The sequence below is a fragment of the Crassostrea angulata genome, chromosome 2 (genome assembly GCF_025612915.1).
Source record: "Crassostrea angulata isolate pt1a10 chromosome 2, ASM2561291v2, whole genome shotgun sequence".
Taxonomy (NCBI): Eukaryota; Metazoa; Mollusca; class Bivalvia; order Ostreida; family Ostreidae; genus Magallana; species Magallana angulata.
The window spans coordinates 69,902,069-69,964,754 of NC_069112.1; the positions used below are offsets into that span (position 1 = coordinate 69,902,069).

General features: G+C 33.4%; 2 protein-coding genes and 2 pseudogenes across 2 annotated transcripts; 3 read left to right on the plus strand and 1 right to left on the minus strand.

The window, feature by feature from the left end:
• Nucleotides 1-12,328: 12,328 nt before the first annotated feature.
• LOC128171108 (uncharacterized) lies at nucleotides 12,329-23,441 on the plus strand. Its single transcript, XM_052836863.1, has 7 exons — nucleotides 12,329-12,607; nucleotides 14,755-14,988; nucleotides 18,474-18,608; nucleotides 19,079-19,279; nucleotides 20,013-20,068; nucleotides 20,576-20,713; nucleotides 21,720-23,441. Exons 1-7 carry the CDS (start codon nucleotides 12,569-12,571, stop codon nucleotides 21,751-21,753), a joined length of 837 nt encoding a protein of 278 aa, XP_052692823.1. The 5' UTR covers nucleotides 12,329-12,568; the 3' UTR covers nucleotides 21,754-23,441.
• Nucleotides 23,442-34,702: 11,261 nt separating this feature from the next.
• LOC128171097 (uncharacterized) lies at nucleotides 34,703-47,500 on the plus strand (annotated as a pseudogene).
• Nucleotides 43,207-44,690, minus strand: LOC128171126 (uncharacterized). The gene is made up of 7 exons (XM_052836875.1): nucleotides 44,252-44,690; nucleotides 43,933-44,117; nucleotides 43,789-43,824; nucleotides 43,625-43,686; nucleotides 43,520-43,562; nucleotides 43,404-43,427; nucleotides 43,207-43,279 (listed from the first exon to the last, which is right to left on the minus strand). The coding sequence occupies exons 2-7, from the start codon at nucleotides 44,010-44,012 to the stop codon at nucleotides 43,207-43,209; spliced, it is 318 nt and encodes a 105-aa protein (XP_052692835.1). The 5' UTR covers nucleotides 44,013-44,117; nucleotides 44,252-44,690.
• Nucleotides 47,501-54,984: 7,484 nt separating the features above from the next.
• Nucleotides 54,985-56,025, plus strand: LOC128174794 (uncharacterized; annotated as a pseudogene).
• Nucleotides 56,026-62,686: the final 6,661 nt, after the last annotated feature.

Consider the following 62,686-nt stretch of genomic DNA (forward strand, 5'->3'; position numbering starts at 1 on the left):
GCTTCCACACAAGTGTCAGCTTTCCTGGCTGATTAGTTTCTGAGAAGAAGATTTTTAAAGATTGACTCTATATATTCCTATGTTAAACTTTGACCCCCCCCCATTGTGGCCCCACCCTACCCCTGGGGGTCATGATTTTCACAACTTTAAATCTACACTACCTGAGGATGCTTCCACACAAGTTTCAGCTTTCCTGGCCAATTAGTTTCTGAGAAGAAGATTTTTAAAAATTTACTCTATATATTCCTATGTAAAACTTCGATCTCCCATTGTGGTCCCACCCTACCCCCGGGGGTCATGATTTTCACAAATTTGAATCTACATTACCTGATGATGCTTTCACACAAGTGTCAGCTTTCCTGGCTGATTAGTTTCTGAGAAGAAGATTTTTAAAGATTTACCGTAATCCGGTGAATATAATACGCAGTAGTGTACAATACGCACCCCCCACTTTGGGCCTGGAAATGGTGAAAAAAAGCTTGTTGGGATGTATAATACGCATCAAAAAAATTGACCAAACGGTAATCCTGAGTATCAACAAAGCAGTTTTACTTTGTATGCACGCTCAACTTCATCGCGGGAATATGCTACCGGAAATAAGAAAAACACAATATTTTCTTAGATACGGATTTATTGTAACTAATACATCGTGGTAATATCTTTATTTCGTAATCAATGTTTTAATAGACCTAGTATTAAATATTCTACTGTAAATAAAATCAACTACTTTTAACAAGCGTGATATAATTGTTTAGTCATTACAATCCCTGTGAAGTGAAAAACGGACGTACAGGTATGGAGATAACGGACCTACATGTAATTAAATTCTTAAATGACTCCGATCAAAGCGATCAATTAGAGGCCTGGAACATAATAAAATATATGCAGAAATAGTTGTGTTGTGTTTAGTACACATAGCCTAAGGGGGTGTCTGAGATACCCAAGGTGTCAAGCGTTAGCGGTGGGGAACCACAACTGTTTCAATGGCTTCAATTAACGGAATAGGTTATAGAATCATTTATATTCATAATTATTTGCAATAAATTAATTAGCATTAAATGAAAATGGTTAAAAATGAGCCAAATGATGTGTAAGCTGTTTTCAAAGATCGGCGTCAAATAGCACGTGGCCATCCAAGTCCGCATTCTATTAATAACAGCTGTAATGGCGGCGTACACGGAGATAAAGAATATAGGCAGTTCAAATTAATTTTTAAAGGCCATTTTGAAACAGTTTATTTATTAACAGACTTAAAGTGTACATTTTCTTTAATTACATGCTATAACAATGATTTCCTAAAGGGGTCACATAGTAATATATATGTGATAATGAAGGAATATTACGATGTATAGCGGGGTATCAGTTCTGTCTGTGAACAGCATAGGTAATACGGCAGTATTATACCCCGTGCTTCAGCTAGGAAAAAATATGCCCAAATCCTATAGGGATGTATAATACGCACCCCTTTCTGAAGGTAAAACATAGGTAATCATAGATTACTAAGCTCACCGAGACGGAGCATCACCATTATGAGACATCACCTTCATAAGACCACCTTTATCATTTTATATGAAAATCATACTTTATGATCTTGGATATTCATGGATTCTGTTTTGACAAAATATCGTATATCATCTGATAAATTTTTTTTATGATAATCATATGTTCATATGTTAATCAATACAATGATATAAAATTAAATATTGTATCATGTCATATTTATAATATATATCATATAAAACAATAAAATACCGTAATAAACAATAATGAGATATGATATTGTAATGTATGATATGACATTGTATTGTGTTATACCTTATTGTATTTGATCACATAATACAATATCATAAAATATAATACAATATAGTATTATATTACAATATCATATTACATAATACATCATAACATTGAAACATATTATATTGTATAATATAGTATGATATTGTATTGAATGACACTGAAACATATTTGATACATTATATGATATTATATCATATAATACAATATAAATTGATTCCAACATTGTATCTTATCAAATGATACAATATTATGTGATACAGCAAAATATTATAAAATACATTATTATATTATACATATTGTATCATATGACACAATAATATATATTACAATATCATATAATACAATTTCATGTGATAAGATAATATATCATATAAACCAATATCATATCATACAATATCGTATGATACAATATTATATAATATTACAATATCATATAATACAATTTCATGTGATATAATTCTATATTACTGAAACCAATATCATATTATACAATATTGTATGATACAATATTATAGAATATACAATATTGTATCATAGGATACAATATAATATTTTGCAATATCTTATGTAATTGTATCATGTGATAAAATAATAAATTAAAAATACAATATAATATTATACAATATTGTATCATAATATACAATACTATACATAACAGTATCATGATACAATATCATATCATAAAATATCCAAAAAATTGATACAATATCATATCGTATTGTATAACTTTTTATAATATAACATATGATATCCTATTGTATCATATCAAACAATATTGTTTAATATCATACAATACTATATCATAGGAATCATGTTATATCATTTATCAACAAACACATCTATCTATCGAGCTGGTTTGAGTGAGGTAGGAGATTTCTTTAGCATCCTTGATAATGGAGATCAGGCTCTGCATATAAAGCAACCTCTGCATTTAATTTAAAATAAAGTTAAATCAACTATGCAAGCTATCATCTATAAAACATGTGACCTGTTCCAAAAAACTAAACCTCATCCAGCATCCGAAACCTATGGCTCAGATTCAGCATTCAAGCCCATCAGGTGCATTGGTATCATAACACGCATCATCCATGCAAGTTTGGTGAAGTTTGGACCAGTAATAACTAAGATATCATCATCAGAGGGCACTAGCAATTAAAACCTTAACTTCCTCCAGCATCCGCAACCTATGGCTCAGATTCAGCATCCATGCCTGTCAGGTGCATCTGTATCATAAGACACACCATTCATTCAAGTTTGGTGAAGTTAGGACCTGTAATAACTAAGATTTATTTTTTAGCATCCTTGATAATGGAGATCAAGCTCTGCATCTGAAGCTACCTCTGCGATTCATTCATATTACAGTTAAATCAACTATGCAAGTTTGATATAGTACTATCATCTATTAAACATGTGACCTGTTCCTAAAAACTTAACTTTATCCAGCATCCGAAACCAGACTCAGCATTCAAGCCTGTCAGGTGCATCAGTATCATAAGACACACCATCCATGGAAGTCTGGTGAAGTAAGGACAAGTAATAACTAAGATATCATCATCAGAGGGCACCTGTTTCAAAAACTTTATTTAACCAGCTCTTAAAACCTTAACCTCCTCCAGCATCCGAAACCTATTGCTCAGATTCAGCATTCAAGCTTGTCAGGTGCATCAGTATCATAAGACGCACCATCCATACAAGTTTGGTGAAGTAAGGACCAGTAGAAACTAAGATATAATCATCAGAGGGCACCTGCAACAAAAACTTGAACCAGCTCTAAAAACCTTAACCTCTTCCAGCATCCGAAACCTATTGCTCAGATTCAGCATTCAAGCTTGTCAGGTGCATCAGTATCATAAGACGCACCATCCATACAAGTTTGGTGAAGTAAGGACCAGTAGAAACTAAGATATAATCATCAGAGGGCACCTGCAACAAAACCTTGAACCAGCTCTAAAAACCTTAACCTCTTCCAGCATCCGAAACCTATTGCTCAGATTCAGCATTCAAGCTTGTCAGGTGCATCAGTATCATAAGACGCATCATCCATACAAGTTTGGTGAAGTTAGGACCAGTAGTAACTTAGATATTGCTATCAATGGGCACCCACAACAAAAACTTTAACCGGCTCCAAAAACCTTAACCTCCTCCAGCATCCCAAACCTATAGCTCAGATTCAGCACTCAAGCCTGTCTGGTGCATCAGTATCATAAGGCACACCATCCATGCAAGTTTGGTGATGTACGGACCAGCAGTAACTAAGATATTGCTATCAAAGGGCACCTGCAACAAAAACTTTAACCTGGTCCAACAACCTTAACCTCCTCCAGCATCTGAAATTTAGGACCCAGATTCAGCATCCAAGTCTTTCAAGTCCATAAGTAGGTCCAGATGCATCACCCATGCAAGTTTGGTGAAGATAGGACAAGTAATAGCTTAGATACAGGACCTGCAACAAAAACTTTAACCAGGTCCGGACGCCGACGCCGACGCCACCGCCGACGCCGAGGGTATAGCATAAGCTCTCCTTGACTTCGTCTCGGTGAGCTAAAAATGCTGGGAAAAAAGTGCGTATAATATTCACCGGATTACGGTACTCTATATATTCATTTGTTAAACTTCGACCCCCCATTGTGGCCCCACCCTCAAGTGAGCTAAAAAGGTTAAGTTTACAATACAATAAGTTGTTAAAGTTGGTTTCTGGAAGAACAGACTTTGAAAATTTTCTTAATAAATATTGACAATTTTTTTACTTTTTTAATCTTTAGTTTTTAAGATCTGTGTACAAACATAGAATTGTGAGCAAATCTCTGTATCTTGCTTATAATTCGAAGCTTAACACTCAAATATGGTTAGTAAATAGAAATTGTAAACAATTAAACACAAGAAACATGCTCTACATGTATAACAAATAAAGAACACAATTTATTTTTTCGAAATGAATGATATACATGTACATGTATATACATGTATATACCTACATATTTCCATCAGCGATATCAAACTCTATTTTGATTTTTAAAGAAAAAACTCTATATTGCTATCAATGGGCACCTGCAACAAAAACTTTAACCTGCTCCAAAAACCTTAACCTCCTCAAGCATCCGAAACCTAGAGCTCGGTTTAGCACTCAAGCCTGTCTGGTGCATCAGTATTATAAGACACACCATCCATGCAAGTTTGGTGAAGTAAGGACCAGCAGTAACTAAGATATTGCTATCAAAAGTCACCTGCAACAAAAACTTTAACCTGGTCCAACAACCATAACTTCCTCCAGCATCTGAAATTTAAGACCCAGATTCAGCATCAAAGTCTTTCAAGTCCATAAGTAGGTCCAGATGCATCATCCATGCAAGTTTGGTGAAGATAGGACAAGTAATAGCTTAGATACAGGACCTGCAACAAAAACTTTAACCAGGTCCGGACGCCGATGCCACCGCCGACACCGAGGGTATAGCATAAGCTATATGAATCTACATTACCAATGGTTTCTTTCACTAAAGTTACAGATTTTCTAAGCAAATGATTTTTAGAAGAATATTTTTAAAGATTTTTTTTATATATATTCCTATGTAAATTTTTGTCTCCCCCCCCCCCCCACCCCCCAAATGTTGTAACCCCATCCTACTCCCTCGGATCATGATTTGAACAAATTTGAATTTACCCTACCTGAGGATTCCACCACACAAGCTTCAGCTTCCTGGCTGATTAGTTTATGAGAAGAACATTTTTGGAAATCTACTCTATATATTCATATATAAAAATTGAACCCCCCATTGTGGCCCCACCCTACCCCAGGGGGTCATGATTTTCACAACTTTAAATCTACACTACCTGAGGATGCTTCCACAAAGTTTCAGCTTTCCTGTTCAAAAGGTTCTTGAGAAGAAGATTTTTAAACAATTTCTCAAAAATTGTCAATAATTTCTAATTATCTCCTTTTGAAAAGGGGGTGATCCTTAGATTTCACAACTTTGAATCCCCTATGCCTAACAGTTCTTTGTGCCAACTTTGGTTGAAATTGGTCCAATGCTTATGGAGAAGATGTTGAAAATGAAGTTTAAACAGACAGAAACACGACAGACAAAATTTATCCAGAACAGCTAACATGAGCTTTCAGCTAAACAATTAAAAACAGAAAACTAAATATTTTTCAAAATTGTGACCATTCCCCTTTTAGTTCCATCTAAACAATCTTTTGCTAAAAATGGTTTAAAAATTGAATTGTTAGTGCTCACCTTATAACTGTTCACACCTGCACAGCAACCTTGATTTTCTACACGTGTTCTGTTTGATCTTGACAAGTACCGGGTACTCCCCCTGGGTTACAAGGCAGAAAATGGGCTCTGCTCTAAAATTTACAAAGCAAAGCAAAATTATGCATCCATCATATTGGATAAAAGTTTAGGTTTCATATGTTATATCCCGAAGACGCTTAAATACACAATAAAATATAACTTGTAACTTACAAGCATCTATACAACATTGTTGAAATGATCATCGACAAAGCCATGTTACAGTTTCAATCATGTACTGTATTAGTAAAAAAAAACCTGGCTGACATTGTAGCTATATTAAAGAGCATTTCAAGATTAAGTTCATTAAATCATGCCGAATACAAAGCTTTGTTTGTTTGTATACCACCTTTTTCTGATGTGTGTTAACAGTAATTTGCCGAACATTATATGCACATTTTTCCTCTACAATTTCTTTGTGAGAAACTATCATTGACTCATATACTAGTATACGAAACTATTACTTTACACCCCAACGGAATTTTAACACTTTTTAAACAGGTAGAACATTGGCTATCCTAATTCAATACATAGCCATTATACAGAAGCGCTACTTCTGTTTTTTTACTACATTTCTCAAACAAATGAAAATAATTGTATAAGCATATTAGGCCACATATATTTAATACTTAGATTCTCATCCTGATTAGCAAAAAATATGGGGCCGGTGGGCTACTTTCATTTATTAATTATTCTTTAAAACCTTTTTCACCATTCATGTTCTAGAAATAACAACTGTTCTATTCTAACTTTTAAATTGTTAATGCTAATATAAGTACACAAATCCACTTTAATCTTTTAATACCAATTTATTTCAACTTAACTGTTAATGCACAAAGACATTTGTATCCTTATGATAACAATCATCATTGGCGGATCCAGAGGGGGGGTTCCGGGGGTCGGAACCCCCCCTTTCTCTGAGACATATGTTTTTTTTGAAAACTTGTAATGCCTATTTAAAGGCAATTTTTCCCATTTATACCATAAATACTTTAATTATTTCAAATAAATGCTTTTAAAATTGCTCATCTAAAGAATTTCTTATGCGGGTTATGCTATTTTTCTGGAATGCTAGCTGCCTTAATACCTGAATCACAAACGAAGCCTTCCCAACCCCCCCCCCCCCCAACCCCCCCATGAATCGGAAATTACGTTACAAAAATACCGTGTAAGGGGTTTATATGTAAACCATTATGTAAATGCACAACTTTTCACAACTTTCTTGAATATGATCGCATCTGTACTAGTGCCGGGTGATGTTGCGCACCCATTACAGAGGTCACATCAAGTTCCCTGGGACGACTATTGCTTGTACCATTGTATTACACATGTACAATCTATTCAGCACATTAAGTATCCCCATTTTTTGTCATATCCTATCATTTAGACCTTTATTTAAGAAGGCAATCAATAGAAATCAAAATCGATAAATAGTTTAGAATTTAAACATCAAAGACATAAAAAAATTACCAAAAAATTTATATTTATAATAGCTTGTCGTAATAAGTCTGAATCATTTTTTTTTTTGTTTTTAGTGTTTCTTTCTATTAAGCATAAACGTACGTTCTCATTGCTGGAGACTTGTTTTTTTTTCTAAGGCTAGAAATTGTGCAAATCGTCCTTACCTAACCCAAAACGCTTAATAAATGCAGTGCACTCTGATATTAAGATAGGTATGAAATACATGTAGATATTGACGAGATAACTGTTAATTAAATTTACGCATGGAAAACGTTCAAAAGGCCTTGTTTGTTGAAAAATAATGAATTTTGCACGTATTGATTATCATTAATTGGAACCCCCCCTTTTCCAAATTGCTGGATCCGCCTCTGATCATGACTGATATCAAACGATAATCCACATGTTTAGGCAGCCATTAAAATGTTTTGAATTTTTTGTATAACGAGCCCAATTTTTTTTTTCCGATTTTTTTTTCAAAATAAAATAAAATGCCTCGAGGCAGGCGGGGATGAGAATCTAAAAATTAATTTTATGTGGCCTTTAGCAGAAATTATACTGCTCTTAGTCTGTTGATAGATAAATTGTACTGCAATGGCCGTCTTAAATTACTAGCGACAACAGTTGTGCATTCACCATATCTGTCTATATGTTACCATTATAGATGTAATTAATAGATCTGTGTAATAGATCCTGACTGCAGGCCTGATTGAGTAAGCCTACCACATGTTATTCTAAATTAAAAGAAATGTTAAGGACCTGATTAATTACTATCATTTAGATTAAAACAACTCATCTTGAAGATTTGTTTCACTGTCACCTTTACGTTTAATGCATATGTGGCCCTATTTAAAACACTGTTTTATACATGTGCAGGGGTCGACACTAACTTTTTTATGCATTAGTCCTGCCGGACTAGTGTCTGTTAAATTTAACTAGTCCGCAGGCAATTTTATTAGTCCGTCAAAAATAAATGAAATGCATTACCGTATTTTGTCTAATATAAAACACTGTTTTTATTAGAATTTGTAAGAAGGGGTGGGTATCATACATCACAAGGAATTTTTTGATGTTTTTTTCTTACAGGTTAATCACTGGCTTAGTTGTATTGTACTATTCAGTACATAGCAAGAAGCTGCATATTCACTATCTCCGTGTACATGGTAGAAGCCGCCATTACAGTTGTTAAAAATAGATCTGTGCAATAGATCAGGGCGTTGAGTTACCATGTTCTTTTTGTTATTTAAGTTCTTTAAAAATCAGGTATAAATAATAAGCAATTTAAGACAAATGATTTAAACACAATTCATTTAAATTAAACAACAAGAAATTTCCTGTCACCTTTCAGTTTATTTTTTTTTAAACACCTAAGCGTCTCTATCGAAGCCAGGGTTGTTGTGAACACGTGTGCTCATTACCTATTTTCTCAGACATCCCCTTAGGGCAAAAAAATTATCTAATCACCCATAACATCCTGCATACCTCTGTTGTTTTCACTCGGTAACTCTATAATCACCAAAATGTATCATATATCAATTTACTGTAAAAATAAAGTCAGCGTTTTCCAGGAAGTTCTCGACAATTGCAGTGGCTTTGCAACATCGATAATTTACACAATTTTTTAAGCAGATTTTTTTATTAGTCCAACCGGACTGATTAGATAGAAATTTTGTTAGTCCGACTCAAAATCGATTAGTCTGTGACTAACGGACTAGGTTAATGTCGAACCCTGCATGTGTGTCATCCAGATTATCTCAGACATGTATACACTATACCGTTGGGGCAAAAAAATATAACACCTTTGTTGTCTATCATGTTTAAAGATTACCACTATGCAGGTAGTCGATAAAGGCTTATAAAAATTCTGTGGCAAAAACATTACATCGTAATGCAAGAATATCAGTACAAAACATTTACCGTGACATTTTGGTCAAAACTCTTGACACGTATTATTACTACATTTTATCACAAATCTTCAGGCCCAAAATGGGGGAGGGGTGTGTATGAATTTTATAAAAAAATGTTCTGCGTACCCCAAAGATGCATCATATAAAATTTCAAAAGAACTGGTCATAAAGTTAAAAAAAGTTCAAATGTTAATTAACATATGATGCAAAGCTCACTGCGACAGATGAAAACAATTGCAATAGGTCACTTGTCAGCGAATGACTCAGGTGATTTAGATTAAAAAAAAATTGCAACTATCTGTCACCTTTGTCAGACATGACACTCTACAATTTCTTTGCTGAAAAAAAAAATACCATGTTGTACAACATGTAAAAAGATCTTAGACTGACTTAGAGTGACATATTGTTCCTATAATAAGTGTCAATTACATGAAGTTTTTAGTGCACCTTGACTGCCAGAAATTAATGTGAAACTTGTAATTGAATGAATTCTTAATAGTGGAGTAATCTTTTCAATTAAAAATATATTATGTCAAAAGTAACTATTTAAATAAACCTTTATAGATATGTTTGGCTTATAAATTAGTCGTTGCCTGCAGTGATCATCAGTAGGAGACTGAACCTGGTATTTTCCATGCCAACCGCAGACCATGCCAGCTGCATTTTTTGAGTAACTCACTTTAAAATGACTAAACCAAAAAGGCCACATGAATACTACCCCTTTTTGATTCAAAATCTACCTCTTTTTCACCACTGAACATGTTGGATATTAACATGTATGGTCATAACGTACAACTTCTTAATTTTTAATTCAACGTGTGAATCTACAAGACAATTTATATAAACAACAACATAATGCTCTCAAAATGTAAACATCATTAAGGTTTTCTAGAAAATAGTGTATTGTATTTGGAGGTCTATTATTGTTGAATACTGTGCCTAGTATTGGTAACAAATGCATGCAACAAAAATCTCCTACACTTATTTGGTGTACAGATCCACCTTAACATATGAAATTTAATAATAAGCATTGAGTGAAAAAAAATTCGGAATTTCTTCAGCTATTTTCCACTCAAACTTGTCACATCGTTTATATATTAGCTTTATCAAGCTATTTTGAATAGCATTACATACCTATTTCAAGCAATGTATCTAAATCAAGATATTGTATTGGGACTGATAATTTAATTGCTACTTCTCTCGATGCACAATACCACGTACTGTTTAAAATACTTACTTTATATCTTCACAGACAGCTATTTCAAGTAATAAACGACCTTTGTCTTCAACAATTAAAAGACTTTGCTCAAAACTTCCCGTAATAAAGGATAAATGTCTCGCCACTCTCGGTAATCAGTAACACAGTTAATCCACCATACGACAGGAAATGTCAATGACATGTGACGTCATTTTAAATTAAGTCGTTCATAAAAATCTCGTCCTGCGATCTGATCAAAATGTTAAAATTCATTAAAAATTTCGCAGAATTAAACGTAAAGGTCGCCCAAGCCGAAATTGCAGTGATTCAGGTGATAAATTCTTCAAAGGCAATTTGCTCAACTGACAACGAATATACTTCCTTTTGCATGCAATATTTTCACCAAATCATGCAAATATGTCAGTTTTGTGTCAGTTTAATTTTAAAATTAGTTTTGTTTATCAGTTGAAAGTCAATAACTTGCAATTAAGAGTGAGCTTCGGAATAATAAACGACACCTTCATGCGAGGACCCAGAAAAATTTTCTGCGGAAAATTCTCTTTGCGAGGGCGGCGCAGGGTGGGGTCCGACCCCACTCCCCATCCCCAACTCCTCTATATAGATCCGCGCATGCAGAAAAATAGAAGAAAAAAAAAGCAATTAGCGATTACAGGCACATTGGTGTTGGGGTGCATTTTAAAATTAATGTGTGCTGAAAATATGTCATGCACTGCTGTTGTAATCCTTAGGAAAATTCAAATGTGCTCTCTCTCTCTCTCTCTCTCTCTCTCTCTCTCTCTCTCTCTCTCTCTCTCTCTCTCTCCTATAAACAAACAATCTACAAATAGGCACAAAAGTAAATTTAAAAAATAACTAGAATTTTTTTGTTTTCAACAAAAGTAATGGCTTTTCGACATCCCTTTCTCCTTTTTGATTGAAAATGTCAGGTAAAATCATATCTATTTCTTTTATTTACAAATTCTTCACCGCCCTCGTATAATCAGTTGCCTAAATATGAACTTATAAGCAATGCAATGTCACAAAAATGATAACTTCAGAACTTATAAAACCGGAAGTTCTCAGTGGTTTTAAACAAAACTTAAAATATAGGATAATTATGACAATTTTTAACATTTCCCATTCCTCATTTTAACAATTTGGTGGTTATTTCAATATTTACTTTTTTATCCCCCTTTTCATAGTTTGAAGTGTTATATCTCAAAAACAGTAAGAGATAGAAAAAGGTTTTCATTCTTTCTTTATTTCCTCCCTTAGGTGACTATTACTTATATATATATATATATATATATATATATATATATATATATATATATATATATATATATATATATATATATATATATATATATATATATATATACACACACAGCTAGTGTATCAATGAGGTGTAACATTGAGTCAGGCATAATTATAAATAAAGTGAAACACAAAATGCTAACTTTTCTATGTAAAACTTATCAAATCATCTACAGTCATGCATACGCCCTCCACGCCCCCCTTAAATCCGACAGTGATAGCCACATTTTTTGACTATCTCTAAATAACCAACACCCGTTCTTAAATATCTGGATCCGCCACTACTTGATCCATTTTTAGCTTTCGCGCCCTTTTCGACCAAAGATTGCTGTGGCGCGAACACTAAAGACAATTCCAATCATTGTAGAGGTGGTATAGGTTATCTACATAATATTTTTATTTGATAAGAAATATATTTCATCTGTTAAATAATACAACATTAATTCTTTTTAATCTATAAAGATGTAGATAAGTGAGATACTATAAAATAGCAAATATTAGTTAAATATATTCCGTTAAGCTTTCATTCTCAATGCTTTACACCCCTTTTAATAGGACATTCCCTAAATTTGACCAAACTTCATCCACAGTTCTGCTGCATGACAAGCAAGATGGAGAACAAACGAAGAAAGGTGCAGGTAAATACTTTAAAGTTATAGGACTGCTTACACTTCTGCAAATTAACCATACTTTCACCTGTTTATAACAAAAATGATACGTTTTCGAGGATCCCCAGGTGATTATATAATGTCATAGCTGTCACGGTGAACAATCGCCAATTTATTTCAAATATTCACAAGTGTAACTAATTCACAAAAAGAACTAATTAAGAACGAGGGCACGGTAATTTGAATAATGAAGGTGCCCGAACCCCCTCCCTCCACAATTTTTCAAATTACTCTAGTATATAGTCACGTGCCATAAAATTGTGCCATAAAATTGATAAATTTTATGAGTTAACGTTAACAAAATGGCCGCCTTAACATCGTTTTTTTTTCATGAAAGGTAGATTTTAAAAAGAAAATAAAGTCTATTTTCTATGAATAACCATATTAATTAAATCGTCTGATTTTCTGCTTAAGCCAATGTTATTTTTTGAGTTATTCCCCTTTGGTAAACAATTGTCGTCTGCAAAAACCAACATGGCACCAGAAACAAGACGTCATGCAGTATCAGATGTTGGATCTTAAATTATCTGTTTTCAATTCATCAACAATGTCATTAATAGAAAAATTTAAAAGGAAAGGACTGAGATATCTCCTTGTTTAACCCCACATAAGATGTAACAGATTTACTTGAACCATTTGCTAACTTTATCTTAATCTTTGTATTTTTAACATGGGAAATATAAAATTAAACATGTTGGTAGGTATATTATGGGCCCGTCTTATGATATCGGGGTAGTTAAATCATTTTGTGGAAAAATCTATCAATACTCAATTCAATTTATTCTTTCAAACCATTATCATACAATGGTACATGAGGTACAATAACATATTTGCATTAAATTGTGATGTCAAGGGTCTAATAAATTATATATAAATTATAATACAACATAGTATTACATGTGTTAGTAAGCATAAGTAAGTAAGAGAAAAAAAAAATAGTAATAATACAAAAAGTGGTAGAAAAAAAAAAAGATCATCATATAAAAATTTAATACAATGTTTCATTTGTGTTCAATACGCTGAGAGTAATAATAATAATAATAAATGCTAATATAGTTTAGGCTGGACAGCAGAATTGCTCTTGGATATTCAATATAAAAGAGCTTAATTTTTTCAATGTTTTGATGTTTGTTGTCATCAGCAGTTCCCTAAATTTTAATGTACTTGGTTTTTGAAAATACTTGGTACATAGGAATTGCTTACATAAAGTTAAGAAAAATTTACATTCAAGAATAAAATGGTATTCGTCCGCTAATTTACCACTATTACAGAGTGTGCAGCTTCTGTCATTTACAGGAATTCCATACCATCTACCGGTTTCAATCGGTAAACGGTGATTTGCTGTTCTGAATTTAATAAGTGGTTTCCAAAATTTTTTAGTAAGAATGCCTAAGTATTTTTCAAAACCAAACTTTTGTTTATAAATTTTATATATTTGACCTTTAGATGAAATATCTATATCTTTTGCCCATTTCTGAATGAACGGGTCCTGCAATCTTTGTTTGATGGCGGCAGAAATCCACTTATCATTAACTATTGCAGTACATTGTTCTGTCCAGATATTAGAGAACCCACATGAGTCTAAAATATGTCGTATAAAATCAGTCCATGGATTTACACAGTCATTATTATACATATATTGGTTTGCTAAATATTTGTAAACAGTAAACGCAATCTTATTGTCTTGACCTTGGATCATTTTTGTCCAATAAGAAATCATTCGAGATATACAGTTACGTATAAAGGATAACGACCTGATTCACCATAGACCATATACGATGGAGTACTACTTTTCATACATAGAATATATTTTAAAAATTTCAAATGGATTTTTTCAATAATATCTATATTCTCGTAACCCCACCAGATCTCACAAGCATAGAGCAATATAACCAAAAACTAATGTTATTAGGGGATTGCTCTATCATATACATCAGTGGTGTTCAGTGTGCTTCTGCTTACTATTTCTAAAGTTAAATTTCAAACAATAAAATATTAAAATTATAAAAGATTAAAAATGAAATATATTTTTCCCTTCCTACCTATCTAGCTATGTTTATGGTGTAATATAGGGGGAAAAGCACTTTTTATCTTAACCTAATTAAAATATGTTTCAGGGTGCCCCACCACAGAAAATTTTCATTATAGAAGACTGTGAAAGAAGACAAAATAAGGACGGCCAGCCATTCGGTATAGCACATGCCCTGGCTAGTTCAACGAACTTTTCAGAAGTACATTGTCTGATAATACAGGATTCTCTAATGGAGAAGATAAAAAACGAAAATTTCTATCTAATTACTATTTACCAATTCCTTGATGATGGCACAATAAGGCTCACAAAAGAGACGAAAGTAAGTTTTTATAATTAGTTAATATTTTGTACCCACCAATAATTAAGACCTTAGCATTGCCAAATAATATGCTTGGTGCTTTTTAGGTCGCCTAAATCAAACACTCAAATGATATCTCTGTTCTCTTTCATTATTATACCCCCGCAAACGAAGTTTAGGGGGGTATATTGATTTCACCCTGTCCGTCTGTCTGTAGACGCAACTTTGTCCCCCTATAGAATTTTTTATTACTGCATGGAACAGTTTGAAAATTTGTACATATGTTGAACACCATCTGAAGATGTGCACCTGCAATTTTTTTTAAGATCAGACAAGATTTAATGATTTTACGACAGTTTTCATTTTCATTATTCTATGTATTGTACACTAATGTTGAAAAGTAAGGGAGGTAATCCTTACAGATTTTATTAATTAATTAATAGTATTAAACACTCTAAAATATATTTATATAAATACATCCAGATGGAGGTTTTTTGTCTTTATGTTTAATTAATAAAAAAAAAATTATTTTTAGCTCACCTGAGCTGAAAGCTCAAGTGAGCTATTCTGATCACATTTTGTCTGTCGTCCGTCTGTCCGTAAACTTTTCACATTTTCAACATCTTCTCAAGAACTACTGGGCCAATTTCACCCAAACTTGGCACAAATCATCCTTACGCAAAGGGGATTCATAGTTGTGTAAATTAAGGGCCACACCCGTTTTCAAGGGGAGATAATTAGAAATTAAAGAAAAATTTCGAGAAATTTTCAAAAATCTTCTTCTCAAGAACCAGAAAGCCAGGAAAGCTGAAACTTGTGTGGAAGCATCCTCAGGTAGTGTAAATTCAAAGTTGTGAAATTCATGACCCCCAGGGGTAGGGTGGGGCCACAATGGGGGGGTCGAAGTTTTACATAGGAATAAACAGAGTAAATCTTTTAAAATCTTCTTCTCAGAAACTAATCAGCCAGGAAAGCTGAAACTTGTGTGGAAGCATCCTCAGGAAGTGACGATTCAAAATTGTGAAATTCATGACCCCCAGGGGTAGGTTGGGGCCACAAGGGGGGCTCGAAGTTTTACATAGGAATATATAGAGTAAATCTTTAAAAATCTTCTTCTCAGAAACTAATCAGCCAGGAAAGCTGAAACTTGTGTGGAAGCATCCTCAAGAAGTGTAGATTTAAAGTTGTGAAAAATGTGACCCCTGGGGGTAGGGTGGGGCAACAATAGGGGGTCAAAGTTTTACATAGGAATATATAGAGTAAATCTTTAAAAATCTTCTTCTCAGAAACTAATCAGCCAGATGATTCTTTATAATTGTTAAGACTTTGGCTCCAGGACAATTCTGCCGCCTCACAAGAAGGTTCAGAGTTTGATGTAGCTTTATATCCCATATATTAACTATTGTTGAGGATCTTTTTGAGAACTGCAATACTCAACATGTGATATGACTATAAAATCATCCTGTTAGAAAAGGGACTAATGATTATAAACATAAGAATATCCAGGGGGGGAAGTGAATTTTATTTATACAGGATCTACATGTTTTATTGTACATTGTCCAGATTGTTTGTATTATGACTCCATTAAGCTGATTTTATCATACCTATTGTTCCTCAGGTGAGCGATGTGGCCCATGGGCCTCTTGTTTATAAATATTCTATCAACTGACAATGCAAATTTTTTGTTTGTCAATGATAAATTCTTAGGAGCTAATAAGAACATCAAAGACAAGTGTGGCTGAATTCATTTGTCCCAAGGGAGCCATTATCTGAGCCATGGTTCAGATGGAGCATGTGTTTAGGGGAAATTGATAATCTGTAAAATGGGTGATGGTTTTGAGGCTATTTTAAAACTTTTTCATGTAAACCAAAAGTTCTATCATTATAAGGAAATAAATAATATCATTATTAATAAAGAAGTTAAACTATTTTTAGAGGTTGTTTAAATTTATTTGTCAAGTACATTGATGAAGTGACCCTATTGGGCATTAATTAAATGAAATTCAAAATTACTGATATAATTGTAATGTTTAGGCAATTTTAAAATTGTTTGTAATATTAAATTTTCTTTTTTACATATTTTTACATAGTATGGTAATTATGGTAATGTTTTGGGAGTTTATTAAATTTAACAAGCTCATCAAGGAAAATCATAGTCCTATTTTTAACAATTCTAGAATATTTTTTTTGGTATGTGTGATTGTGTTCCAAACCATTATTATTCAATTATTTGTCCCATTTGAAATTAGCCTTGCAGGGGTATTAGTCCCATTAGGACAGTTCTAGTTGCTGTTGTCATCATAAATATTTCAAATATCATTTTCTCCAGAACCATTGCACCAATTTCAAGAAAACTTAGAGAAAATATAGTGATCTCTACAATTTTAAGACCCAGCAACTTGAAGCAGGGCTCGACATTAACGCTTGTCCGGTACCAGTTAAAAATATATATGGACAAGTGAATATTGCCTGCCACTTGTCCAACTGGACAAGTGCGTTTTTATATAAAGAAGTCTCCAACATTTTAAAAAGTAAAGAAAGTTTTGTGATAAGTTTATCCGTAGTCCCGTTATAAGTTTATCGATTAGATATTTTGAATTTCGATCCCGACTTCAAATTGAAATGCAATTGAGTTGCTCTTGATCGGGATTGAAGTTCACTAATTACAAACAACTTTCAATATAGAACTGTAAAGGTGTGGATCTTAGTTCTTGCACAGTACCAAACACACGTTATCAAAAAGAAAGGAAGAACAGGTAGCAAAGATAAACTTAAGGATTATGGAAAGAAATGTAATTTATATTAGGTTTCATTCATCGTTGATAGACTATGATGACTTTCCATGTTTAGTTTAAAAAACAGATGAGAAATCAATATAAGAGTTACATGTATTTTAAAACCTGATGCTAAATTTAAAATGTCTTGTAATTTGCCATGACAAAGCTACAGCTGACAAATCATGTTTAATGTTATATGCAACCAATACATTTAGGAAAGACACTAAGTTTCCATTTAAGAAGTCAGGTTATTAATTATGGCAAGAATGATCAATAAATGACTTTATTTTAGTAATACAGAACTGTAGTTTTCAAGTTGACAATATTTGATCTTTAATATTGAAAAAATTTTGGACAAGTGAAGTTGAAGTTCGGACAAGTAAATATCTTGGTCACTTGTCCAAATGGACAAGTAGGAAAAAAAGTTAATGTAGAGCCCTGTGAAGTTCATCATGCATGTATTTTGTATTTTAAACATCACTTTTTAAAGTACATGCTTATTGCAAATGTTATAACAATTAATTGATTTATCAGTCCTATCAAACAAGCTGTTAGTTTATCTAGGTCACAGTTCAACCCCATCATTTATGGTTACATTCATATTACATGTAATATCAAGAGAGGCTTCACCCCTCTGATTGGTATCATAATCAGCGTGCTGTAACCCCTGCAGCTCTTGTTCTTAACATTTTAAGCATATTTATGATAAAGTACTTATTATATCTATAGCTATTGGAAACTGGAAGACCCATGATAAACCAAGAAGTAATCAGAAGATGGAGGGACCCTCTTGCAATAAGAGTATCAGAAGTTGAAACCAAGAACAAAGGAGATCGCGTATCTGTGAAAGGAACAATTATCAAGGTAAAAAATACTAATTAAAATTGAAATTAAAAGGTTCTATTGTGATTGTCTATGCTGACAAAAAATACAATGCATATTTTTTATATTAATTATTTGCCCCATACAAACAAACAAATGTACTGGTGACACTTGATGGCCCATTAACTACAACTCTCGAAATCAAACAAATTCTTACAATTTGATATTGAATTCTTGTTAATTGATACAAGATGACAAGAGCATAGCTATATATAGTCCATAATGTTGATCATTTAGCAAAAAGTAATCTATTGCTGCTCATTTCCCTTTTTGATGACAATTAACACTAAGACTATAAGTCAGTGAAGCTGTGCTAGCTGTGTAAACTAAAAGTTCTCATTCCTCAATCTTAGTTTCATATATTAAAACTTGAGTTATGAAGCAGATTATTGTACATATATTTTTGTACACTTGGTTTCTGAATGTTTTATGGAATATTCTATTGTGTACAGGTGACTTCTATTTTGGAAACCGAAAAAAGCAAAAGAAGGCTGATTGAATTGGAGGACGACAAACTAATACAAATTAAACTATGGGGACAGAAATCAAACCTTAATCCATTAGAAGGAGAAACTGTCTTGTTCAAGTGCCTTGTAGTTGACATATACAGGAACACATTTTCCCTTAATTCAACATCTTTGACATCATACCAGGTTGGTATTAAAAAAAAATCCAGGATGTGTATCAATATATATATATCCACAAACAATTGATACACGTACAACTTGAAATTACCATTAAAATGGACAATATGAACTAGAATTTGTGTAACCTGAAGTATAATTGACTGTATAGCTTGAGCTAGTATATGATTTGAACCTGTTCCTAGCATGAACCTGTAGATATGTTAAAGAGTGTTTTATATTTGAAACATTTGCAAAAACTCTTTCATAGCTTTACTTTAAAAAAAAAAGTAATGGTAATGCATTACTTTACTCATGTAATGGTAATGTAATGCATTACTTCAAGAAAATCAAGTAATGGTAATGGTAATTTAATGCCCAAATTCATGAAGTAATGCATTACTTTACAATGTAATTCGCCCCAAGCCTGACCCAAAGTTTAGTTTTATATCTTGGATAGGATTTTCTTGTTTTTGGTAAAAACGGTATTCCATATAGTGTATGCAAAAATAAGTGTAAAATTTCAATACTTTACAATATTTATTTTTTGTTATTCTACCGAGGAATCATATGGTACAATATCCTTTCAACACCCATATAAAGTGATTGTTGCTCAAGTGAGTGATGTCGCCCCATGCGCCTCTTGTTTTGTATATTAACATCAAAGCGGGAATATTACTAGTGAGCAATTGCCACATAGATATCTTGTTTACTACAACTCTACTTTATATAAAGGAATAAACCCCAAATAACTCTTTTATAGGTGGTGCAAGATGACGAGGCTATTCAAGGTGTAGTAGAAGCTGCCTCATTTGAAGAGTAAGCATTATTATTCACAAGCATGCAAAAGAATCTATACATATCAATAGCTAGTAGTATGGACTTGTCATGATGACGATCAGATAATAACCATTAACACAATTTTAATCCAACCGCCCGTCAGTTTGATATTCAAATATCCAACAGTGGATAAAACAAATAAAAATGACAAAATGTTAAAACATGTACGTATTTCCAACATGTTTTCTCTAAACGTAAATGTTTTCTCTAAACTATTCAGCACTATCTTATCATTTATCCATTACTTAAATGATGACTGTTTATTTTTAGTGTTGATTATTTTTAAAGAAAATATTATTCAAATATACCTTAAATGCTAAACTAGATAATCTAATGATCAGTTAATCTGATACTTTTTTACTGACAAATTGACTATCAATTTTATTGGAATACAGTGTATCATTATTCTCTTATGCTGCCATTCCTTCGTTAGTTACTTGAATATATATATATATGCGTATATATATATTGCATTTCTTTTCTCAGCGAAGGTAACACCATCTTCATACAGGAACTGATGTTGAGAGTACCAGCTGACGTCATGGATACCATATTTCCTCTGGGTTCCTTTGTTGAGGGTACCAACATTGAAGGGAAAAGGGCAGGATCCACACTTAAATCTGTGTAAGTTACCATCGAGAAAAATAGTACACATATTCAATATATCTTGGAATGATTTCATTTCTTACCAGGTTTTCCAACAGAAAAATCCGGTTATTAAAATGGTGAAAATGGTGTGTGGGCGAGCGCTGCCAAAAGGGTACCCTCATTGTACGGATAACTCCACCTACAGTTTTCAAGATAGGAAGTTGTTCTTTTGCAGATCAATTGTACATATATCAGAGGTGTCCATATGGCTAGGATTTTGATTTCTGATTATTTATGAAAAAAATACCAGCTTTTGAACTTCGTCATTTTTTGGCAAAAAATTGCATATAGGGTACCCTCATTGTAGGGATAACTCATACAGATTTCAAGATAGGAAGTTGTTCTTTTGCAGATCAATTGTACATATATCAGAGGTGTGCATATTGCTAGGATTTAGATTTCCGATAATTTATCAAAAAAATACCAGCTTTTGAACTTGGTCATTTTTTGGCAAAATATTGCATATAGGGTACCCTCATTGTACGGATAACTCCTCCTACAGTTTTCAAGATAGGAAGTTGTTCTTTTGCAGATCAATTGTACATATATCAGAGGTGTGCATATTGCTAGGATTTAGATTTCTGATTATTTATGAAAAAAAAACCAGCTTTTAAACTTGGTCATTTTTTGGCAAAATATTGCATATAGGGTACTCTTTCACCTTATCCATTTCACTGGATACGGGTTGACATGGATTATGGATACAGTTCACATAAAAGAAAACCCGGTTTGCTGTCACATTGACAGCTTTTCACTTGTTTCATTCTGTAATTGATTAACATTCTATCAAGAGAATAAAGTCTGTTTAAGACTATAATCTAAAATTTTCCTTAATAAAGCTTATAGGAGTAAGATCTGGGGAACATCTGTAATAGTCCCCATTAAACTAGAACTAGTCTACAAAACAAGTATATAGCATTGATGTAAAAAAAAAACAAAAAACAAACAAACAAATAATAATATAAATAATTTTATTATACAGCACAAGAGTGACCACGCCAGAGCAGAATCCATGAACTTTTCCAATTAGAACCTGGATCTTTTTTAAGTCCGTAGAGAAACAAGAAGTTTTCGGAAGGCATGAGGAACTTTTCAGTAAAACATCCATCTTTTTAGTCAGGAGAAACAAGAAGTTTTCAGAAGGCATGAGGAACTTTTTCAATTACCTCGATTTTTGTTGTCAGGACAAACAAGAAGTTTTCAGACGGCATGAGCAGCTTATTCAATTAAAACCTGGATCTTTTTAGTCAGGAGAAACAAGAAGTTTTCAGAAGGCATGAGGAACTTTTTCAAATAAAACCTGGATCGTTATAGTAAGGAGAAATATGAAGTTTTCAGAAGGCATGAGGAACTTTTTCAATTAAAACCTGGATCTTTTTTGTCATGAGAAACTATTAAAGATGCATTAATCATGTAAAACAATACACGTAGCCTTTTTAAGCTCACCGAGACGAAGTCAGGGGGAGCTTATGCTATACCCTTGGCGACGGCATCTGGACTTAAATTTTTTGTTGCACGTCCTGTATCTTAGTAATTACTTGTCCTATCTCCGCCAAACCTGCATGGATGATGCATATCGACCTATATATGGACCTTTAATACTTGAACTGAATCTGCGCCATGAATTTCACATGCTCGAGAATGTTTAAGTGTTTCGAGCAGGATAAAGTTTTTAGAACATGTGCCCTTTGGTGGCCATATGTAAGTAACTACTGGTCCTATTCACCAAACTTGCATGGATGGAGCATCTTCTGATACTGATGCACTCCAGAGCCGTAGATGCTGAATCTCGGCCATAGCTTACATATTTGATGCATTTGGCGATACATTGTACTGATGCACTCCACAGACGTCGATGCTGGAGGAGGTGAAAGTTTTTGGAGCCAGTCACAAGTTTATGTAATTAATAGTACTTATTCAAGCTTGCATAGATGATTTAACTTTGTAAATGAATCATGAGTGACAGAGGCAGATTCAGATACTGAGAGTGATGTTTAGGCAGGTTTCAAATTTTAGAACAACTTTAATTGTGTTAGGGTCTTTCAGCGTGTTACAAATGAAGTAAATTTTGTTCATACAGTCAGACTTAAACAATTAATTTAACTATGGGTGTGTGAATTGAGATAGCTTCAGAAACAGAGCTTGATCTCAATTATCTTGATCCTGTGATGCTGGAGCAGGTGTTTTTAGCAGTTAAATACAGGTTTGGTGTTGGAAAAAAATCTGTCCTGACTTTCATACTACATTAAGCTTCAATTGCTAGCCGCAGATACAGGTCTCCATCATCAAAGATGATTTGAAAAAAAATTGTCCTACCTCACTCAAACTTGCTTCGTAGATGTATTTGTTCATATGTGATGTATATTATCACGGTTTCTATTGTATTGAATCGGAGTATATAATATTTTATTATATCATTTCATACAATGTTGTAGAATGTGAAATGATAATGTATCACATGTTTTTTCATACAATATTGTATCATTAAATTTTCTATTACAGTACTACAATGTCTTATATTTTGATATAAAAGACCATTGACTATCATTTTCGTCTCGGTGAGCTTTGTAATATTTTATTACGTATGTTTCATTGTTAGACTTTAAACGGCCATTCTTAATAATCATATCTAAAGAACTTTCCATATGTTTCAACTTGTTTGTAATTTACTTTTATCTCACGATAAAAACATTATATAAATTCATCAGTGTTTATTCATGTATTGTAATTTTTGCATCATAAAGGGCGGCTAATTTCGATCAATGGGTAAGAGATTACAAAAGTTTCTTGAACTGAAAGAGTTCTTTCTATGTACTCTGCCACAACATTGTGTTAACCTTCAACGATCATTGTTACGTGTGCCATAATTATGTCATCTACCAGTACCTGTTACGGTGTTTTTATGTGAAGGATTCTTCAATCATGATATCTAGTATAAGGCCAGTACAGTTCTAGCACAGCTGCTTCATCCAAAAGAAAACTCGTTTTGAATTTATATGACTAGGTTATGTCGAAACAATTGAATTACACTGTTAAATTATGCAAGTACTACTCATCCGATAATACAACGATCTGAACAGATAAGCGCACAGCCACAAAAGTGACTGCGCCATTTAATATCTAACACTACTCATAAGACGATGTCCGCCAAGACCTGAGCTAAATCTCGCTAAAGTCTGTGTTAGGATATAGGGCATTTTGGCGAGCGCTCGCTTTGTTGAACTCGCATCTGGGGGGTTTTTATGAGTATTATGTATAAAAGTTCTCCCAGTTTTGTAATAATGTGAGATCATTTGAATTTTTCATCCGTTTTTTTTCTCAAACGAGGTGAAAAGGCCCGTGTTTCGATGTAAACGATGTGTCGTGACTTGCACGATACACACTACAAGATTTTAAATCAAGTGTCTTTGAAACAGTTCTAAGACAATTTTTCCTATAAATTCGTTTTCAGTCATTATCGATAATTGAAGAGACGGGAACAACCAAACTTTGAGAAAAGATTTACTTACGATTGTAGAAATGTTTAACATGTATTGTTTGGTTCGGCGTAACTTCCTGTAGTCACAAAAAGTACTTCAAAATTGTTTTTCATTATCATTGTTAAACTGTTAAAGCAATATGAGCTGCATTTTTCATGGTGAATTTTTTTTTTACTAAAATATTCTTTTCTACTGAAATGACAAACATATCATAGTTTTTATTTCTGTTGGCCATATTTTTGTGGAAAAGGCCGTTAAGAAGCCTTATTTGGAGCAAAATTGAATTATTGTCGTCCTGTACAAAAATTGATTTGCTATATATTCCTTAGAAGAGAAATATTTCCTTTCACAAATATTAATGATTTTTTCAAACCTTATTTATCATAAAAGTTTAAGTTACATGTAGACTTATCATACTAGCAGGGTTTTGCAGCAAAATAAAATTCTTAAAGAATACAGCTCATATTGCTTTAATTAACATGGAAGTAACTTCTGGATATTTCATTCACAGTAATAATCATATCCAATATTTTTTTTAATTATATATGAGTAAATCAATGTCTTGGAACGTGTATCAGAACGGAAGACCTTTTTGTTGCTTTTGCAACAAGAGTCTAGTTAAGAAATATTTTTTAAAGTCTCGGAAATCACTTGGTGGGCATGTTTGTTTAACAGCGAATACCAGGGTGTATATCTATAAGGGCTTTCACAATTCGAAAGAGAAAAAGGTTCATGGTTCTTTATAAGTTAAGAAAACCCATTTTGTAGGGAAAAAATCGTAAAACTATAGTAAACATTGAACTTCCTAACTACATACCCTTGGATAAATGTCTTCCGGGAAAACTTGTTTTGTACATGGAAAAGAAAGTATGCTTAAATCATAATTACTAACGGTTAATTGTACGATTTACTTGTAAAGAAGTGTTGAGCTGAAATTTATAAACTTTAAATTCGTCATTAGTTCTGAAGTAAATTTTTGTCCCTATGCAAAATTAAGCTGAAGAAACAGAAGATACCATGTTCTTTTTCTATGTTGAACTCAGTTTCGATTTTAACTCGTAATACTTTTTTCGTAATGGAAATATTGATGTTGCCAGCCGTGTACCCGAAGTGTACGTACGTCTCTTGGACAACCGCCATAAAGGTGGAATAAATCAGACGCTGAAAAAAATGTAAACATACTCTATAGTGTTATCGTTGCTAAATAAAATTAATAAAAAAGACAATGTGAAAGTACAAAACAATGAATATAAATTATTTGAAAGTTTTCATTGATTGTAATTATTCACAAGTAATAAAAAGGGATCATGAAATGTGTTGATGAAGAAAAGTATTTTAAATCATAAAGCCAAATGAGAAATTAAGAACAAAAATTAATCAGACAGCCTTAATTTTTATAAACCTTACTACACAAAAGTTTTTGTCGTTTGGCATTCTAGGTACATTTATAAGTAGATAAATGTATATTTAAACTCAGAATACAGCTTAAAATATATTTTTTGTTATTTATTCATTTTCTTGTTTTTGTTTTTCTTGTTATTTTCATTGAAAACGCCGAAGGATAGTACTTTGGTATTTTTGCTCATGTATATTGTTTCTAGTTGTTCGTTTACTTCAGATACAATCCCTCATCGTTCAACCTCGAAAAGCATAACGATTGACAGTGAACGGACACGCGTGTTAATCCAACCCCTGGTTACTACCCTGTTACGCACTCGAGCATTCACCCCAAGCAAAACCACAAACATCAATCTATTCCAAGTCTCGTGAACATCGTTCCATTGTCCTTTCTACTTAGGTCAGCACACACACTATTACACCCTAATACTACATAGTCTAGTATACACACTACCACCTTAACTACTCAGGTTAGTACACATCAGGCTTGGGGCGAATTACATTGTAAAGTAATGCATTACATTACCATTACTTAATGAATTTTGGCATTTAATTACCATTACCATTACTTGATTTCTTGAAGTAATGAATTACATTACCATTACATGAGTAAAGTAATGCATTACCATTACCGTTACTTTGTTTTAAAAAAGTAAAGCTAAATAAAGAGTTTTTGCAAATGTTTCAAATTTAAAACACATTAACATATCTACAGGTTCATGTTCAGTATCAGGTTCAAATGTTACGACTCATACAAGATTCATTCTTTATTTGCTCAATATATAATCATCTTATGGCATTATGAACAACATACCACATAATAAGTTAATTGATATTTATAGACATTTGACATGGTACAATGTCAGGTATGAAATAGAGACACAGAAGTACGTGCATAACAGAAAACATATTATGATATAACGTTGCTGTTATTAAAAGCTAAATAGAGGTATTTCCCTAGATTACCCAAATCTTTATAATTTTGGACACTTAATTGTATTAATTTATAAACAGAGGGTTTTTCCCAGTAATATTTCTTAATACATCTTAATCGGATTTCTTTATATAAAGGACAATTTAATATATAAGACAAAAGATTGCTGTTGCACTTTATAATCACTAAAGTTTCAAAGGGTTCAGCTTTTAACTGCATCCTGTTAGGTTTGAAAATCTTCCCAGCTATACTAAATAATCGTTCTACATGAGCAGTGGAAGCTGTGATTAACTTTTTGGCAATCTTTATTTTAGGATATATATGAAGTGCAATAATAGAAAATTACATGAATCTTTGTATTTTATATCAGTGCAAACTAAAAAAAAATGGAATTTTCAAGGGTATCTCTGACTCGTCCCCTCCTTCTCCTTTTCTAGATCCGTGCATGAATGTTGTGCAGTGATCCGTCCGCAAGTCGTAAAATTATAGAGGTTTAGCCCTCCTAGTAAAGTTTACCAATCTTCTCGTAATGGAATCATTGATATATGATAAAGGGAAAAACACATTTTGAAAAGATCACATTGACAATTTATTAACATTAAATTGTACAACAGTTATTTCTTTTCTTCGTCCACGCAGTCCTGTGATCTGAAATATAAATTATTGTAAAAAGTCGTTACGAATACTACAAAACAATTATGAAATGAGAGACAATAAATAAAATTTAAGTGAATGGACTTACACAGGGATCTCGTCAGACTCTGAGGGGTCTCTATCGTTGCAATGAAATAAAAAAAAACAAAGGAAAAGTGTAATATTAGAAACAAGAGCGAGTATTAAAAATAATATGGATTTTTCTTTTTCGATAATTTAGGTAGTGTATAAAAAAAACTTAAAAAGGGAATTGCTAGAATTGCTAGAACTTCCAAACTGAGAAAAAAATAAAAATAAAATCTTAGTGAAAAACAACCCCAATTTTTTCCCTTAGTTGAATTCTTTTAAAATATGAAAATTGATAGTCTATACGAAACAAAGAAGATTAAAACCTACGACGAATTGATGATGGCGGAGTCTGCACTGTAAAACAGTATATTAATATTTAAAAGTTTTATGAAATAATTGGAATTAGTTTTTTGTTTTATTTATTATTTAAATAAAAAAGATTGTGAGCGGTAAAAAATAAATACAAATAAAATCTAACGCAATGGGCGACAGGTCCTACTGAAGGGAACCGTCCTCTCCCCGGTTAAGTCTTCTTGGTTTACTGAAAAAAGAGAGATAACTTATAAATAGTGAAAATATTAGATATATTTACTATGAGGTCAAATTACTCCTTTCCCCTTCTGAAATTATTATATTAATTAATATTACACTTACCAATTCCTTTTTGGGGCCCTAGGTGTGGTATTGGGTCTTTAAAAAAAAATCTTTATTTAGTGATTTTGAAGAAAGTTTATTTTAATTATCAATGTTTTTCATATAACTGATATAAAGAATGTATGAACTTTTGGATTACTGACCCACTATTACTGCCGTTAATTGGTGTCATTAGGGCCCCGCAAGGATTTGCGGGTGCCCTATAGTAATCACTCAGTCCGTCCGTCCTTCTGTCACTCTTCCGTCCACAAATTTTCTGTTTTTTTCTAATAACTTTTTTCATGGTTGCCCAATCAAGTTCAAATTTGGTATGGTAGTTCAGTAGGCAGAAATACATATTTTGATGCTAAGTTTGGTTCTCTATGTCTTCTGGTTTGGAGCTGGGGTGGTGGGGTAGATTCCTTAACTATGCATAATAATGAATGGGCAAAGAGAGATAACTGCTGAGAATGTTACCATTGTATACTTGGAAGGCTGTGCAATATTTGTTCTTTGGGATTAATTAACCTTCCACAGGAAGAAAATCCTAAGCTTTATCTTTGAACTTTGTTTTGAAGTTAAAGCTGAACACCGCTCGTAAATAGGCACTGTCCGCCATATTTCTCTTTAATCACTGCTGTCCCTACAACCCTTATATAAGGGACAGACCTCTAAACAGTTCAAAGTACTTCGCTGTAGAGGTCTCACCTGTGTGGACGTACATTTTGCCTCGCCGTGTTACCCGGTCGCGATGAAATTATCCTATTTTACGCACTTTTTGAAGCCAGGAGAATACTAACATCAAATAAATTGGTCAATGCATTATTTACGAACAGAAAATGAACATAAGATAAGAAAAAAATGCTTAAAATCTAAAGACCACGAAAGGAATACTACATGTCGGCCACGAGGTTCAGGTGTGCAATCGGGTGTGACGAAATCGAAGGGTTTATATACCAGTTATCTGTGTGACGGTGCCTATTTACGAGCGGTGTTCAGCTTTAAGGTCAATTTTGAATGATGTGTAGTATTGTGTACATTCTTTGAAATATGGATTTAAAATATATAATTTTCATACTTTATTTTGGTTAAAATACCGTACACAATGATTTATGATAATTTTATTGATTCTAAAATCAAGATATATATTAAGATATCCTTTTTCACTATTTTATTTTTCAGTTATAAATTTAATTTTTTTTCTGCCTTTATGTTGTTAGTTTTAACAGGTAATCAGATAATAACCCCATTCTGTCATTTCTGAAAAAAAAGTCTTATTGTAAATTTAGAAGAAAAGGATGAGAGAGCAGAACAATTAATCCCTGGGATTAATTATCTTGACTGCTGCAGAAAATTTAGAGGCTTATCTCTATCTGTCATATGAAGATTAATGAACACCTTTGTCTGCAACTGATGTTTGTTTTGAAGCTGAGGTTAACCCTGGGTGATACAAAGTATTTGCATTCACTGAAGGCTTGCATTTTATAAAACACCTGTTAAAATCTTTTTTAAATACACATTTAATTTAGTTTTTTTTTATAAGACATGAGGTTATCCCTGTTTTATGCAGATACAAGGTTACTATTTAGAGTTTTTGGACATTCAGGAATTATCTTGAAATTTTAAAAATGCAGTTGTTACTTATAATTAAGGTCTTCCGTTTCCAACGGAAGACCTTGTACTGATTCTGATGGTTCTTCTTCATTATTATTTTTCTTCTTCTAGACGTTTTTAAATCCTCAATAACTTATTTGTTTGTCATCCGATTTCGTTCAAATTTTCACGGTATATTGTAAATTAAATAAGGTTGCTAGAGCACAAAAAGAATTGGAATTGCAACTTCCGGTTTTGAGTTATTTCCCTTTTTCTAAAATTTTAGGGGCATTAGTTTCCAGACAAAGGCTCCGAAATGGTCCGTAGCAAATAATTTACAGTTAAAAATCTTTATTATTGACACTTTGAATATTGTCCTCTGATTTTTGTATTTTAGTTTTTTCCAATTATTCCACTCGAATTAAACAATCGAAATCTATGTTTTAAAAATAGCAAAAATTTTCTCATGTTTTAGCTTCGTATTTTTTTAGTTTGAAATATTTCCCAAATACATATAGAACAAAAATTGTGCAAAATGTTAAGGGCTTTTATTTGACACCAATGAAAAAGGGCTGGACCCTGAAATTAAGGGCCAGTAGCCCTTAAAAGATTTTGCTGAATAACTCAAAAACGGTTAGGATTTCGATATGGCTGTCGCTGGAAAAGTTATATGTTGGGATCTTATAAAGGTCGTTACAATGTTATTTTGTAAGTGATTTGTGTAGTATGAGTGTGAAAAGCTTTACATGTTAACATGTACCTGTTTTCATTTGGCAACTTAACGAAAGTCTTTGTGCTTAAAACTTGCATAAAGTGACCACAGAAAGTACTGGTTTATACAGGAGGCTTTAATTCATGAGAAAAAAAATTAGAACACGTGCTGTTTTTTATTTTCTTTTTAAAGAATTCCAAAGTTTAAGTCCTTGTTGCTTATTTCTTATGGTGCACAGTCCTTAAAGACGAGAATCGGAAAACAAAACATTCTTTTTCTTTTCTAGTAAAACACAAAATACGTATTGAAAAAAATACTATGCATTACATTTTAGTTATCATACTACATGCATTTAAAATCCACCTGGAATCAGAGCTGTGTGCGTATTATTACGTAAGCTATCCCTCGCCCGCGGCCGAGAAAATCGGTCACCATGGTCGCGGCTGGACTACCTAGCGGTCAGCCGTTATCCAATACACGAGCGTTGCGTCTCTCATATATGAGTTAATTTAGCTTCGAACTGAAGAATTGTTTCAGTTTTGATTACGTACACATAAAGGTTTATTCTTCAATTGAATTAAACGATAGGGTGTCAATTAAAAAATCGCTCAGTTAATTATTAAAAGCAATGCCATTCTCAATCTAATGCAATATCAGTCATATAGATCAATTGTGGGTTTAAAGTAAAACAAAAGTTTCTATTTGATAGATTTTAGTCATTAAATTGCAAACTTTTCAAATCTTCCTAGGTTCTGAGCTGTGCGTGTGTATGCGTTCAATCGATCTTTACGTAATCAATCGTTCGCCCGCGGCCGAGGAAATCATCCGCGGCTACACTACGTAGCGGTAAACAGTTATCTAATTAAATACAAAAGATTTGCACCCGCACACTTACATGAATATGAACTTGTTTGAGTTTATATAGCCGTAAATACACTGTACAGTGTTTTAATTATATGTCATAAAAGTTTGTTCATTTTGTATCTGTTTAAATTAAACAATGGAGAGTAAATTAAAAAGTCGTTCTGAAAATTAATAAAAGCGATATTACTCCGAGTCGGAAATACTCGTCAGACATATTTGAATGGTTCGTTTGAAAGTCTTAAATGTTTTAAAAACTGTACAAATAATGTTTTCAATCAAAAAAAAAAAAAAAAAAAAAAAAGAAAAACACACACAAATATTAAAACCTTTAAATAATGATCATCCCTCGCACATGGCCGTGGAGATCCCGCGCAAGTGACATCTTCAACATTTACAACTCCATCACGCGTGCATGTTTGGTATTTTGTATTTTTAATATGTTTTCAACTATTATATTGGTTTAAGGTAAACAGATGAATGTATGTTACTCGTACAGTTGATTTAGCATTGATTTATACGACAGCGTACACGGTAATTTAAAAATCAAATCAAATTATTATCAAAGTTCCATGTTACATGTTTGCAGTAGGTGCTGGCACGATAAAAGAATGCCCTAAATTGAGGCATTCGGTGATTATTTTAAAGAATATTCACTTGAGTTTTGAAACAAGTTTTGTTTAGATTCTATCGGTCACATATAAATAACTTCTGTAGTGTTTCTACATGGTCGTTCGATCATTTCATTGTGAAAACGAACTTATTTCTGTGTTGCCCTCCCACCGCCCCGCTGCCAAGTGCTCTTTTTTTTAAAATTCCATATCTGTCGAAAATCATTTGATAGTGACTTCTTATGTTTAACATTCTCTCCTGAACGTGTTTCTCTTTCCCACCCGTTTTTTTATTCGGTCAGTCTTTGTAAATTTCAACTTTCTTTATTGCGTAAATTCAATCGCCACGTGCTACCGAAAATCTTGTGTCGCTTCAGCGCACACAGCTCAGAACATATATAACCCCAGGTTATTTATGGCTGCAAATCATCAATTGTTATCTAATTAATCAACAGTTCGCAGGGTGCTTTCTTCAAAGTGGTCAATTATCAAACAATAAGACTTTCATTTTCACATTAAAGGTGCGAGTTCATAATCTGAGAATGTGGCTATAATAAATTGACCTGTTGAACACGCTAAACTTCTATTATATATAGTTATGAACAGAATTATATACATTATAATAAAACGTTTTAAGTCAAAGGTAATTTGTTCTTTGGATTAGATGTTATGAAATACGACTACATTATGCTATGCAGGCGGTCGCCATAGAAATCATCAAAGTATTGCAAGTGTGGACAGATTAGTTCACTTGACTTACAGACTATAATATAGTGACATACATGCATCTGCCTCCAAAAAATATATGCGCTTCTCAAAGTTACACATCAGTGAGATGGACATGTGTTCTTGGGGAGTTTCTTTATTGCTAATTATATGAAAATTGATTAAAAAAAAAGTTTTATTGAAGTTGCACATAATCTTCAAAAAATAAGAAAGATTTAATTACAGAAGTTACGTGTTTTGTATGCACGTTTTTGCGTGCATTTCCTTACACGAATCATGAATACATGTATATATAACAATCCTTGCTACCCTTAAAGATTTAACTTGCCATTAAACTTCTCATTGTTTAAACCCCTGTCACACTGGAGCTACGTCCTCACGGCGATCCCGCTGCGTCATTGAATAATATAAAACGCAATGGTAAACGAACTAGAGTCTCCTACAGCGCCGTGACAATGCAACGGCATCTTCGTTCGCCGCGGTGGGATATCCTAGAACATTTTAGAACGCCGTGACAGCGCATGTGCACGCAGGGCACGCTGTGGACGTGTGGTAAAAACTCCTAGCACGTCATGAGCACTCGGCGGATACCCAGCGAGAGCGCAGTCAATCGCTAAGTAGAACTCTGTGAAAACGTAGTTGGGAGCTCTGTAAGGACGCCTCAGTCGCCATCAGGATGCCGTGACATTTTCAATTGTAAATGTTACGTTATCTACGAATTCCATGAATTTGACAATGCCGTGAACACGCCCTGGGAACGCAACTTGGTGTGACAGGGCTTTAAAGAGTTTTCAAAACAATTACACAAACTGTGTTCGACAAATAGTTTTCCTAAAACATTTTCTTCCTGTCTTTATACAGGCTTTCAATCACAACACGTTTTTATAACAAAAGCAGAAGTGAAATTTTAGTCATTAGTCATTATAATCGTTTGACACCAAATCATATAAATTTTCAACTCGCAGCAACAACGGAAGACCTACTCGTGGCTCTGCCACGAGCTCTGCTCTAGTTTTCATATATTTTTTTACCACCTTATATATATTGCAGTTCTTTACATTTTATGTCGGGCATTTATTTTTCATCATTGTTAATATAAAGAGGATGGAATTCAAAGTTTTTTTCACTTCTCTATATTAATTGTCATAGCGGGGCCCTTCCTGACTGGTCAGTTTTCTAGTTCTAAATGAAACAAAAAAGGATTATTTCAATTAAATTAAACCAAAACCTAGTCATGATCGAACTGCAAAATTTAAGAAACTGTGAAATAACGATGTGAAAAGATATTGAAACCGCTTCAGTCCCTTCTCGTCTACTGTGTCTTAAAAAAGGTCAACAGAAATTAAAATAAATGAACAAACTTTTTTTTTAGAAGTACGGGAGCACTTGTAAAAAAAAATATCGATAGTTTGTTAGCGAAAAATAATTTCTATTTTTATCTAAAAAATTACTTACGGGCAAGGACACTCGTCCACCAGGAGTAGAGCTCGCTCTAGGAGCTCTACCAGCTCAATTTTTTTATTGCAAATGCAGGAACTAAAACATTTTATTTAAAATTATCTTTAATCTACAGTAAACAGGAATAATATTATAGTCATAAGTAAAACGAATTAAAAAATTACTGACCTTGCCATTGGGATAACTATTCCGATCAGGAAATAAGGTGAAGTTTTCCAAATCTTTCATGTTTTATATCCGTTTTTTTTTAAAGACTGAATTATGCTGTAAAATTGATTGGTTAAAAAGTATAATGAACGAAACGAACATGAATGCTGGGGGAGGGGGGATACGGTAAACAACAAAGAGAGGGATTCGGAGGATCCACCCTACACAAAAAAATTAAGATAGTCGTTTTATTGATTTTTATTTTTTCATTTTTGGTTGACGACACCAAAGGGTACCCCCCTCCACTCACGCGTTTTTTTTTCTCTAAATAATAAAAGAAGTTTGTAATAGAATTATGTCTAACTTATAAAATATTGAAGTGGTATTATAGTAGATTGTCTAATGGTGTATGGAACCTCTGAGTTTCTCTCTCTCTCTCTCTCTCAACTGCTAGTCAAACTGTCGGGTTGTGTTTTTTTTTAAAGCAAAAGTCAGAGTGTCATCGATGTAGTGGTTAATATATATATATATTTTTTCCTTACAATATGTAGGTCATCAAGGTACAGAAACCAATGGGGTATTGTTATCTTATTGATTGATAGGGGCAGGCGAGTAAATGGCATATATTGAGTTTATAATATAGACATTGTGGAAAGTCAAATATCAAAGTCGAATGACACTGGTGTAAAATTTGGTGACAGACTATTCTAGCTCTACCTTTGGTTTCAATAGATCTCTACTGCGTGTAATTGCCATTTATGATAATTTTCACAATCATTGTTTTATTTCTTAGGATGAGTCTGTCTCAACACACTCCCCCATGTGTATGTAATAACATAATAGACATAGCGACCTCTCCTTACGTACGTACGTCCAGTAAATGCACATATCGTCCTGATAGAGTGCCAAACAAATCAACTTGTTTTAGAGTCAGATTTTACGGTGAAACAATTTATGATTCATGGTGAATGTGATGACATAGAAAACTTCAAGAGACTCTCCACCGATCGAGTTGAGGAAATAATAATGCAAAGAAACGGGAAAACTTTCGATTGTTCAGGTATTTATTTTACAAATAAACAATGGTTAAATTAGGTCAATTATCGTTTTGTTATTTTAACAATTTGTTTCGACATTTAAAAAAAAAACCATAATAATTAATAATAACACTTTCTAATTTTTTTTTTTTTTTGGGGGGGGTGTGTTAACATTCAACCAATTACACAATGATCACATACTTTCTTTGGTTACGTATACACGGCTCTGGATTATTTGATCTGAATATCACCCGCCTGACACACAATACTGATGATGTCTTTTGTACTTTTTGTGCAAGATTTTATCAGAATCAAGCACGCTACGAAATATACTAAATGGGGAGGTGGTTTGCAGAGCTACTGGTGTTTTTTGGTGAATATCATTATTCCGTCGTAATTATTTTTTTTATTATAATTACAAATGATTTGACTTTATTTAAAATTACACAATACGTATCACACTCTAAGTCAACCTTTCCTTTGTTCGAGATTTCAACTATGACTCCATGATCTTCTACCTTGTCGCTATCTGTTACCCTGGACAAACGTGATAAATCATGTCTTTGTGTTTTATTGTATTTAGTTATCATCATTTATTACCGTTTTTATAATGAAGTGCATGACAGTTTTAACTCTCTCTCTCTCATATTCGTCTGTATGTCAAAATATTAATAAATAACATCTTTAATGTACTTCATTGTAACCAGGCCTTTTCGTTTTAATTTACATGTACATTGATTATTTGACAATTTATTTTTTCAATAAGAGAAAGAGAGGAGGGGAAAGGGGGGGGGGGGGTGACATGTTTTTCAAATGTTTGACGTAATAATATGATTAAATTTGAAAACTTACTTTGTATATATGAAAATAACATCCCTTCTGTAATGTATAGTGTAATGAAGTGAATGTTTAATTCTTGATTTAACTTTAGATTTCTCAACGAATAAAGAATCCGGACCTCTCAAACAATTTTCAGAGACAGACAACAATAATCCATAGACTTACTGTAGTAAAACCTCTGAAGAATTCAGGTCTTTAGTTTGTCCCGGTTCGAACACTTTTCTCACCCGGTTTGCCAGAGTAACTGCATGGGAGAGTTAATTAAAATCAACTTCCAAAAATGTACATGTATAATAAGATTTTGTTAGACTTTGTAAAGAGAACTCTGAGTGTAGACAGAAATTATTATCCGAGGGATATGGTTACAAGCCAACAGCTATTATTCCAATTCACGCTGCTGTGATATTTTTTGATTGTATTCTCTCTGAATTGTCCGTCGCAAATGAGATATTCTAACTTTATCACCGATTTTGAATTAATAAGATTCTTTTTCTCTGTTGTTTTAGAGTTTTGTTTTTTTTGGACACAACACCAGGTCTTTTGTTCCTTTGTAAATAAGCTCTATAACGAACCTCCTCGTTCGTTCTCTATAGTCGCAGATGCAGGAGTTATTCACCCTAAATGACGGGAAGGAATGTTATTGATGCTATCAGTAACTGCTTGTAGCTTACTCAAAAATTCGTAAAATTGATTTTGAGTAAACATGCGCTGCAATCTGTTATCCAGATTTTGAATGCTCCTTTCTGCAAAATTACTTTTTGTTTCATTGTCTGTAAAAGTTCACCTTTTTTAAAAAACGAAGACACCCACCGATTTTTAAATTCTAAATACTTTGGGTTTTCTTCCATTAGCAAAAATCTCTATTAAAGCTTCTATTACATACGACACCGTTTTTTGTTTCTAAGGAGCTGTAAATACATATCTTGAAAATATGTCTTGCAAAACCGTAATATACTGTAAGCCTTCATTTTCCTTGGATGTGTTTCGCACGGCACGTCTTGTAAATCACCATCCCATATGGTGTCTGTAGAATCCGTTAAAATGTGACGTCTGGGATTCTCCAAACTCTCTTTTGAAGCGAATACGGTTCTAAATCTGACAAAAAGTCTCTTATACCCTTTAAACCAATTTTTTGTTTTCCTTCTCGTTTTACTATTTGATACAATTTGTAAGGGCCTGCAAAAGAGGCAGCATGTTTCACGTCAGTCCATATGTTTTCCAAGTACCGTCTTTGTTCCTCGTCAGCACCATTTTGATTTATGAACCAAATACAGTTTAACGTTAGTCTCTTTTTAGATTTACACAATATTTTTAAAAAAATATAAAAATAATGCATAGTGAAACATTTTTTTTATTATAGTACAACATAAATGATTAAAATAGCAATACCATCATAATCATACAAAAAAAGTTTTGTACATGATCTTATAAAATATTTCTTTCATTATCGTTACATGTATTAAAAAAACTTTAAGCATAATACATGCTTAAGTAACAAATATAATTACATAAATTTATCACTGAACACGAATGGTACTTTGAACACAATGAAATGTTGGTTTTTTTTTCACAATATAATAGTTATATATATTACAGTCATTTGGATTGCAATGTGGACATTGCAAAGAGGCCATCTGACTCTGGTGACTTTCAGAATTCTCGCAAAACTCTGGTCACCTTTAACTGGTCACCAATCTCCTTTTCGACTTCAGACGTCAGTTCCTTAAGGGTTTCCCACTGATCAAATGTGATGGCAGCTCCTTTCTTCGTCGGAACTATTTCACCATTCCCAGGCGGCATCCACCACTTCCTGATATTTACTACAGGGTAGTCATTGTCAACCGTCATGTAGTAATTCTCCCCCAAGTGCTGCTTATAAGCTACCTGCATCTTAGCATCATGCTGATCAATAGCGCTATCTACATCATCCTTGTAATAGGTAATCTTTTCCCATTTTTCTAAATCGAGTGCAATCCCTTTCCTAGTTGGGTAGTCGGGTCCGTCTTTTTCTACATACACTCTTAAGTGTACTTTAGTGTCACCGTAAAACTTTGACACCACGAGGAATATATTTCGCCCTATGCTCTCCTTCAGAATTGGGGTCTTCTCTGTCTGTTCTTTGACCATCTTGGGACGCTTAGCAATAGAAGCCTGGTTCAGTTCGGTCTAAGTCGATGAACAGTCTGTTCCTAATTCGGTTCGGCTCCCCAGGAGCCTCCACATCGTGGCATTTCCAGTAGGTTGTCGGTTTAGTAGCCTTATCTTCCAAATTGTGTCTGCTGCAGGGAAATGCATATGCAATAGTAATGTAGCTCTAAATTCATCCTCAGTATTTATACTATTTACCTTACATCATCACCTATTTTTACCTTTTTATACAACGTAAAACATTTCATAACACACTGTAATATATAACATTTTTTTCTTTTGTTAAAAATTATATCATATACTAAATTTAGCCTCTTACATACTTTTTTAATTTATGCTTTCACCATCGTTGTGTAATATCTACTTTCACCATGTTAAACAATATTTTGTTTTCAACATGTTGTGCAATATCAGCACTTTAAACTTTTAAATAAAAAAAACCTCTACCTTTGCAAATTTTTTTCACCTGGGTTATGCTTGGTTACACTTCAATAACTTAATTTTCTTATTCAATATAGGCAACACAATCCTCTCTGTCTGTTGAATTCTTCTCCTAAAATGGGCTCTATCAATGGCATAATTCATCCATTCACCTTTCCTATCTTCGTATGGAACTAACAAAGTGTGAACATTATCGCTAAACTGAACTTTTTTCATTGATAATTTTGTCTGTCTTGCATTCATCGTGTTTCATATCAGGCGCTTACTGGGACATAACTCTACGTTTTAATAAAATTTCTTTAATTCCCCAGCTGTCAGCAAAATCGTAGTCGTTTCGGGTCACTTCTCTAAAATCTTTTATACAAATGTTCTTATTGTCAAACCAACGACTCTCATTCAATGTCCACGTTTCGGGATTTTTCTCATCTTTTTTTAATGCACTCCATGCTATAATTTTCCATTTGTACTGTACTCCTTGACAATTCATTATGAAATGATTGTTTTTACATAAATAAATAAACTAAAAATCTTTATTTGCGCATGTTCAATATCTTGTATAGTAATCAACTCTATAATGAATATGCTTCTATGCAAACTCTATAACAAAACCTTTCTAAATATAACAATGACAAACAAGTTCTGTACAGAACCTTTTCTATAAATAGCTATGTTATCACCTCTATATTCAATCCTCCAATGAGAACACGACCTCTATAAATTTACTGTTCTAAAAAGTCCCCCTCTATACGGCCTCAATAGTAACTACGTCATCACCTCTATATTCAATCATCCAATGAGAACACGACCTCTATATTGCTACCTTTTCTAAAAATAGTGATGAAAAATCGCCTCTATAATACAACCTCTCTAAAACAACCAATCAGAAACGACCTCTATAAATGCACTGTTCTAAAAATAACCCTTAGGATACCCTAATAGTAGTACATGTATAAGCGTACGTATAGCCCCTAGGAACAATGGGGCTATTGTTAAAAATAGAACAATAGGAGAACAATGGGGGTGTATCGATGGGGGGGGGGGGGCACCTGTCCCCTAAGATTTTAACCCCTAATCACAGTGGGGTATAGTAAGGGGGGGGGGGGGGCGGTGTCACCCAGCCCGATATTTTAAGACCCCTAAAAACAATGGAGTATTGTTTGAAGCAGGGGTATTGTATGAAGAGGACAAAAGCAAGTATTTGTCAGTGACCTTAACAAGAGAGAAAAGGACGAGGACGTTTGAGTGTAGTAATAAATCGATACCGAACGTGTACTTTAAAAAAACGGGAGGTAGAGAATGATGAATGAATTTTGAGTAGACTGGTTACTCGAGCGTAGTAAACAACACTGCTATGAAATGAAAGGGTAAATCTTGGTGTCGTTGGGGGTAAATAAACTCAAGTGTCATTTTTAAAAAAAACCACACTGTTTAATAAGTGTAATGTGAATCAAAATAGATAGTGGTCATCGATTGTTAAGTTTATCATTATGTAAAATCTACTTTTTATTTAAATGACAAGAATGGCTTATTTTGAGACAATGATCGGTAATCTTTGTCTATTTCCGTATAGTCTCAGGTAAATTCATTCTTCTGTCTATCTTTTCTTTCATTCTCGAAATTTTGTTGCGTGGGTTTCACTTTGAATACGTCTCGACCAATAAGATTCATCCGATCACAAGTGTAAGTCGTGTCACGTACAATTCACCCAATCACAACTTCTCGGGCCTTTCCTAAAGCTCTGCGGAGAAGTTGCGATTGACAATTCACCTTGACCGGCTTGCCATTTGAGACAATGGCGTGCAGAATTCAGGACGGTAAAGTGGTCTGCCCAAGAGGTACATACACGTGGTGGTTGCGTTTATGTTATTTTGCGTGTGTTCAAAATGACATGTCTTTGTAATGACGATACGATAGTATATTGTTATACCCCCCGCAAACAAAGTTTGGGGGGGGGGGTATATAGGAATCACCTTGTCCGTCCGTCCGTCTGTCTGTCTGTCCGTCTGTCTGTGCAATCGTGTCCAGTCCATATCTTTCTTATGGGGAAATATTGGAAGTTCTTACTTCACACAAAGATTGCTTATGACCTAAGGGTGTGTCATGACCTTGACCCAAGGTCATTCGGACAGGGTCAAGGTCACTGGCAAAAAAAGTGCAAAATTCGTGTCTGGTCCATATCTTTCTTATGGGGAAACATTGGAAGTTCTTACTTCACAGAAAGATTGCTTATGACCTAAGGGTGTGTCATGACCTTGACCCAAGGTCATTTGGACAAGGTCAATGTTACAGGCAGAAAAAGTGCAAAATTCGTGTCCGGTCCATATCTTTCTTATGGGGAAACATTGGAAGTTCTTACTTCACACAAAGATTGCTTATGACCTAAGGGTGTGTCATGACCTTGACCCAGGGTCAATTGAGAAAGTTCAAGGTCATTGTTTCAAAAAAGCTAAATTCTGTCTGTGTCATATTTTGTATTAATGGAAATATTAGAAGCTAAAAATTAACAGTTTTCAAAAATAAAGCAGTTGTTATTTATAGAAAATGGACAGTGAAATAGATTCATCCAATATTTTCTATAATAGCAAAATTACACGCGTTATGATTTTTTTCTTAGCGGGGGGTATCAATTGTGAGCTTGCTCACAGTACCTCTAGTTTTGAAAATTATCCGTTGTATTTTAGATTTTGGAGTAAAGGACATGGAGATGGATTCAGACGAAGGTAAATCATGGTTTGCTTTACTTAGTATTGTATTGAGTATTCTTATTTATTAGTTTTTTTATTGTTGCGTCACATCAATTCGATTTCTTGGTCCGGATTTTATACCTAAAAAATTTTGGAGCGAGCGAGCGTTCTTTAAAATTCCCAGAAATAGATGCGTACGGTTACTTTTTATTCCGACTTCTGTCAAACTGTTGAGTGTATTGTTACAACTTTTCCTAAAAATTCCAAGTTTTATTTGGAGCAGAAATGGAACTAAAATTTTGGGGTACTGGATTTATATTTTCATATTATTTTTTTGAAACTCATAAATTAAGTGTGTGGGTCCGGCGATCAAAGACCTCAAATTAGTGTGACCTTGTTTCTAGTTATTTTTTATTGAAAACGGTGAAGGATTGTTTTTTGTGTTGTTTTTTTTTTGCTCACGTTTAATTGTTCAAGTTGTTCGTTTACTGTAGATACGATTCCGCATCACTTTGACGAGAAGGATTGATAACAGCATGGCGCTTTACGTCTGCCACCATGGTTACCGATGCTCTGTTGCACACTTGAACATTCACTTCTAGTAATATTAATATCAAGTTCCAGTCTTGTGATTATATGGTCAATGGGTTCATCACACAGTAAAACTACCAACTCAATTCCTCATATAAAATCAAAAGCATGCTTCGGTTACTCCCCCCGCCCCCTCCTCCCCCCCCCCCCCCCCTCCTAGATCCGTCATTGAAAATTTGGATCTGTGCTGCATTGTAATTATATATGTTAATATTTAAGACTTATTCCCTTCTGATAAGATATACCTGATACTGAAAGTCTAATTGGATTATTTATTGATATTAAACATTGATAAATATTCTAATGATATGGGATTAAATAAATACTTTTTAAAATATTCTAAATGCATTCAATTCATGGTTTCACCATTTTTAATTTCATGTTTTTATATTTTTAGCAATGGACATAGGCATAGCGGCCTTAGTAATGGTCATCCTCCTTCTCCTGACCTGGATTACGAAATGGGGGATCCGCTTCATGAAGGCAAGTAGAAGGAGACATGGGGCCACAGCTCTAAAGCGGGTATGTACTTAGGGAGGCTGGGGATGTTAACAGACAATTTTTATTTATTAGATTTGACTTAATATATTTTTTACTATGATTAATTTTTAAAAAAGTTTTATAAATTTTTTTTATCAAATATGTGATGAAGAAAAAAAGAATGGTAGTTACTTTTATGATTAACATTTATAGAATTAATTATTTATTGTATTGTGTAAAATTACAAATTATACTTGTATCTATCATCTATGTTATGTCCCTTTTGGGATTATGATTGGTAAATACATTCTGATTTTATATCCATTTTATTTTAGACCACGTACTGAGTGAACATTGAATCTTCAGGAAGAAGAATGTAAAATCAGGTCCAGACCACGTACTGAGTGAACATTGAATCTTCAGGAAGAAAAATGTAAAATCAGGTCTTCGGGAAGAAGAGAAACATTTCTTTCGTTTTTTTGTTTTTGCAAATATTTAAAAATTTCTTTTCAATTTATTTATTTCACTCTTTTTTTCAACTTTATCTGGAATGTTATGAATGAATCCAAAATAATTTTCAAGGATGGGGGAATCTGATGTTTAATTATATTTTTGTCAATATTTTTAATTTAATTTTACAAAAAGAATTTTTCTGCAATTTTTTCTCATTTCCACATCCTTGAAAACTTTGTTGGATCCCTGCATGAATGAAGTATCCAATCAGCAAAATCGTAAAATCATAGAAGTATATCTCTGCTAAAAAGGTTTACCAATCTTTTTCTCATGAAAAATATTTGATACAGTAGAAAGAAAAAGTCTCTATGCAAGATAATACATTATTTATTCAATTAATTTGACATTGTCTTCTTTTCGGGTGTCTTCTTTTGGGATCTGAAATTTAAAATCGTTAGAGTTAGTGATTTCAAATAATAATGAAATGAGAGACAATAAATACACGAATAAGTGAATGAACTTACGCAGGGACGTGACTTTCGTCTTGTTCGTCGTCCGATATAAAGACTGCATCGTCCAAACCTGACAGGTCGCTATTATTACAATTAAAATACACATTTTTTGATCAGAAACGAGCTACTTCTTCAAAAAAATGTATGACTATGTAAAACTTCCAGATAATTAAGGTAGTGTATTATAGATAAAAAAATGACTTACAAGGGAATAGCTAGAACCTCAGAACTGAAAAAAAAGGTGAAGAAAAGAAATAATTTTCTTTCGCAATGTAAAAATTGTCAGTCTATTCGAAACAAAGAAATTTCAAAAAAACCTACGAGGATCTCTTCAGCGTTGTGTTGTTGACGTCGGAGTCTACACTGTAAACACAGTATATTGATTTTAAATAATTGAAATTTCTTCATTTTATATTTGATATAAAACGACGTGTGAGTGATCAAAAAAAAATCTACCCCCCCCCCCCGTCAAAAGTCGTCTCGGTAGACTAAGTAAAAGAAAGACAATTCACGCATTGTAAGATAGCTTTTGATATCGGATACCCCCTCCCCCCTCCCTTATTTATTCATTATATTGATATTTTACTTACCAATTTCTTTTTGGCGCCATTGGGGTTTCTTTTAATCTTAAAAAAGATAATGATTTTGAATTCATGATTTTTGAATTTATTGTTTAATTATCTTATTTTTATATTACTGATGTAAAAAAAAGTATGAACTTGAGAATTACTGACCCCTTGCCGCCATTCACGGGTGTAGCTCTGAATAAAACAAAAAGGATGATTTCCTTTAAAATAACCCCAAATCTAGTCATGATTGAACTTGAAAATTTACAAAGTTAATGAGAAAGAACGATTTTTAAAAAATAACTGAAACCTACATTACAGGGGTGGAGGCGTTTGCCCATCTTCTACTGTGTCTTAAAAAAAGACCAAGAGAATTTTTTTAAAAAAAAATGAACATTTTGTTCAAAGTCGGAAACACTTGTGAAAAAAAGGATCGATAGTTAATTAGCGAAAATAAATTGTTATTGTCAAATAAAAAATAACTTACGAGCATGGACATTAGTCCACGAGCGTTAGTGCTCTCTCCAGCAATTCAACGAGTAGAATTTTTTGGTTGCAAATGCAGTTGCTAAAATATTCGAATTAAACTAATTTTAATTATTGTAAAACAGGAAGGCTAATATTGTCGTCTTAAGTAAAAAGATAAATTACTGACCTGGCCATTGTTTTTGATGATGAAATTCCGGAAGGTACAAATCCAAAAATGATGTCAAAAATTCGGGGGAAAACAAGGTGAATATTTACAATTTTCTCCAATTTGTTATATATTCGTTTTTCTTGAATACGGAATATTGTCGTGAAAATGATTGGTTAAAAAACTATAATGAACACGAATAATGGGGGAGGGGGGATAGTTGACAACAAATATAAAGAGTTGGAGGAAGCAGCCTACTTGGAATACATGAAAGGTTCAACATTTGTTTAGTCATAATTCAATTATTTTTTTTTCATTTTTAGCGTTAACACGTAACCAATGTTACCGCCCCTCACCTCTCTCCGCGCCCTCCCGCCTTTTTGTTTAAATTTTAACACTTAGTTCATAACGAAGTATGTACTAGAATTATGATCAGCTTTGAAAATCTCGATGTAAATTTTTTTTCAAGAAACAAAAGCATATTGTCTAATGATGTATGGGATTTCTCTCTCTGACTCTCTCTCTCTCTCTCTCTCTCTCTCTCTGCATTTCTCTCATCAACTGGTAGATTAACTGTCGGAGATGTATTTTTTTTCAATGCTAAAAGTCAGAGTGTCATTGGTATAGGGGTTAATATGGTCTGTATTTTAAAACAAAATTTAGGTGACCTAGGTATACAGTCAAATGGGGTATTGTTATCTAATTTAACGATATGGTATGAGAATAAATGGCATTAAATGAGATATAATATTGACATTGTGGAAAGTCAAATACCAAAGTCGAATGAGACCGGTATAAAAATTTGGTGACAAACTATTCAAAGTCTACATTTGGAATTCATTCGAAACACGAAAGTACCACTCATAATGCTTTTTGCTATCATTGTTTTATTTCTGGGGATGAGTCTATCTGAAGACACCCCCCCCCCCCGTGTTCTTGCACGATCATCAGCTTCATGGAAACCTGTAAACATGTGTATGCATGTCCGATTTTAAGACCGGTCGTCCAGGTAGAATGCCAAATCATTCAACTTGTGTTACAGCCAGAATTTACGGTAAATCAGCTCATGATCCATGGAGATTGCGACGACATTGAAAAGTTTAAAAAATTCTGCTCGACCCAGGTTAAAGAAATAGTGATGCAGAGAAATGGGAGAAGTTTCATTTGTCCAGGTATTTAAATAATAAAGAAAGGATAATTAATTAACACTTCATTATAAAAAGAAACACTACGATAATTATTTTTTTCTAAATCAATACTTAATGATTAAGATCAATAAGGGAGGATGAAAATTATCATCCAATTGCGCAATGACCACAAGCTATCTTTGATTACGAGTACAGGGTTTCATGACATTCGACTCGAATATCACCTGCCTGACACGGGGTACCGAAAAGTCCTTTGTACTATTTTACGCAAGATCTTATCAGTATCCGGGTTAAACTAAATAATTGTAGACGGGCAGGTGATGTGTAAAATAAATTGTTTTCATGGTAATTACCATTTCCTTGTAATTAAATTTCATTTAATTTGTGAATTATTAAAATTTATTAATATTTTCGCAACATGTATTGTATTTGGATTTGCTTTTTTTTTTGTTAGAAATGTCCACATTGAATTCAGCACTATTTACAGAAGTACTCAACAATAGTGAGTAATCGTTATAAATTTTTATGTTCTCTTTTTCGGACAAAATGTTCATTATCGGTTTTTTAAATGAAGCATAGAGTCAGCTGACGAAGTGAAAGGTTATATCACCCCTTTAGAGCAATTAATTTTTCATTTCATTTTAGATTTCACAAAGAATAAAGACTCTGGAACTTTAAATCAATTTTCAGTGACAGACGGAATGAAAGCTACGACTACTTTGACTAATTCTGCTACTACCTCTGACGAATTTACTAATATGCATTCCTCACATCATCGCACGGTACCTAGCCAACCCCCAATTGTGCATGATATGTCGTCATCGGAAATTAAAACTCAAATTTCACGTCTTTTAAAAGAAATTACTACACCCAATATATTTACTGCCACATGTCAGAAAACTACGAGTTTGACACCTATCAGTACTGATTTGCAAGAAACCACCCCCCCCCCCCCCCTTAACAATCAATTTACGTCCAGGACGCACAGCTTATCCCGCACAACTCTGCACGAATCTAACGTTTCCTTGACCTCAAATGACCTGACTACTGTATTGACGGACCTGACGACAGCTACGCTGCATCAGAGGAACGTCACAGACAGTTCGATTGACAGGAATTCCCTAGGTACGAAACAAGACCAAATGATATATGTTTACATAATTACACCCATTTTATTTATATGCACGCTTTTGTCTGTATATGCTCTCATTAAAAAAAGAAATAAAAAACGACACCGGCACACTTCCCAACAGCCTAATAATTATCACCAAATGTATCAGATCCAAAACCCTATTTATATTCACAATGACGACTCTGTTGACGATAAAGTAGAATCAGATGAAGTTGAACGTTTTAATCAATCCACTTAAAAAATAAAAATAAAAGTTAATGCATGTATGTTTTAGTTTTTTTCTTTCTTTTTTTTTGTGCATGAGCTGTGCATGTAAAATGAGAATTTAAAGGTAGGCTGTCATACCTTATTTAAAGTTTTCTACTCAAGAACAAAATATAATAGAAATCTAATCAAATAAATAATTGCTTTACTGTATACTTTTTAAATTATGAAATCTGTAACAGTTAAGTTAAAATATTCTGTCAATTGTAATCTCAGTTTTTTGTTTTTGTTTTTTTAGCAAACGAGGCATTTTTAATGGCATTTACTGCAATAGTGATGAGTCTGGTACTCAGTTGTGTGTTAATTATTCGATATCTCTTGACGAGATGTCGGAAGAATTACGTTCTATCACGACGCCCCGCCAATTCAGTACCGTCGCACTCTGATCAGCTTGAACTGAGGGAGATCAGAACTGATCGATCAACGACACTTCCGTGTCCCAAGCGATCCATGTCGATGCCTGTCTTGAACACACAAAAGGACATTATGTATTAAATTAATGACGATCTGATGCATTCTTACACATGTCGTAACATTGAAATCAAAATTAAAAAATTAAAAAAATAAAAAAATACAAAGAATAAATAAAGAAACTCTGTCCTGATCCCAATTTGTGTTTGTTGTTTTCTTAAGAAATTACTACTATCTGCATTTCTGTCAAGATTAAGGAAAAGGAAGATATTAATTCAGAACTGATCATGTATATATTTTTATTGTCTTGACACTGAATGTTGATGAGTACATTGGATCGAAAAAAATTTCAATCGAATTACAAGTAAATGATGGTGACATATTCAGTGAGAAAAAAAGGGGAGGGGATCGATTATGTATTGATTGTAATTGAAGTTATGCGAAATGTTTTTTACGCTTCACAGAGAACGTCCAATGAGTGAATCTTAGTTTTGTAAAACATCAAAATTTACATTATTAGTTTGTTTGTTTTTTTTTTAACTTTACTAGTAAGGATTGGAAATTTCGTGAACACACAACATCGCGGATTAATGATTGCGAATCTTTATTTCCCAAAATGTTTCAGTGTGGATTTTGTCACTTGATATTTGATACGTATGAACGTATGACAAATCATGAGAAGCTGCACGAAAATGACAATGCCAGGTATTTTTTTCTTGTAGAGTACACAATTATAGAAATTTATGCTACTCTTTTAACAGCGTGCCAGGAAAGATAAATCTCGTGTACTTCATCTATTTACATATGTTAAAAGATAACAGTGTAATAGGAAAGATAACTCTCATTTAATCTACCGACGTTTTCGCGACAAAATAAAAAAAATACTATAACCGAATGTCAAAGTACAATAATTTAATAACTATAAGGTAATTTTGATTCATATTTTTTTTTACACGCATGATTACTTTACCCATTTTTACGAGTTGATGTATATCAACTCAGTTAAGTCACTGGAAAGGGGTTTCCCATCACTGGGTTAAATCACATTTTCTAATTGATGTTCACTCCTATATATCAATTATCAAAATACGAATATATGAAATATGGAAAAATGATTTTGTTTGTCAGAGGTAAAAAAAATGTTTTTAATTAATTTTAATCAAGAATAAATCATGTTTAATTTTGTATAAATTTATATCAATCCGCACAAGAATATAGTTTCAAGAAAAATCTTCTGACACATTTCACATAGCAAGGATACACTCCCGTTGAAATCAATTAATTGTAAACAGAGTGTCAAATATGTTTCCTTTTAAACAAGAGTGTTTTCATTGATTGTTTGAATTTTTGCTAAAGAGCCAAGTTATTTTACAGCGACAATAGATTTAATAGAATCAAATGTAGAATAACTATAATAACTATAAAATGGTATGTATATAAAACAAACTTCTGTCTATAATTTTGTAAAAATGATTTAATAGTTAATGTCAAAATGGAAGGTTTTGATAAGAAGTATAACTTGAGAAATGGCAGAAAAAGACCAGCACATATTGGCAGTTTGATCAGTGAAGTTGATACAGTAAAATGTGGTAGGTTGAATGAACTTGGCATTAATGGTGTTGATCTTCACAACAATACAACACCATCTGAGAAGTGTATAGTTGCAAATATACATCAAGGGTCAAACTGCTTTTCAGAATTGAGTAGGGGTAGACAATGTGTTGCTAATGCACTTGTTAGTATTTTGTACAAAAATTTTGCAGAAACTTTCATTGAAAACTGGAGTTCAAGTGATCTAGATTATTTGCTAAATGAGGGTGATAAACTGTATAGACATGCACGTAGAGTCTGCCAATTTCCATATCTTCATCCCACTGATTTACCAAATGGATTGTGCTTCAATGGAAAACTAGTGAAAGCTAATGTTCAGACTACATTTTCAGGAGACATGTGCAATTCTTTCCAAGAACAACTGCCATGTTATTCACTTGCAACAGCTTTGAATATTTGTTTTGCTGATGGGTCTGATGCAGGAATATTAGTGTGTAATGAATTTGCTGTGGCGGTTTGTTACTACAATTCATGTTTTTACATTTTGGACCCTCATGCCCGTGATAGGTATGGAAACCTTTGTCATGATGGCTCTGCTATTTTGTTATCGGTTCAGAGTTTTCAACACTTGCAGATTGTCTTAAGAAAGATAAATCATGTTGTTAATGAAGAAAGTTGTTCTTTTGATTTGCACAAAATAAAAACAAATATCATTTCACTGAGGACATTTCGTAATATCAAAAACCGATTTTGTTTCTCGGGAGAATCAGATCAATGTATTGAGTGTTCAGTTAACTCAAAGGTTAGTAATGATGGAAATGAAAGTATAATTAGCAATTTTCACAAAACAGTGAATGTTGGTCCCAAATATGTGTGTAAAAGTTGCTCTCAAACTTGGTTTAAGCACTCTATAAGAAAGGTAACAGGAATATCTGATAAATTTCTTCAGCATTGTGCATTGCATATAAGTGACATAGTTTGCAACACCTGCTACAAGTATCTTAAAGAAAACAAAATTACACCATGTTCATCAATGAATGGCTTACAGTTTCCCGAGAAGCCTCCTGAACTTGATTTATCACCCTTAGAGGAGCGTCTTGTTGCCCCCCGAATTCCATTCATGCAACTACATGAAAATCCAGAGGTGGACAGCTAAGTATAACAGGTAATGTTGTGAATGTTCCAGCAGATGTGACATCAACTGTGAAAAAACTTCCAAGAGTTTTAACTGAAAATGAAACTATACCTCTCAAATTCAAACGTTGTTTAAGCTTTAAACATTGTGTTGCATTTGAAAGAATTCGCCCGAGCAAAGTTATTGAAGCAACAAAGTGGTTGATACAGAATAGTCCTTTATTTAAAAATGAGGGGATTGAATTGAATCAAGAGTGGGATTTTGAAGCTTTTGATCAAGAAAATGATGATCAGCATCCAGAAGAGAACATCAATTTTTCAGAGGAAGAAAACATTGTTGAAACATGGGCTGAGGAAACTAATATTGAAGACAGAGCAACTGGCAATACAGATACTATGCTTCAAAGTGTTGATTTTCGTGAATTTAACCAGATTTTGAGTGTTGCTCCAGGAGAAAATAACATTCCTCTGAGCATTGTCCAGGATAAATACTCTGAGTTTCTTGCTTTTCCTGCTATATACTGTGGTCAAGCAAGACCTGACAATTCTTTGAGACTTGTACCATTGCATTACAGCACAATTTGTAAATGGGAACTGAGAAATATTGATAGACGTTGTGCTACATGCATTCCAAATTTATTTTACAAGTTGAAAAAACTTCAAATTAAACAAATACAAGACAAAGTCATGTTGGCAATACGAAAGTGCAAGTTGAATTGCAAAAAGTACACAGCAGCACAAGTACTTGATTCACACACTGCTGATTCGATTGTGCGTTTGAATGAAGGATTTCAGGTACTACGCAATTTACGTGGTTCACCACCATACTGGGAAAAAGCAAAAAAAGATATATTTGCCATGATAAGACAATTAGGTCTGCCAACTTGGTTCTTCTCTTTTTCAGCAGCTGAAACAAAATGGATTCCACTGTTGAAGTGTTTGGGTGAACTCATTGAAAATGTTTCTTACTCTGATGACGAAATTTTAAACATGAGCTGGGAGCATAAAAGCAAACTGTTCAAAGCAGATCCAGTTACCTGTGCAAGATATTTTGACTTCAGATTTAGTAAATTTTTCACTGAAGTTTTAGGCAATGATACGCATCCAGTTGGTCAGATTAAAGATTCTTTTTACCGAATCGAATTTCAGCAGAGAGGCTCTCCTCATGTGCATATGCTGCTGTGGATTGAAGATGCTCCAAATATACTGTCACATGAATATCAAGAAGTAGCAGAATTCATAAACAAATATGTTTCTTGCAATAAAGATGGGGCCGATCCTTCTCTTGTGAATTATCAAACGCACAGACATGCAAGAACATGTATGAAGAAAAATAAACCAATATGCCGGTTCAATTTTCCTATTCCTCCAATGCCTTTCACAATGATTCTCTCCCCTTTGAATGAGGAAGATGAAAATATTGCATCAGCGGTACTAACCTTCCAAGAGATTTGTGCATATCTAAATTCACAAGCGTTTAAAGGAAGTGAATTAAGCTTCCAAGAATTCCTGTCAAATCTGAATCTGGATCTGGAAACCTACATTCAAGCCATTCGATCATCATTGAAACAAAACAGAGTGTTTTTGAAGAGAAGTCCTAATGAAGTGAGAATAAATGCATACAACCCAATATTGTTAAAATGCTGGCAAGCAAACATGGACATCCAGTTTATATTAGATCCTTATGCATGTGCAGTTTATATTGTTTCTTATATTTCAAAAGGACAAAGAGGCATGTCCAACTTACTTCGTCATGCTTGTGAAGAGACAAGAACAAGTAACTCAGATATACGCCAGCAAGTTCGTCGAATAGGAAACAAGTTTTTATCGCATGTAGAAGTTGGTGCTCAGGAAGCTGTATATATTGTGCTTCAGATGCCCTTGCGCCACTCTTCAAGGGGCATAACTTTTGTAAACACTTCACCACCAGAGGAGCGTGTTGTATTAATAAAACCAAAACATGTCTTAGAAGAGTTACAAGAAGATAGCACTGACATCGAGTCTGGCAACATTGTAACATTATACCAGCAAAGACCAAGAGCATTAGAGGGATTGTGCCTAGCAGACTTTGTTTCTCAGTTCTATGTAAAATACAAACCACAAAAGAATAAAAACCCTACATCCGAAGAATATTTGCCAGAAAATGACGACAATGATATGTCAGAAGATCAAGAAAGTAATTTGTTAGTGGAAGAACTTTCACAAAGTTATATTTTCAGAAATGGTGTAGAGATAGTGAAAAGGAAAAAACCATGTGTTCTTAGATGGGTTCATTTTTATAAAGAAACTGATTCTGAAAAATATTATCGTGAACTACTTATGCTTTTCACACATTGGCGCAAAGAAGATAAAGACCTCCTCAAATCATTTAATTCATTTGAAGAAAGTTTTAAATCTGCAAAAGGTCAGATTGAAAAAAAAACAGGAGGAGTATGAAAAAAAAGGAGTAAACCTTGATGATGTAGAGGCAATTTCTCAATATATGGATGATAACACTTGCTCAGAGTATTTTGCACCTGGTTGTGAACATCAGGAACAGATGGATAGAGAAGAAGGACCAACAATGTCGGAGGCATATGGCTGTATTGATCCTGGAAAACATGCTCCAGAGTACGACATTGGATTAGAATTGGGTATTGCACGTAAACAACTAGATGAAGATATCTCACAGCTTGGAGAATTAGATGATAATTCATACAGAGATATGTTGAGAAATTTGAATGTACAACAAAAAGAATTTTTCAACCATGTTTTGCACTGGCATAAAACTAAAACTGACCCCATGTATGTGTTCTTGACAGGAGGTGCAGGTGTTGGGAAAAGTGTTGTCACTCGAGCTTTGTATCAGGCATTGTTGAAATACTACTCGCATCAGGTAAGTCAAAATCCAGATAACCTTCATGTTCTGCTTTGTGCACCAACCGGAAAAGCTGCACATAATATAAATGGTGCTACAGTTCATTCAGCATTCTGTATTCCTGCTGGACAAGGATTTTCTTACAAACCACTGGATATGCAGCAACTCAATACACTGCGAACAAAGTATATGCATCTCAAAGTACTTGTCATCGATGAAATATCTATGGTGGGTCAAAACATGTTCAATTTTGTTAACTTGAGACTTCAAGAGATAAGAGGATGCACTTCACTCTTTGGTGGCATAAGTGTAATAACTGTAGGGGATTTATTCCAACTGAAGCCAGTTTATGATAGCTGGATTTTCTGTCAAAATTCAAGAGATTATGGACCTCTTGGAATAAATTTGTGGAAAGACAATTTCAAAATGTATGAACTTACCATAATTATGAGACAGAAAGATGACAAGGATTTCGCAGAATTGTTAAATAGACTCAGGGAAGGACATCATACTGTAGATGATATCAACATTTTGAAACAACATGTGAAGGACGAAAATAACCAAATGTCAAGCTTTCCCCACTTGTTTACAACAAGAAAAGAAGTACAGATGTACAACACAGTGGTGTATAACGAAGCAGAAAGAGACAAGAGAGTCAGCATAAAAGCACTTGATTGGGTGATTGGTACTTCCAATACAAATATACAATCCAAAGTGTTGCAACGTATTCCAGATGATAGTTCAAAAACTATGGGATTATTCTCAGAGCTAAGACTGGTTGTTGATGTCACAGCTGAAATTACAAACAATGTTGATGTGCAAGATGGGTTAACAAATGGTGCCTCTTGCATTGTGAAACATTTTGACTACAGAGTAGAGGGATCAAATAGATGCAGCATTATTTGGGTCAAATTTACATATTCCAGCATAGGAAAAATATTACAAACAAAATTAGCAAGATTATTCAAACCAGGCATGTGTAGATCATGGACCCCAATACTAGAAATTACAAGAATGTTTAAGGTTCATATCAATGGAACTTACCAGGTTAAACGGAAACAATTTCCTCTCCAGCTAAGTGCTGCTAAAACTGTTCATAAATCACAGGGATCTACCCTGACTAATGCAGTTGTGCATTTTGGCTCAAGAAAAAATGATCATATGCACTATGTTGGATTGAGCCGTGTAACTTGTTTGGAAAATTTGCACATTTTGCACTTAAATGAAAAAAAAATTGCTGTCTCAACTGCTGTCATAAATGAGATGAGAAGGCTTAGAGAAGAATGTAAACTTCAGTTCTGTGTCGAAAATTTGCTTAATGATCATTCAACTGCTTCAATTGTCTCCTTTTTCAATATTCGGTCTCTTCATCGTCACATTCATGACTTGAGAAAAGATTTCTCAGTTCTTGCTTCTGACATTATTTTTGTATCAGAATCTCGTTTGATGGCAAGTGATGATCATGAATCTGTTTTTTTACAAGGATTTACATTGCATCGAAGTGATTTTAAAGCTGAGGGTATAGGGAGGCCAGTTTATGGTTTGGCAGTGTATGTAAAAAACATAATCACATGCCAAGTGGCAAATTTGAAGGAAAATCTATTCGAAAAAGTTCAAGTGTTGTCAGTTGATTTTGAAGTCGGAGAACAAATTATTACTTTTATATTTTTGTACATCCCTCCAAAGACAAATAAAGAAACTGTGAGAAGCATAATCAATTGTATATTAACCATGCACACAAGTAATGCCAATTCAATAATTTTAGCTGGTGATTTCAATTTGGACAATTTAGCTGAAGATTATCTTGTAAAATACATGATTGATAAGTTAAATCTTCAATATTTGAAAACAAGTAGCACCACAGACTATAATTCTGCTTTAGACCATATGTATACAAATGTACTGCATGACAAAATACTGACTTGGGGTACCCAAGAATCATATTATTCAGACCATAAGCCTTTGTTTATTTCTTTTCGAAGATAAAAATCAATTAGGGAAAAAACCCAAAAAGATATATATATCAAAAATTCAAAAGAATATAAACATCTACTATTCAATTCTCAAATAGTACTTTTCATTGTTACAGATGCTGACTTTAGCCAAGTTAAAGGCTAGCAAAGGGAACAAACCATACTCTCAGCCATTAAAGGTAAAAGTTTGTGGAGTAAGCAGTACTGCTCGATATCAAGTAGAGAGTGGATAGAAAAAAGAATACTGTGTCATTGGAATTGCAGACCACAGCATGGCCATGAAGGCAACTCTGTATGACATCAGCAAGAAAGCAAATCTTGCTGAAGGCACATCAGTGATAGTGATGAACTACATACATAAAACTGAGCCTACTGAAGGGATAATCATCACCAAAAATACCAAGGTCATGAAGACCTCTGATATTGATGTTCCTACTGAAATTCAAAGACAGGGGGCATTGATTGCCAACCCCCCACCTGCTGAAACATTGACCATAAAACAGGTCAAAAGGTCCCCGATTAAGTCCCTTGTGTCAGTCAAGGGAACAGTTATATCTGTAAGTATGAATTTATGTTATTTAATAAATATATCAATTTATATCAATTAGTAAAATTCTCATTCTGTTTGACAAGTAGAATAATGTAATAAATTTTAACGTTCATATCTTTTTTTAAGTGAAATGGAATTACAGGTTTATGCTATTTACAGGAGAACATCACAAAACAGTTAAAGTGAAGGGCAACGATGTCCAGGTAAAATCAAGAACAAAAAAGGATGACTCAGACACTGTCAAAGTGTCCCTTTGACTTGACATCAACATCAGGAGTTGGCAAATACCTCTGCTTTACAGATGTTGTAGTAACATCCTTTAATGAGGAAACATCAGTTTCCACTACATCGAAAACATCAATCAAGGTGAGTAGTTAGTGTTATTTTTTTTCTTCAAACATATTATATAAATAGTGCCTGTTTGGGAGGGTTACAGTTGAAATTGACATCCCAAGAAAAGCATTGTCATTCGACGCAAAGCGGAGGTTGACAATGGTTTTCGAGGGGTGTCAATTTCAATTGTTATCCTCTCAAACAGGCACTATTAATTTTGTTATACTGAATGTCTTATTTTTGATAAAATTTTACTGCTTTTATATAGGAATAACGTGAACTCTACAGCTAACCGTACGCGCATAATTTTCGCGCATGTAACAATTTGTAATGTCACCCGTTGCTAAGTGCGTTGCTAACACTGAGGGTAATAAAACGGATTAGGAACTGCGTCTTAACCAATCAGATTTCAGTATTTAACTTGAAAGTATAACAATATGTATTACTATTCTTTTTAACCTAAGTTTTTTACATTATTTGTATCCTTGAATAAAATGATATATGCAATGTATACTTTGTATTATTATTGCATTTATATAGACGACTATTAAATCAATTAGTAACTAAGTTATTCTAAATAAGAAGAAAATTCTGAATGTAGTTATCTTATTCTTTTATTTCAAGCATTGTATGCACAGAAAGTTGTATCATTTTTAGTTATTATTTTGCATTTTACAACTTGTACATTACCGGTAATTATCTTATACCACAGACATTTTAATGATCATTCAAATATTTATTTTGCTTTAAATGTTGAAATTTTTTGATGTCACACAACGACATTTTTGTATTTTAAAACATATTGCTTAACAAAGCAAAATATTTTCTGACAGTATTAGAAGATTTTGTGTAAATTGATGCCATTTGATGAAACTGCTTGCCCAATTATACAGGTTTATTTACATGTAGAATGTCAAGTTGTAATTTTTTTAAGTATAAGTGTGTAGAGTTTCTGTGATTTTATTTCATCAAAAAAACTTTAGTGATCATTTAATTTTTCTTCCAAAACTGTGTAGGTTTACATAAATTTACATAAAGCACTACTCTAGTTTATTTGGAAAGCCCTCTTGTTACAGTGCAAAAACCACTGCTCTAGTTCTTTTTAAAAGTCCTATGGTCGTTACAGTTCAACATGCACTGCTCTAGATTTTATTTCATAAAGAACTCGCGTTGTAGTGCAACACAGTGTTACCGATTCTTTTAAAGAAATGATAATGCAGTCAATCTCAAGAAATGTTTCGATTACAAATTTTGCATAAAAAGAAAACAAAATTCTCCGGAGAGGGTAAAAAACTACAAACAAACAATACAAAATGTAAACAATCTCAAAATGAGACAGACACAAAAACAATATGACAAGAGTTGGTTTCCATGGTTGTAAATTTTAACACATCTCAAAGAACAGCTTATTCCATCGAAATCATTTCCATGAGTTAATAAACAGACATTAAAATAGTGTATCCATAGCATGTTTGCAGATGCAATAATCAATCAATTGCTGCAAACAAAATGAACGACCAAAACAAAGACAGGCAAAACCGCGCCCAATTCTCATCGACTCAATATGACAGTTAAAAAATCATATTTACATTCTACTGTGTTTTTCCATTAAATTCTGTGATCTTCAAATGCCTCTAAATGCAACAAGTAGTCAAAGGTCAAATTGACGAGTTTTATTATGACGTCACAAACGTTGAACGCTGTAAACTACAACGTCACAAGCGAAAATCAAAGTGCACGCTCGTGGCTGTTACTGTGGCTCTTCCATTAATATTAACTTACCCTTAGGATAAGATCGGAATTTTAAGGTATAATTCACATTTGCAGACAAGGCAAGAAGTTAAAAAATGTAAATATAAGCATTAAATCATGATTTTTTGAAGTATACACTCTCATAACTGCCGCGGTGTGTGCATACAAATTTTCATAACGCGCTAACGCGCGTTACTCAATTTGTATGCACACACCGCGGCAGTTATGAGAGTGTATACTTCAAAAAATCATGATTCAATGCTATAATATATGACTAGAAAACGAGTGTTATGCATTGGCCACACATCGTAATAATGAGAAGACACAAGACTTACTACATAGGTGGCTTTAAAGACGATAAAATAAGCAGGGTTCTGGAACCCACGAGGTTGGCACTGATGTCATCGATCACATCCGGAATACAGTCAATAGATGTAAAGGGAAAACCAACAAATCCGAAAAAAAATAGTTTAGGGAAACTACACATTTTTATATATTTATTTGTTTATTGTTATATATTGAATTATTACAAAGAAAAGGAAAGACAATGTGTCTAATCGTCATGTGTATCGAATCCTACGCATTACCTCTCGTTGACCAGTACATTCCTTAAACTGTTCAATATCAAATCTCTTAATCTCTCTCTCTCTCTCTCTCTCTCTTTCTCAATCTCTCTCTCATACTCTCTCAGGTAAACAATAATGATGTTTGTAAAGATCTTGAACAGTACAAATGCGTATTGACCTGTGTCATGATCTTAAATAGACTCAACGTTTTCATTCATCATTTTATATATTCATTTATTTATTGAGATATGATGAATTATTACAAAGAGAAGCACTGGATGAAAAATCAAGTTTCAGCAAAACTGAAACTATATGGAAACCTTGCTGAAACTTGAAGTTGAAGTTTCATGTATAGTTTCCGCAATGCGGAAACCATTATATCGATTCAGCAAGTATCCGTTAGGTTTCAGTCAGCAGAAACTTTAGTCTAAGATTCCTGATGGTTTCCTCAATGCAGAAACTAAATTTGAATCGTGTGAAAAGTTGTGTAAATTATTATGGAAATACCAATCAGTTTCAGAACATTTCCGCTAGGTTTCAGTATGCTGAAACTTTAAGTTAAGATTCCAAATGGTTTACGCATTGCTGAAACTATTACTAAAATTGATTTGAGTTTAATAGTGATATCATATATTTGCAACAGGTTTAAGTTTAATTCTAGCCTAATGATAATGAATCCGTACATACTAAAATGTATAGTAAGGTTTCAGCGTGACCGAAACTATATGTATTCATGTAACTATCTTCAAATGTGGAAAATAAGGCGATTAAGAACCTTTTCGTTACTAAGTAATTAATTGAATTTGAAAAGAAAAACTGATGTCTGATCTTGTTTAATGCACATGATGAAATCATTAATCTTAGGTACTCGGGCACGTGTATACATGTGTATACATTCTTTGTCCAGGTGATCTCCTCTGTGATTTTCCTGTATATTCTGTGTGGATTGCAGGGTTTTTTCTGTCAGGAGTGAACAAAAGACTGTTACATAACATATACACAGTACGAAGCGTGAGTTTATGACTGGAGCCCGGCAGGATTTTTTTTCAATTTGTGTGTACCTGAGTTAGTAAAACTGATAAGTAAATTATAATTATTTAGTAAAAAAAATCTAGCTAGTTGTATATCGCAAACAGTGTATGAAGAAGAATTTCACTTAATACACTCAATAAATTAATATACCTATTTTGTAAGACTCCTTCTTAAATCCTTTAGTTATCATTTGAATGAACCTTTAGGTACAGTAACTAATTAAGCAAACAAATTAAGGTAAAGTCGTTGTAAATTTTTACAAATCATACCAAATATTCGTACAACCTCAGTCCTGGAAGTTTAGAGATAATTCATTTTTTTTTAATACCACGCCAACACCTGTACAAAGGATTTTTTTTTTAAATTCTACAGTTGATAATAACAAGTAAAACCCACTTGGAGTTTGAGTCTAATATAATAATTGTCTAATTATTTACATGCATTTCAGACTTTACTACATGTATGACTGTATCATGATTCACTGGCGTCGGAAGGAAATTGAAAGTGGAGGGGGGGGGGGGGGGGGGCGCTAGACTAATCCTCAGAAATATTAAGGAAAAACCCTAATTCCCAAAATCATGAAAATCCTAATCCGTGGAGGGGGGGGGGGGTACTATATACTTCCGAAAATAAATTTCCCTACCAAATTTTTTTTCCCAAGATCAGGAAATTCCTAATCCGTGTCGGGGGGGGGGGGGGGGGGGGGGGCTGCTAGAATGCCTATTACTCCAACTTCTCAATCTTTCAAGGTAAATTTAGGAACAATTACATTTTCGGCGAGAAAAAGTGGGGGGGGGGGGGGGGGCTATGTGCCTAATGGTTAAGTCTAACTTTGCATTGAGCCCGCCCCCCCCCCCCCCGTTCGACGCCTTTGTGATCCGTTCATTCCTATACTTTGTGCACATGTTTCTGTTATAAGATATAATAAGCATTATTTATAATTTTACTGAAGTTATACGTTATATTACAAAATCAGTTTAAAATCCAGCACTAGCCATGTGGTGCACGTGATTTTAATCCCATTTTTAAAATTTGATTATACATTCGTATACATTTGATGTAGAAAGTATATAAAAACTAGAGCAGAGCTCGTTGCAAAGCAACGAATAGGTCTTCCGTTGTTGCTGTGAGTTGAAAATACATAGAATTTGGTATCAAACGACTATATTGACTAAACTCTCAGTTACGCTTTCGTTATGAAAACTCGTGGTTATTGAGAGTTTGTATGAAAACACGTTTTTAAAAAGACCGTGTGTTAGAAAAAGTAATTGTCGAACACAGTTTGTGTAATCGTTTCAGAATTACTTTAAACTTTGAGAACAGAGGTTTAATGGATAGTGTAATTTATAAAATATAGCAAGCATTGCTATATACCCATGATTCGTGTTTGGAATGGTAATGAAAAAAAGACGAACCCACATACAAAACACGTTTCCGTTTCAGAAATACTTTAAACTTTGAGAACAGAGGTTTAATGGATAGTATAATTTATAAAGGATAGCAAGCATTGCTATATACCCATGATTCGTGTTTGGAATGGTACTGAAAAAAAGACGAACCCACATACAAAACACGTTTCCGTTTTTTTAAGAAAATTTCTGTTTTTAATATTCCTTATATTAACTTTTAGAAGACTATGTGCGAGTTTTTAATTGTTGATTGCTGTCAAAAATTACAATTAGTCAAAATGATGGCATCTCTTAACATTTCTTTCGAGAAGTTTGTGTCGTGTGATATTTTCTAATGACACGTGTAGACTTATGCATTGAAGATATTGATTTTTCATGCATATCAATTATCGATTGTAACATGAATTATTTTTAAAAGGACTCAATATGATTTTGTCAAATTCAAATTTCGGGCTTAGGATTATATTCTTTATGTATGAAAAAGCGCCATTTTCCGCAATCGACCCTAGCTTTTATAATACCGTGGACCACCCAACAGGGTAAAAATAGAAAAGAATATATCCTCAGATGTATGTTTGAAAAATATGAAAAAACTCTGTACGCATTTTATTTATCTACTGGGGTATGGACCATTACCTTAAAAGGTACATTTATGTTAACCAGTGATTTGCTTTGATTTACATCTTAAAAAATGAACAATTTTAAAAATTATATCAATATCCAGTAAAAATAAGATTTGGAAAATGGGATGTGTTTATTTTAGCTACCAACTATATTTTGTTACATTAGATGTGTTAATTTATCATTTATCCAAGTGTATCACAGCCTATTTTAACGAAATAATACTTAATTTATCTTATAAGAAGTATGGTTTAAGACAACCAGTATTATGTTTGAAAATCAGTTCTATACATTTTTTAATGCTGAAAAAACATGTTATTTTGAATTAAACTTAAGTAAGCAAATTGTAGAGCAAAAAAGCCACCCCCCCCCCCCAAAAAAAAAAAAACTGCAAAACATTCAAGTTTAACATGGTCAAATATACTTATGTGGAACATACATGTAAAAATATTCAAATGTGTAATAAATGACATAACTTTACAATTCTGTGACAATCCACAATAAAACAGATCAAATTGTTCCATGCTTTACCCTGATGTCAACTGTATTTCATGCAATATTCAGACTGGACAATGTCAGGAGTATAGGAAACAAATGTGAACAATGTTAGTATTGTAATATCTTCTTACCGTCACAGTAAAACTCGGTAATAACAACCGTAATTCTTATATCAGCATTATGAGATCGTTAATTTTTTGGAAAAATTTGTTATAGAAATGTTTTCGTACTTGTGACTGTCATTTGTGCTTATTGTGACAAGAAATAAATTACCTTCTTTCAAAACTTTAAATGAATATAGTTTGCAAATTTAGGATTAAAAAGATGATTTAAAGAAAATTACAGGTAAAACTGGTATTTTGTTTAAAACTATAAACAACAACTTTGTTTAAGCAGATGTAATTTTAGCTAGTGTTTTATCTCTACTTGACCCAAAATCAGTTCGTTATATCCGTAAATTCTTTATAACCAAGGCTCGTTAAATTTGTTTAAACTTGGAACGATTTGTTAAGAGCCAGGGACTTTAAAAAGTCAAAGTATCCCGAAACATCGCTATCAGCCTGTTTTGAAATAGTGCACTTATACGTTTCATATAGCTGTTAAATTCGAGTGATCATTTAATCATTTGTAATATTACTTGATAAAATATATCTTTATCAGTATTATTTAACAATAGTATGCAGTACTGGTGAATATGGGTTACATTGCAAGCAGAGATGCAGTGCATTCTGTAATTATTCAGTTATTTGTCATCCAATGACAGGAGAGTGTATAAATGGATGCATTGATGGCTGGGAAGGGGCGGGGTATTTCAAAGGTAAATTTACTTTTAGCGTTGAATTGTATTTATTCCAACAAAGTCTACATTCAATATTATGTATTGTATAAAGATCCAGTTAAATACCTTTTAAGTATTAAAAGAACTTGTTATATCATTGTTTCCAGCTATAACGCAAACAATTGTTGGAGAAAGTCATGTCAAAAATCAAGCAGATGAAAGCATTGCTTTCATGTTCTTCACTGTACATTGTGTTAGGAGCATTATGTGTCTTCATAG

Excerpts from the sequence above, each read along its gene's own strand:
- LOC128171108 (XM_052836863.1), top strand. The coding sequence starts at position 12,569 with ATGACAAGCAAGATGGAGAACAAACGAAGAAAGGTGCAG. Across the intron at positions 14,989-18,473 it reads GGCTCACAAAAGAGACGAAA|CTATTGGAAACTGGAAGACC; the intron begins GTAAGTTTTTAT and ends TTATATCTATAG. Across the intron at positions 20,069-20,575 it reads GAAGCTGCCTCATTTGAAGA|CGAAGGTAACACCATCTTCA; the intron begins GTAAGCATTATT and ends TTCTTTTCTCAG.
- LOC128171126 (XM_052836875.1), bottom strand. The coding sequence starts at position 44,012 with ATGACTAGATTTGGGGTTATTTTAAAGGAAATCATCCTTTTTGTTTTA. Across the intron at positions 43,825-43,932 it reads CCCGTGAATGGCGGCAAGGG|ATTAAAAGAAACCCCAATGG; the intron begins GTCAGTAATTCT and ends ATCTTTTTTAAG. Across the intron at positions 43,280-43,403 it reads GAGGTTCTAGCTATTCCCTT|CGACCTGTCAGGTTTGGACG; the intron begins GTAAGTCATTTT and ends TTGTAATAATAG.